We start from the raw sequence: 70880 nt of genomic DNA, 5'->3' as shown, positions 1-70880 counted from the left end.
CTGTCCGGGTGTAGAGTAGCATTGACGTTTGGGGATTAATATCACTTGTTAAAATAAGGGAAAGGCTTTACATGACTGTTTGAAGTCAGTGTTACAGCAGAATCAACATTACCTGAATGTTCTAACCTCACAGAAATCATTAATTTCTGCTGGCTAAGCTCCTTTTCCCTCCCTCAAATCTCACATCTCTCCTGGCCAGGCTTCTCCTGACTTTCCCATATCAGTCATCTTCCTAGGGGCAGCTTTCTTACGGCTTTCATGATCTCAGAGTACCTGTCTCATATGTTTTGGCTACTCCTTTCTTGAGACTGACGTGGCACCTAAGTCAGGATGGTGAAGAACACAAAGGCTGTAGGTGAACCTTGCACAATGTTCCCAGCAGTTCTCGTACCACCCCAAAATTTTGTTTCCTGCCTCCAACTTTTAGATATGGAATGGCTTCTGTGCTCCCAGGCTATCTTCTTCCAAACCCTCATGCATGGTTCAGTTTGCCCCAAGCATCTTGGAGGCAGTGGCCCGCTCTGTGTCGAAAACTGAAAGCAGTCCTAAAGGATGACTTCAGGCAAAAGCTGACACCTCTGACATGACAACCCCTATCCAAGACCTCTTCCTCTATGGGGCCTACCAGGTACTTAGAAAGAGCCGATCTCAGAAACTACATGCACAGCAAGTGCCTTCTGCTGCCCTACCATGGACACTGGCAGATGTGAGCCTAAAGGCACAGATCCCAGCCAGGAGTCAAGGGTGACCTGTCAGCTACTTCAGAAAGAGCTCAACTCACAGGCCATTTAACAGCCATTAGCTTCCTGCTGGACTTAGTGTTTCTGACGCACCACTGAGCTTATAATGCCACACCTACAAAACACCCCCTTTTTGGGCCAGGAGCTGCCCAGGTGGAAATGATCTGTTGGTGATCCTCCAAGCTCATGGCACACCTGCTGGGCTCCCAGCCTCTCTGATGCACAGGAGCCAGTTCCGTGCCAGTCCTGTGAGGTGCTAGGGCAGGAAGGACCTTGCAGGCAATGTTCCAGCCCCATGCCTGTTGGCGGTCTCTCAGCTCCTTGTGCACAGTGAAGATCACACTCAAGTCCAGAAGCCTGAAGCCAGCCTAGATACTCGCCCTCCCCAGCCCCCGCCCCAGCCCCAGCCTCAGCTGGCATTGCTGCTCTGCAGAGCGAGGGGGCTGTGGTGCCTGGTCACGGGGACACTCTGCAGGGCCATGCTGGGCAGGCTGGGAGGCAGACCCAGCTCATGAGGTCACTGCCATTGCCCCAGGGCTGCAAGGAATCACTCGCCAGGTTCCTTTACTAAGGTTTTTGTGTGTTCTGGGGCTGCAGAGCTCTCCTCTGCCTGCTCACAGCAGACTGAGCACTTGAGCTCTGCTCAGTCCACCTTGGAGGAGATCCCCCTTTAGAAGGGAAGTGCTGCAGTGGAGGCCAGCTGTGCCACTGCCGTGCCCACTGCCTGTCCCTGCCTGCAGTCCCAGCACAGCCCCACAGCAGCACTGGCACCAAGCTGCAGGAGCAGCCGGGCCTGACGCCACCAGCAGGGCTCAGCAGGAGAGGTCGGCAGTGGCAAGAGAGCAGCTCTGCATGCCCCAAGCGCTGGTGCTCCCTGGCCGTGCTGCTGGGATGGGACTCTTTTCCTCTGCACCCCTGAGCACAGGCACTGCCCCTGCACAGCCAGGTCTGGTCTCAGAGGACAGATGTCAGACAAAATGACAGTTGAATTTTAACTCCATTAAGGTTAAATTCACAGAGAGCCTGGCTTCACATGCACAGAGTCTATGAGCTATATTCAACAGGTACTTCCATATCATTTTAATGGGTGCTTATTAGCTGAATTAATGTAATAAGAATATGCACAAACACAACCACAAACAAAACAAAACAAAACAGGTATACTGGTATTAAGCCAATTATTTGCATTATAAGACATGTGCAGAAGCAGATCAAAAAATTCTTGTATCCAAGACACATCTAGTCATCTATATCCACAAGGCATGATTGAGCTCCTGGGTCCTCATGCTACAGATGAGGACATGCTCTGCTGGAGGGACCACTGAGTACAGAACTGCCACCACCAGGTCCAGGGATGGGGAGGGGATGGAGGAGGGCTTCAGGTAGGCAACCATGACAGGCCTGAGGGAGACGGACACCATGGTCAGGTGAGGGAGGCACGTGGAAAAGGCTTTGTGGTGGCCCTGCTATAGAGACGACAGGACTGTCACCTAGATACACAAGGTCGAATCCAAATGCACTGCTTCTACCTGTGGCAGCTGGGCTCTTGGTCCTGAGCCCATCCTGTATGCTGGGGCTGCTCCCCCAGCTCCAGAGGATCTGGGAAGAGAGGGATACTGAGACCAATGAATTTCTGATGGTATCTTTATTTGTCTTTATCTGCCAAGGAAGCCTGGTTCTGTATGTATGTTAGATGATGTGGTCAACCTTACAAAAGATGTAACATTCTGAATGGTAAGAATGAGATTATAAAAAACAAAATGAAATATTGTTCAAATACTAACAGAGAAAAATAATGTAAAAAATTGTGTCATTTTCCCAAATACTCTTTGATTTCTCTTGGGATTCTTATTAATGATAATGTTATGAAAACACTAGTAATGATAAAAAAGATATGATATAATGTGAATCAAAATATTTGCACATTATTAAGAATACATCTTCTGAACACATCATGGATGCTTAAGAAGCATGTATGGAAACAGTTTCCTCACTGCGTCCTTGAGCTCCTGGTTCCTCATGCTGTAGATGAGGGGGTTCACTGCTGGAGACACCACCGAGTACAGAAGTGCAACGACCAGGTCCAGGGATGGAGAGGAAATGGAGGGGGGCTTCAGGTAGGAAAATATGGCAGTGCTAATGAAGAGGGAGACCACAGCCAGATGAGGGAGGCACGTGGAAAAGGCTTTGTGCTGGCCCTGCTCAGAGGGCATCCTCAGCACTGCCCTGAAGATCTGCACATAGGACAGCACAATGAAAACAAAACAACCACAGCCTAAAGAAACACTAAACACTAGTGCCCCAACTTCCCTGAGGTAGGCATGTGAGCAGGAGAGCTTGAGGATGTGGGGGATTTCGCAAAAGAACTGGTCCACAGCATTGCCTTGGCAGAGGGGCAGGGAAAATGTAGTGGCCGTGTGCAGGGCAGCATTGAGAAAGCCACTGCCCCAGGCAGCTGCTGCCATCTGGGCACAAGCTCTGCTGCCCACGAGGCTCCCGTAGTGCAGGGGCTTGCAGATGGCAACGTAGCGGTCGTAGGCCATGATAGTAAGGTTATAATACTCTGCTGATATGAAGAAGAAAAAGAAAAAGACCTGGGCAGCACATCCTTGATAGGAGATGGTCCTGGTGTCCCAGAGGGCATTGGACATGGTTTTGGGTAGAGTGGTGGAGATGCAGCCCAGGTCGAGTAGGGCGAGGTTGAGGAGGAAGAAGTACATGGGGGTGTGCAGGCGGTGGTCGCAGGCTATGGCACTGAGGATGAGACCGTTGCCCAGGAGGGCAGCCAGGTAGATGCCCAGGAAGAGCGCGAAGTGCAGGAGCTGCAGCTTGTGCGTGTCTGCGAATGCCAGCAGGAGGAATTCAGTGATGGTGCTTCTGTTGGACATCTGATTTTTCGGGATGTGGTCCTGAACAACGAAGACGATGAGAATAATAAAGTACAAGAAATGCATCAGAGGAAAATTAATTCCATTTCTCATTTAAAATCATCACTTTTATTGTGCACTTTCTGGCAGACATTTGGCAGATCCCTTTCATGCATCCTGATTCATTCTGCCTGACGGTGTCTGTTGGAACAGGGGGCTCTACTGTGGGCAGTGCAGGAATCAGTCCTGTCCTACAGCAAGAGGTGAAGAGGAACATGGGGAAATGTCAGTTTCTCTTCCATCCTGATCTCAAAGAGGTTTTCCCTGGTGTTGCTCCCAGTTCACCAAACTGCAAAGCAGAGTTGTGGAGGCTTTTTTTTAATTTTATTTTAAATTTTTGTTTTTTGAGTTTTTTGTTTCAGCTGTCCCACCACTCCTGAGGAGTGTTTCCAAGTCACAAACCCTGGTTATTTCTACTGGACTCAAAGGGAATCCTTGTAGATCATTATCAGAGAAAAAGGGACTGTCACTTTAGTGCACAGTGTTCTTCAGGGAGGACAGCCAGTCTGTCCATCAAGTACGGTCTCAGCTGCCCTGTGAGAGCTGCACGAAAGTTCTACTCACATGTTTGATTGAAAAGAACAAAGACCCTGCTGAGAGCAGAGGAATCCAGGCTCAAAGTGCCCATCTCCACACCCCTCACCCTGTCCCCGTACTCCCCTTCACTCAAGCACACCGAGGGCTCACCCCATGGGCATGTGAAACCCCCATCCCCAGCCAGGCTGGGAACAAGACCAGCAGCAGCACGGCCAGGTGGAGGAGCCAGGAGGAATGCCAGCGTGCTGCTGCCAGGGGAGGCAAGGCCAGGGAGGGACAGACGGACACTCAGCAGACCCTCCTGTGCTGCAGCTCTGCCTGCAGACAATGCAGCTCCTGCTCTTTGCAAATCATCTGTGCTCACTTCAAGCCAGCAGAGACCTCCCAAAGACAGGGATGTCTCCCAGCACTAGGAATCGGGGAGCTTGCAGCTCTTAAAGATCATCTAGGATAAAACCTGAGAGGAACACAAAATGATGTTGATGCAGTTTCTGGGCTGAGGTGTGGAAAGGAACTTTATAAACTTCATTGCAGACAACCAGCACTCTCACTGAAATTCTCTTGGAGTCTCAGTCTCCACTACAATAATGTCAATCCATTACCATGAAACCATGTCTCCCCTCCACTGCAGGAATCTGCAAGCACAGGCTACAGAAAAATTCTTCCCTTTCAGGTACCCCCTCTCTTGGTCTTCCTCTTGAAATATGCAATCATAAATGTTATTCTATACAGCATTTTCTACTCATTTTTGTAGAAATAGAGACAACGACCCTGACAGATGCTATCATCCATCAGATGTGCCAGCTGTAGAAGACCCCTCTGGCAACCCCACCTGCATGGCCCTGCTGCCAGAGCCTCACGGTGCCAAGAGCCTGCAGATGTGTCCTGCCACACGCTGCCCTCTGTTGTTGCACTCCTCAGTGCCTCCACGCCCTCTCTCCTTCTCTCCTCTCTGTGTGCCAGCTGCGGTCAGAGCCCCCAGCCCTGCTGCGCTGTGCAGAGGAGCTGCTCCTGGGCACAGCTGTCTCTCTGCAGCACTTGCCAGGAGCTCCCCTTGGGCCCAGGAGCCCGGCCCAGCTCAGCAGCACAGCACCCGACCATGGCATCGCTTGCTCTGTGCCCTTGGGCTCCCTTGAGGTGTCCCCAAGGCCTCAGGGCTGACAGCTCCTGAAGGCAGCAGGGTCTCTGCTGGGGTGTGCTCATTGAGGCAGACTGAACTGATCATCTACTGCTCCTCTCTGAACACAAGATTTTTAGAAGTTTGATTTGTGCTGTTGGACTGTGGTTGTCAAACATGATGTGCTTTATCCTGGCGGGCAGCTCAGCACCACACAGCTGTTAGCTCACACCAACCCCCCCACATGCTTATCGGTTGAGGTCAGGGCAGTTGAAAGGACTGAAATGGTAGAGAAAGAATTATAACAGTAATTATTTTTAGTACTATTATTGTTATGTACACAGCAAGCTATGCACAGTGCAATTGATCATTACTGACTGATGTCCAGCCTGTCCCCAACTGGTAGAACATTCTGGTAACCATCTACACCTTCTTTGACCTTCAACAAGTCCACAAATGGAAGGGTCCTCCCAGGGACTGGGCAAGGTAGACAGCTCTTTAACATCCTCTCTCTTGAAGGCAGCTATCCCGAAACTCCAGCTGTACCCTTTTGGACCTTGGAAGTACCCTCTCGTGGGGAAGTCTATGTCAAGGTTTCATAGATCAACATTTCTCTCCCTCCTTTCTTTTCCGGGCAGTAGTTCTCTTCCATTCTCAGGAGCCTGATTTTCACACCTTCTGTTTTCTCCTGCATGTAGAGGCAACGGATCCTGGCACAGGTTGGTGCTCTGGCCTAGCAAGAGCAGACCTGGGGGGGTCTGGTCTAGTCTGGGGCCTGTCACAGTGGCTTGAGTGGCTGCGGAACATGTCAGAGGTGTTGGAGTAGCTGCAGGACATGTCAGAGGTGTTGGAGTAGCTGCAGAGCCTGTCACAGGGCTTGGAGTGACACTGACTGAGACTCCCTTTGGAATTCCCTTTGGAATTGCCAAGGTGATAACCCCTCCTTTTCAAGCACTTCTGCAGTTTTTAAGGATTCTGCACGTGCTCAGGGGGGAACTTCCAAAGCACTGGAGGTGCCCACTGCTCTAGGTGCCTGCCCAGATCCTCCCATGCTCCCTGCCACTCCTAAGTGTCCTGCCTTGGGGCAGGTCTCTGGAGGGCATTCTTCAAGAGCTGTTTATCCATAAACAATAGCTGAAAGACATTCTGGAGACATCACAGTAGGCCCATCCCATGGATATTCTAAGCTTTTTAGAGCTAGTGTAATTACCCTGGAGGAGAAGGGGGAGGTGAAGAAGTGGAGAAGTGTCCCTCCCTTTTCCTCCCCTAGATTAGCTCCTTAAAGCAAAAAGGTGAAGAGTGTAGTTCTTAATAGTTTCTGAGTTTTCCAGGCCAACTGAGGTATGGAGGTGATGGCAATGCTCAGTACAAAGAACAGATTTGTCACATGACCAGTAATTTTCCTGACTCATAAGCCAGTGCTACACAACATAGCAAAATAACTTTAAACCAGACCCAGGAATGATAAAGAGCACAATGGGAACACGTGCAGTAAGTAATGTGCTATACAACACATTTCTGAAAACTAGCCCAACAGACCTGAAATCCAAAATGTCGAACTTGTGATCAGCAACTATTAAACTGGTCTAATGTTTATAACAATTTAAATTTAGCATTCTGTGGTAAGATCTGTCATTATCTCAACACTTTGTGCCCCACACCATATGCCAAAAAGACTTCTGTGGTTTAACGCGGCAGTTCGAGTACATGGAATTATTTGAAGAGGTCCAGAGGAGGGCCACAAAGGCGATCAAGGGGCTGGAGCACTTCTGCTATGAAGGCGTGCTGAGAGAACTGGTACTACTCAGCACCGGAGAAACCTTAGAGCAACCTTCCAGTACTTAGAGAGGACCTACAGGAAAGCTGGGGAGACAGTCTTTGTCTGGGAGTGTAGTGAAGGGACAAGGAGTAATGACTTTAAACTAAAAGAGGGCAGGTTTAAATTAGATATATGGAAGAAATTCTTTCCTCTGAGGATGGTGAGGCATTGGAACAGGTTTCCTGGAAAGCTGTGAATGTCCCATCCCTGGAAGTGTTCAAATAGGTTGCAATGAGTTTTGAGCAACCAGGTCTAGCAGGAGGATGGTTGGAATAAGAGGATCTTTAAGGTCCCTTCCAACCCAAACCATTCTATATGTATGATTCTATGTTCCCATGTTTCTATGATTATCTGTGACACTGCTACCGTTGTCCTTGTGAAGCTCATAAAGGCTCTCCTCAGAGATTTTAAACAAGATTTTTGGTTAGTCCGGCTGGCATCCTTACAAGTGGTGTCCCCCAGGGGTTGGTACTACAACCTGTCTTGTTTAATATCTTTATTGATGACCTAGATGAGGGGATTGAGTGTACCCTCAGTAAGTCTGCAGATGACACCAAGTTGAGAGGAAGTGTTGATCTGTCTGAGGATATGTAGGTGGCCCTTCAGAGGGACCTGGATAGGCTGGATTTCTGGGTTGAGGTGAATGGGATGAGGTTCAACAAGGCCAAGTGCAGGGTCCTGCACTTTGGCCACAATAACTCCATGCAACACTATAGGCTTGGGGCAGACTGGCTAGAAGACTGTGAAGAGGAAAAGGACCTGGGAGTGTTGATGGATGCTCGGCTGAACATGAGCCAGCCGTGTGCCTAGGTGGCCAAGAAGACCAAGGGTTTTCTGGCCTGTGTTAGAAATAGATCAGCCAGCAGGAGCAGGGAGGTGATCATCCTCCTGTACTCGGCTCTGGTGAGGCCACACCTCGAGCACTGTGTTCAGTTTTGGGCCACTCATTACAAGAAGGACATCGAGGTCCTGGAATATGTCCAGAGAAGGGAAACCAAACTGTTGAGGGTTCTGGAGCACAGGTGTTATGAGGAGTGGCTGAGGGAACTGGGATTGTTTCCTTTGGCGAAGAGGAGGCTCAGGGGAGACCTCATTGCACTCTACAACTTCCTGAAGAGAGGTTGTGATGAAGTGGGGGTCAGCCTCTTCTCTCAGATAACTAACTAATGATAGGATTCGAGGAAATGGCCACAAGTTGTGCCTGGGGATGTTTAGATTAGATATCATGAAAAACTTTTTCTCTGAAAGAGTAGTCGGGAACTAGAATGGTCTGCTCAGGGACATGGTGGAATCACTGACCCTCAGTGTTCAAGAAGCACCAGGACAAGTTGCTAGGAGATATGGCTTAGTAGCTTAGTGAGTAGTATTAGTGATAGGAAGGTTGGACTAAATGGTCTTGTAGGTCCTTTCCAAATTTGTGTTTTTATGATTTTGATGACTCTATCATAGGACAAGGGGAATGGTTTTAAACTTCAAGAGGGTAGATTTAGATTCGATAGTCAGATGAAATTCTTGACTTGGAGGTAAGGCACTGGCACTTGTGCTGTGGCTCCAGAGGTCACCCAGAGGGAGTTTGGATCAGCCCATGCCCTTGTGTTTGAAGGAACAGCTGGTGAGAGTGGAGAGGCAGCAGTGAAATCATGGGAATACCAGAGTGAGAGCAAGGTGGGGAAGAGAAGTGTCTGTCTGCAGCCTTCAGGGAAGTGTGGGACAGCACAGGAAAGCGTGCAGAGGAGAAGGCAGAGGGCTCTGACAAGAATGGAAGGCTGCAGCAGCACTGACATCTTTGTCCCCTTGGCCATGGCTTATGAGAAGATGTGTTTTACTCATGGCATTGGGACTATGAATTCTCCTTTCAACCCTTCGCAAATGCGGGAAAGTGTCATACCATTGTCCTTCAGATGATATTGTGGGCATCACCCCCTGCCCCACAGACCCCAGGAAGAGTGAGACATGGGGGTGCTGGGGGTGCAAAATCTCCCCTCCAGTGGCTGGGGTCAGGCCTTCACCTTCTGATTCACCAAAACAAACCAAGATTTCTCAGCACAGTGCCTTTTCTTGTCTATAATCATGGCTTGCAGTTATCTGCCCAAAAAATTCCCATGGGAGGCTTTCATAGTAACAGACTAGAATAGCCAACAGAGTCTGGAATATAGAGTCTAGAGCAGTCTAATACCACAGAATAGAGTAGCCAACAGAGATGAGACAGGTACTCTGATATAATAACAGCCATCAGAAATCTGATCTCAGTTAAATGACTGATATGGCGAGGTCAGGAGTAGCCTGGCCAGGAGAGATGTGAGATTTGGAGGAGGGAAGAGGAAGGGAAGAGGAGCTCAGAAACTTAACTTTGTAGAGATAAGAGGGTTCCTGTAATGTTGATGCTGCTGTAAAACTGATTTCAGAAATTCTTGTAGGGCCTGTAAACTATTTTCAAAAAAAAACAATAATCCTTAAACCTAAACATTAGTGCAACATCCTGACAGGAATCCACTATTGGAAAGCAGAACTCAAAATATCACCTGAAGAAAAACTCAGCCCATAGTCCCCTTTCCTTCCCTTTACTCTCTTGATCACCATGATCCCTGCCCTTAACACTACCATCAAAATGCTCTGTTTATCCCTAGCTTTCTTGCCAGACCTAAACAAAACCCTAAACCTTAATGCTTGCCCATACCGTAACCAGAAACATGACACCAAAAACAGAACACTAAATCTTCCAACATAAACTTTGCTTAATCTCTAACAAAGAATGGTAAATTCTACTCCCTACGATACAAGAGAGAGGTCAGCTCTGCGTCAGGATCTCCTGCCCCAGCAGGAGCAATGTGACTGTGGTAGGGACTGTCAGGTCACTTCTGTCTCTGCACTTGATAGGGCAGCAGCAGGAATGTGGCACAGAAAGGGACTGTGAGGTCACTTGTGTCTGGAGGTGGCAGGTCAGCCTTGACTTCTCCCTGGGAGCTGCACTTTTGGGCTGACATCTGGCAGTGGCCCTGCTAGGCCAGCAGAAGGCACCTGCTTGGCACGCTGACTGGGGGATCCCCTATGCCTCCAGAGCCAGGAGGACCCAGGCAGAAAGAAGGCCCCCAGATGGGTTGTCCTGTCCCTTCTGCTTGAGTCCATGACTGCACAGCAGCAGGCACAAGGCTCGGCTGTGTTTAGCCAAGAAGCTGCAAGGCCAGCAGCAGGCCCCTGGCTTGGAAGGTGCTGCTGAGGTGACTTGTGTGTGCTTGGCTGAGAGGCCGCAAGGAGCCTGCTGGGTTGGGATGCCTACTTCAGGAGGGTTTTTTTCCTTGAAGGTGCTTCCTTTTTGTAGTAGGAAAGAGCAGGAGAGAAAAACTTCCATGGAGTATACATTGGAAGTTACATATTGGCCACAAGGAGGAAGAAATGTATCTCAAAGGGTCATGCTGTGGTGCCAGAGGTCACCCTCTGATCAGACCCTGGCTTTGTGTTTCAACGAACAGCTGGTGAGGGCTGACGAGACATCAGTAAAAGCAAGGCATGAAAGCAAGATGGCAAACAGAGATGGGTGCCTGCAGACTTCAATAAAATAGGGCAATATGTGGGACAGCATTGGAAAGCCTGCAGAGGAGAAGGCAGAGGGTGCTGGTAAAAAAGGAAGGCCCTAACAGCTGTGAAGTTTTTGTCCCCTTGGCAGTAGCTTAGGAGGAGATATGTTATATTCCTTGTGATGGGGCCTCATTGATTTCTTGCAACCCTGTGCAGCAGCTCAGAGGTGTCATACCACTGTTCTTCTCATGGCATCCCACTGCCCACCACAGCCCACAGACCCCAGCAAGAGCCTTGAGCCGGACTTGGGGGTGCAGGATCTCCTCTCCCTGTTCCAGGGGTCAGGCCTTGGCTCTTCTGCATCACCAAAACCAAGAAAGACTTTTCTCAGCACAGTGCTTTGCCTATCTGCAATCATGATCTCCAATTATCTACCCTAACTAGTCCCTGGGGAGGCTTTGTTAGTAACAGCCCTCAGTGGGGCCCATTAATACTCCAAGTCACTTCAGCTTTTCCTTCTGACTTTACTTTCTCTAGCAGTTGCATCATTCTCCTCTCAGTACCTGAGCTTCATAGACTCAGCACCACAATACACCATGGAACTCATTAAAATGCAAAAATTCCTAACATCTCCTCCATAGTTTTCTTCAAGGTTTCATGCTTTGTGCTGTTAACTGCAGAGCTTCCATGACGTAGTTAAGGGAAAAGATTTCACAAAGCAAATAATAAATATATTTTCTTGTTTCAAAGGCTGAATGTTGTTGCATTTCAGTTTGGATGATCATTCTCCTATTGTTCTTCATCCAGGGTGACTTCTATGGAGACCTGCATCAGGAGGAAAAGCAGAGACTGGAGGTCTGACAGCTCCACTGCCAGCAGTGGTCTTTGTCCCTGTAACTGCAGCCCAGCCTAGCACATGAAACCCTTTCTGAGAGAAGTCAGGGTTGTGTTCAGATAATTAAAATAAAACAAAACAAAACAAAACAAAACAAAACAAAACAAAACAAAACAAAACAAAATAAAATAAAATAAAATAAAATAAAATAAAATAAAATAAAATAAAATAAAATAAAATAAAATAAAATAAAATAAAAAGATTGAAATGACCATTGAATCCTGAGAAATTCAGCCTGAATCTCAGTAGACACCTGGACATCCATGGACTCTCTTGGATCGTCTGTGGAAAACTCAGGGTGAAAAATAAAGAAAATATATTTTTATTGGCTGTAGCTGTACCCATGATCTTGGCCTCTTTGGGAAAATTTTCCCCTTCCAGACACAGAAGCCTAAATTGAGTAATGTGAAAAGACCTCCCCAGTCAATGGAGTAGGGCAAAGTCCTACTTCCTGTGCTATAGATGCAGAAGGCAAAAAGAATTGCATTGTGCCCGACACTACTCTGGGACGTGTCACCCAGGTCAGGCAACTTTACCTTAGTGCTGACAAGTCCATCACTAAAGCACACTCCCAAGCTCTACATCTACACCTTGGCTCTCCAGTCAATGACCCAGCTCATGGATGGCAATCAGGGAGTCTCGGTTAGCGTGACGCTGCCTCAGGTGCTCCACCATGGTAGCCATTGGCACCTGCTGTTCTTCAGGCCTCAGCAAACCCCCAATAGAAGGATTCTATGGAAGGCCAAACAAGGTAGACAACTGTTTCATGTCCTTTGTCTCCAAGGCAGCTCTGCCAAAGCCCCACTGGTGGTGCCCTCTTGGAACTTTGAAGTTCCCTCTTCTGAAGCAGTCTATGCTGAGGATGCACATAGCCTCCGGGCCAGTCCCAATGGGGTGCTTTTGCCATTTCTTCCCAGTTAGACTCACTTCAGCCTCCAGTACAGTTAACTGTTGGGATGCCCTTGTCACTCCAGAAATACAGGTGGGTTCTACCTCTTTTTAGCTTGATGGCATCGGGGTACTCTGCACCGGTGTCCAGTAGAGCCTGATACATTTCTGGGTGTGATGTGCCAGGCCATTAAATATACCCTGTCCAGTAAATCCCATTGTCCCTTTCCTCCCAGCCTCCCCCTGGCTGGAAGGAGGACCCCTCTAGTCCTGCTCGTTGTATTTATTACTGTGTCTGGTAGACAGCCCAGTGGAAATACGTCCCACCATGGCACTGTCATTCCATGGTGTAGTGGAGCGGGTGTTGATAGCAAAGGGATGCATTTGGGTATGGAAGGTGGGGCCCAGCAGAGACAAGGAGTCAAGGCAGTTGGGTGGGGGAGGCCAGCAGAAGCAGCCCAAGGGGTGGTGCTGCTTGTGAGGACACGTTTGTGGCAGCAGCCTGAGTGGGCAGCAGCTGTGCACAGGCGAGGGGAGGCCAGGAAGTGCATGGCAAGAGCGCTGCTGCCAGCAGAGCCAAGGCCAGGACCGAGCCCAAGGGCAGAGGCAGGCCCAGGGCAGGGGGCTGCAAGGGCCATGCTGAGCTCCCTGCCCCTGCAGCAGCTGCCCTGGCCCTCGGCCTCCTCTCCCCTGCCCCTGCAGCTCTGGGCTCCCTTGGTGCAGCCCTGGCTCTGCAGCACCAAGCCCTGCTGGGAGCCCTCCCCTGCATGCTGCCACCACTCCCTGACGCTGCTGTTGCCCTCTGCCGGGCACTGCCCAGCCCAGCCCAGCCCCTGCCCACCTCTCCCCACCTCCCTGCCCTCTCACAGCAGCCCAGGCTGTGCTGGACCCAGGGCAGTGCCTACTGCAGGCTGCTGCAGGGATCTGGGCATGGCCACCACAGCCCCAGCCCCTTGCAAGGCACCGCAGCTGCATGCACAAAGGTGGCTCTGGGCCTCTCTAGTGTCTCCTGGGCTGGGGCCAACTATGGTGATGCTGGTGCATTATGCTACGGGTCCATTAAGCTTTTCCTGCGAGACCCATTGGCAGCAGATATGGAAGAGGCTTCCAGTTTTCAGGGTTTGCCGTGAGCAGCCCCTTGTATTATTGTGGTGCTAGCAGGGAGGCAGCTGTGACCCAGGGCTGCACAGTGCCTGCTGCTGCCTGCAGGGACAGGGATGCCACTGCAGAGACAACAGGACTGTCACTAAGGTAGACAAGATCTCAGGGCTAACCCAAACATAAGAGCACAAGAGAACAAACTGGAAGCCAAGAGAGCAGCAGGGAAAAGGCCACGTCCTGCTGCTGGCCATGGCCATGGCTCCAGGGAAGCAGCAGCACCAACCCAAAGGCAGCAGAGAGGCAGAGCCCAACGGGCAGTGAGGGGCAGCCCCAAGGGACACTGGGGCTGCTCCTGTATGTCGCAACTGGGCTCTTGGTCCTGAGCCCCTCCTGCATGCTGGGGCTGCTCCCATGAGGACACGGGACCTCTGACCAGTGACATTCTGAATGTATTTCGGATGCTTTCCTTATTGTCTTTATTCACGGAGGAAACCTAGGTCTACAGGTACATGAGATGACTGGGATAAGGTAAATAAATTAGCATGATGATGGTTAAAAAATCCATTATTCAAATAAAAATAATATTTAAAAAAATTAAAGATGTTAAATAAAAAAAATTAAACAATAAAAATTGTTCCCTCAGTTTCCCAAATAACTTCTCATTCCAATTAATATTTTTATTTTACATTATTGATTATGACAATAATAATAATGAGCACAGCACATCTCTGATGCTTAAAAAGCATGTATAGAAACAGTTTTAATCAAAGCATTCCTGAGCTCCTGGTTCCTAACGCTATAGATGAGAGGGTTCATTGCTGGTGGCACCACCGAGTACAGAACTGCCATCACCAGGTCCAGGGATGGGGAGGAGATAGAAGGAGGCTTCAGGTAGGCAACTGTGGCTGTGCTGACAAACAGGGAGATCACGGCCATGTGAGGGAGGCACGTGGAAAAGGCTTTGTGTCGTCCCTGAGAGGAGGATATCCTCAGCACTGCCCTGAAGATCCGCACATAGGACACGACAATGAAGACAAAACAACCAAGGACTAAAAAAACACTAAACACAAGAATGCCAAATTCCCTGAGGTAGGCATCTGAGCAGGAGAGCTTGAGGATCTGTGCGATTTCACAGAAGAACTGGTCCACAGCATTGCCTCGGCAGAGGGGCACTGAAAATGTAGTGGCCGTGTGCAGGACAGCATTGAGAAAGCCACTGCCCCAGGCAGCTGCTGCCATCTGGGCAAAAGCTCTGCTGCCCACGAGGCTCCCGTAGTGCAGGGGCTTGCAGATGGCAATGTAGCGGTCGTAGGCCATGACGGTGAGGAGATAGTACTCTGAACTAAAAAAGAAGAATAAAAAGAAGACCTGTGCAGCACAGCCTTGATAGGAGATTGCCCTGGTGTCCCAGAGGGCATTGGCCATGGCTTTGGGCAGAGTGGTGGAGATGGATCCCACATCGAGGAGGGCGAGGTTGAGGAGGAAGAAGTACATGGGGGTGTGGAGGCGGTGGTGGCAGGCTACGGCGCTGAGGATGAGGCCGTTGCCCAGGAGGGCAGCCAGGTAGATGCCCAGGAAGAGCGCGAAGTGCAGGAGCTGCAGCTCGCGCGTGTCTGCGAATGCCAGCAGGAGGAACTCACTCACGGAGCTGCTGTTGGGCATTTGCTGTCCATACACATGCTTTCCTGGTAAAGAGCAAAATGCAGAAGAATGTTAAAACAGAGTTCTCTGAGGAAAACCTATTGTGTCTCTTAAAGCACCCCGTAACCTGAGCCTCTCTCTTTGCACAAAAATCTTTTGGCATCTCTCCTGCTTGAGCTGTGGCTGGTGCTGGCTGAGAGTGGCACTGGGAGCAGGGGCTGCTGTAGGCTGCAGAGGAGTCCTCTCTGCTTTACAGCAGGAAGGAAACAGGAACATGGGGGAAGCTCAAGTTCAGTTCACTGGTCAGATCAATGAGCTTTTCAGTGTTATTTCAAACAACTCATCTGAATGCAGAGTTACACAGGCCACTGCCCACAAGTCGTGTTCTAATCTACCCTGTATTTCCTGTCTTTGAGCCACAGAACCACCCAGCTCTGGAGTTTCCTTGAGAAGAAACTGGAGACAACTGAGAGCAGAGAAGCCCCAGTCCAAGTGCAGCTGGACAGAAACCTCACCTGAGGTGAAGTTCTCACACAGACAGAACTTGGGAGCATCTCTTTGAGCTCTACCTTCTCTTCTACCCCCGCCTGCCCCACAGCCCATGGGCTGCAGGGGAAGAGGAGGCCAGGGAGGGGCTGCTCCAGGGGAAGGCGTCTGCACTGCAGGGCATGGCCACGAGGTTCCCAAATCCCCCCTGCCACGGCGTTTCTGGCAACAGCTCCTTCTGGCCGCCTGCCCCTCTGTGCTGCCTGCAGCTGTCCCTGCTGGGAGCTGCTGCTCTGCGCCCACCTCTTCTTTCCCCCTGCCCGTGCTCACAGACCCCATCCCACGCGGCTGTGTTCAGCGCTGCCCTGCAGCACCCTGCCACCAACAGGGCCCTGCCAAGGGGCACCTCCATGGCTGCAGGAGTTACGGGGCAGCTGATTGCGAGCCCGGCATGGCCAGCCAGGGCAGGGTGTTCTGGGCTGACCGGGGGCACCTGCCTTAGGGCACTCCAAGGGGCTTCTGACAGACTTCCTCACCTTGCACTGCAACCCAGCAGGACTCTCAAAGCCTCCTGCATTGCCCACTGCCCTCCCAGAAACAAGTCCCAGCAGGAGGAGACCCTTCCAGGACCTGCAGCTGCATGGCCCTGCAGCCAGGCACTTACCTTGTCAAGGGCTGTGCAGGTTTCTCCTGCAGGCAGCTCTCAGCATCCTCCCACTGCCAGCTGCCTCCAAGCCCTCTCTCCTTCTCTCCTCTCTGCGTGCCAGCTGCGGTCAGAGCCCCCAGCCCTGCTGCGCTGTGCAGAGGAGCTGCTCCTGGGCACAGCTGTCTCTCTGCACCACGGCCCTCTTGCCACGAGCTCTCTCTGTCCCACGAGCCTGGCCCAGCTCAGCAGCACAGCACCAGCCCAAGGCACTGCAATCACCCCTCTGGGGGCTTTGCTGATGAGCCCACAAACCTCAGGCACTCAGAGACAACTGAAGACAGCTCTCCAGAAGTCCAAGTCAGAGGCAAGTTTCCTGCAGTGTCCCCCTGAGGGCCAGCACTCACACAGCCTCCCTTGGAGCCCGTTAGAGCAGGACACTGGAGGCAGTGAGGACAAGGAGACAAAGGCAATGTGAAGGTGACACTGAGGTGTAGGAAACCTGGATGTGTGTCAGCAAGCACAAGGGCCAGGCCTTGTCACATGGCACACAGGAAGGGAGATTCTTTCCTTTACAGGTTGCTCAGGGCTCTTTGTGGGGCAGTAGGAGATGGGGATGTGCATTGCCAAGTGCAGGAGAATTGTACGACCCCTGCCTGGTTCATGGGTGGGGGCGAGGAGGCGATGAGGCCCTGGTGCATTAAGAATAAGCTGTCTCCTCATAGGCCTCAGTGACAGTGACAACAGCCATAACCATGGACACAAAGACCTGGGTCCTGTTGGGACTTTGAGCCTTGCCATTCTCATTGCTCCTCGCCACATGAGGATGTCCTAGTGACTCCCAGACCTGCACCTCTTTACTGGCTAGTTGTTGGCACTTGTTTGTGCGGTGTCTCAGGGGATCTGAGCTGAGTCTGATAACTCAGATCTTCTTGGTGGCCATGCTCCTCATAAGGCAGCTCTGTAGGAAGCTGACCTGGTTCCTGGTGAGCAGGCACCACCTCTCGTATGGCATCCCTCGTGGTGCCCAAGCCCTCCTCCTTCCTGAGAACTGCTCACTCAGCAGGGTCCCAGTCTGCCCTAATGCATGGGGTTACTCTTCCTCTGATGTAGAACTGCGTCCTTCTCTTTGTAAACATCAAGAAGTTACTTTAGGTAAAATCCTGCAGTTTCTCAACATTCCCCCACACTGATGCTCCTTTCTGTCAGCCATTCATACCTGCAGGCAGATGGTTCAACCTTTGTATGACTGTGCTATCTCTGACAAGATAGTAGCATTATGAGCTGCAGGAAAGTTTGGATAATACAGGAGTAACCAGCTGAATGGAATTGCAGCACAGAGTCACAGAAAAACAGTGGGTGGAAGGCTGCCAGGTTCTACCTCTTCTGTGCTTCCTTCTCATGCATGCTGTCAGTTTGTCTGGAGCTGGGTCCTGAATGTTATGGGGCTGTGCAGGTCAAAGTTCAAAGGGCCAAAGCCCACCTGGAGCTCCATCTGTCTATTACTGTCAAAAGAGAATAAAGACTGCTTATAGAAATACTTTAAATAAAAGAGGATTAAGGAGAATCATCATCCTTCATTGGACATGGGGGAAATCTGGTAACGATCTCGAGATAAGGTAAAGGCTGAGGTACTTAATGCCTTCTTTGCCTCAGACTCTAGCAGCAGGACCAGATCTTCCCCTGGATATTTCTTCTTCCTTGTAGCCAGTGCCAATAATCCATGGTGCACTTTGTGGCATTTTTTTCTCTCCTGTTCTTTCCTACTACCAAAGTAAACTCGATCAGGTAGGAAACCACACCTGAAGTAGGCATCCCAACCCAGCAGGCTCCTTCATAGAATCATAGAATCATAGAATATCCTGAGTTGGAAGGGACCCTTAAGGATCATCAAGTCCAACTCTTGACCTCCTTGCGGCCTCTCAGCCAAGCAGACACAAGTCACCTCAGCAGCACCTTCCAAGTCAGGGGCCTGCTGCTGGCCTTGCAGCTTCTTGGCTAGACACAGCCAAGCCTTGTGCCTGCTGCTGCCCACTCATGGACTCAAGCAGAAGGGACAGGACAACCCATCTGGGCGCTTTCTTTCTGCCTGGGTCCTCTTGGGTGGGTAGGAAGAGGGGATCCCCCAGTCAGCATGCCAAGCAGGTGCCTTCTGCTGGCCTAGCAGGGCCACTGCCAGATGTCAGCCCAAAAGTGCAGCTCCCAGGGAGAAGTCAAGGGTGACCTGCCACCTCCAGACACAAGTGACCTCCCAGTCCCTTTCTGTGAGATGTTCCTGCTGCTGCCCCATCACGTGCAGAGACAGAAGTGGCCTCACAGTCCCTGCCACTGTCACGTTCCTCCTGCGGTGGCAGGCAATCCTGAGGTAGGGCTCAGAGCATTCCCACCCATCTCCTTATGGCCCACAAGCTGATCAGACCCATGGCCCCTCACATTCATCTTTGAATGCCAAGCAACTGCACAGCAGCCTCACAGTTCTTCTCCTGCACCAAGGGGCTAAGCACCTGAAGTTAGCGTTCAGGAGAGGGGCTGAAGGTGATGAGGTTAACGCACAGGAACAGGGGCTTTGGGTATTAGGTGTTCATGTATGGCATTAGGGAACAAGGCTCACCTTTCTGAGTTAGAGTTTAGGTAAAATTTTAGTGGAAGACTTTTGTGTGCTGCCTGGGGTGTCAAGCCTGTGGTTAAATTATTGGCAAGTGTTGTGATTTACGATTTTGTTCAGGTCTGCCTAGAAGTCCAGGGTTAAAGAGAGCCTTTTAACGTTAGTGTTAAGGTCAGGGATCAGGGTGAGCAATAGAGGAAAGTTAAGAGAAAGAGGCTATGGGCTGAGTTTTGACTTCAAGGGAATCTTTGAGTTCAGACATTGGAGTAGTGGATTCCTGTCAGGGTGTGGAGTATCATTCAGATTTGTGACTTAAGGTTACTGATTGAAAGTGGGGAAGGGTCTCATATGACTGTTTTAAGTCATGGTTACAGCAGCAAGAGCTTAACCTGAACCATCTTACCTCTACAAAATCCTTAATTTCTAATGGCCAAGCCCTTATTCCCTCCTCCAAATCTTACATCTCTCCTGTCCAGCCTTCTCCTGACCTCCCCATATCAGACATCTCATTGGGATCAGCTTTCTGGTGGCTTTCATGATCTCAGAGTATCCATCACACCTCTGTTGGCTGCTCTATTCCTGAGAAAAGTGGCACTTAAGACACGATGGAAAGGACACAAAAGTCCATTAGAGCACCCTGCACAGTGTGCCCAGCAGCTCTGCACTGCCACAAAAGTGTGGTTCCTGCCTACAAGTTTTCTTTCCAGAATGGCTCCTATGGCTCCAGGGTAACTTTTCCCAGGCACTCACTTCCCCAGGCCACACTACTCTTGCCCGCAGGCCCCACGTGTCTCTCCAAGCCTCCCCTCTGCCCCTGCAGTAGTGGCACCTCAGCGCAGCAGGTTGGTGCATCTCCAGGCTCAGGGGTGTTTCCTGAGGGCCTGCCCCGTGTGGGGAGTGGTGGGGAGGAAGAGAGCAAGGTCATCTCCTGGGGCATGGCTGATCACAGCCCAGCCATCCCGCACCACGGGCAGGCCCCTGCTCCCAGGCTGAGGCACACATGCAAGGTGGACACTTCTCCATCAGCCCAGCTTCACGCACAGACCTTTCAGCCCTGTCCCAGTCCCAAGATTTGGCTACTCCTCCACCCACAGACATACCCTGCTTTCCATTTGGGGACTCAGGCAGGACTTTAAGGATCTGCAAAAGCCATGGATTTCCTTTTTTCTCAGAGCCTTCTCACAAGTCTTTCTCCTGGCCCTCCCCACTGCCCAGCACTGCCTCTCAGGTGCCACTCAGTGACCCTTCAGAAGGGCCTTTGGGCTTCCTCAATTGTCCTGGTGCTTATTAGCACCTTCCTGGCTCCTTCCCGAGCTTAGAGAGAGTCTTCTTGTCCATCAGGGGCCCTGTACTGGCTGTTGGTGGGACGGAGTTACTCTCTGCAAAGCAGCCCCTTGTGGTACTGTGTTTTGGTTGTGTGACCAGTGATGGTCACCCACAGTTGTGGTTGCTGTTTTTGAGCATTTCTTGCACAGCATCAGGGCCTTCTGTGGCTCACAATTTGTGAGTTTTACTTGGTTTTTCTATTCTGTCCCCAGTTCCTCTAGAAGAAGAGAAAGCAGGTGGCCGATAGGTGTTTATCTGCTGGATGCATGGAGCAAGGAGGTGTCCATGGTGCCAGGAGATGGAGGTCCGTGAAGCTGCAGGAGCCCTGCTCTCCTGCCTGGCAGATCCCCAGCACACAGTGCCTGTGCCCCGCAGGGCCAGCCCCGCTCCCCAGGCCAGCACAAGAGGCCTGGCCCAGCCACAGAGCAGCCTGCCCCGAGCAGGGGCCTGCACAAAGAGCTTTCCCTTTGCCCTTTCCCCATCAGTGCAGGCCCAGCAATGCTGCCCTGCTCTTCCCCAGGGCCATGCCTGCTCCCAGGGAGCCTTGCCCAGGGCAGTGTGTCTGTGCTAGCCTGGCTGGCCACTGCTGCTTCCTTCTCCGTGATCCCTGCAGGGCCCCAAGCTGGCGGTGCTGCTGTGAGAGCCAGGGGCTGTGGTGCCCTGGGACCCCCGGGGGTCTCCTCTTTTCCTGTGCTGCTCAGGCTGGGCAGGAGACCTATGTCCATGGGGATCTCTGCTGCTGAACCCCTTTCCATCTGCCCTGATGGCTCAGCAGCACAGGGCAGTGCTGGGCAGGGCCATGGGGTGTCTCTAAGGACACAAAGGACAGGTGAGTGCTGCACCAGACCTTGCCCACAGCACTTCAAAAAGCATATCCTCAATTACTCTGCAGTCTTATGGGCCTTTGCCTGCTGACTCTTCACCACCTCTTGTGGCATTGCAGAGCCCTCCTTTAGCCCATCGAATCCTCAGATTCCCCTTTTCCTTTACCAGACCCTTCTTTGGATGGTCACACATTTTATGAGGTTATAATCATTACCCACTGAGCACATTGTCCCTGCAGATCCCCTGACATCTCCTGGAAGCTCCAGATTCCTCTACAGGCTGCAATCTGCCATCTGCCCCACTGCCGGGGGTGCAGTCCTGTGCAGATAAATTTAAGATCAGTTGTCATCTCCTTAGGCAAGTTCTGTCATAATGGAAGCTCTTAGTGCTGCCCTTGGTTCCTCAGGGACCACCCTGGGACTTTCAGCCTCTGTCCTTCACTCCATGACAAACCCCCAGAATAGAGAAGAGTAGGGAGCAACCCCTTGGCTCCATTCCTGATAGCACATTTGGAAGAGGTGTCCAGGCTTCTGGGTTTGCCGTGAGCAGCCCCATTTGTTACTGTGGTGCTAGTAGGGAGGCCAGCTGTGACCCAGGCCTGCACAGTGCCTGCTGCTGCTTGCTACCACAGGGATGCCACTGCACAGACAACAGGACTGTCACCATGGTGCATGAGATCTAAGGGCTTATCCAAACATAAGAGCACAAGAGAACAGTGAGGAAGCCAAAAGAGAGCAGCAGTGAAAAGGCCGCGTCCTGCTGCTGGTCATGGTCATGGCTCCAGGGAAGCAGCAGCCCTGACCCAAAGGCAGCAGACAGGCAGAGCCCAGCGGGCAGTGAGGGGCAGCCCCAAGGGCCACCAGGGCTGCTCCTGCATGTGTAAGCTGGGCTCTTGGCCCTGAGCCCCTCCTGCATGCTGGGGCTGCTCCCCCAGCTCCAGAGGAGATGGGAAGAGGTGGCAGCTCAGAACAATGAATTTCTGATGGCTTTATTATAAGGTTTATCTACACAGAAAGCCATCTTCTACAGAAAAATAATTGACTTGTAGGGGGCTAGGAATAATATTTAATCAAATGTGAAATAATGATAGAAAATAATAAAACCGACATTTAATAATAGAAGACATCATATTATTTTCTTTCTGAGAATAGCTGGGATTTCTAATATTAGGCATAGTATTATAGGTGAATTTGCTGACGATGTGTGTATTCAAGTAGAGTCCTGATGGAATCCCTTAGTTCCTGGTTCCTCAAGCTGTAGATGAGGGGGTTCGCTACTGGAGGAACCACGGTGTACAGAACTGTGACCACCAGGTCCAGGGATGGGGAGGAAATTGAGGGGGGCTTCAGGTAGGCAAAGATAGAAGTGCTGACCATCAGGGAGACAACGGCCAGGTGAGGGAGGCACATGGAAAAGGCTTTGTGCCGGCCCTGCTCAGAGGGCATCCTCAGCACTGCCCTGAAGATCTGCACATAGGACAGCACAATGAAAACAAAACAACCAAATGTTAACAAAATGCTAAATAGAATTGCCCAAACTTCTCTGAGATAGGAATCTGAGCAGGAGAGCTTGAGGATCTGGGGCATTTCACAGAAGAACTGGTCCAAAGCATTGCCTTGGCAAAAGGGCAGGGAAAATGTGTTGGCTGTGTGCAGGACAGCAATAAGAAAGCTACTGCCCCAGGCAGCTGCTGCCATCTGGGCACAAGCTCTGCTGCCCACGAGGCTCCCGTAGTGCAGGGGCTTGCAGATGGCAACTTAGCGGTCGTAGGCCATGACGGTGAGAAGGGAAAACTCTGCATCAAAAAGAAAAACACTGAAAAAAGTACTTGAGCAGCACACCCTTGATAGGAGATGGTCCTGTTGTCCCAGAGGGCATTGGCCATGGCTTTGGGCAGAGTGGTGGAGATGCAGCCCAAGTCGAGGAGGGCGAGGTTGAGGAGGAAGAAGTACATGGGGGTGTGGAGGCGGTGGTGGCAGGCTACGGCGCTGAGGATGAGTCCTGCATCCAGGACTCGTGTCCCCAGCACGAGAAGCATGTGCATCTGGTAGAACAGGTTTAGAGGAGGGCCACAAAAATGATCAAGAGGCTGGAGCATGTCTCCTATGAAGAAAGGCTGAGCGAGCTGGGGCTGTTCAGCCTGGAGAAAAGAAGGCTCTGGGGTGACGTCTTTGCAGCATTTCAGTACTTAAAAGGTGCTTATAAAAAAAATGGAGAGTGACTCTTTGCTCAATCAGATAATGGCAGCACAAGGGAGAATGGTTCTAAGCTAAATGAGGGGAGATTTAAATTAGAAGTTAGGAGGAAACTCTTCACTCAGAGGGAGGTGAGGCACTGGAAGAGGTTGCTGAGAGACCTTAGAGGTGCCCCATCCCTGGAGCTGATCAAGAGCAGGTTAGATGAGGCCCTGGACAACCTGATCTCATGGGGGCATCCCAGCTAATGGCCGGGGGTTTGAATTAGGTGACCTTTAAGGTCCCTTCCAACAGGAGCCTTTCTCTCATTCTATGGTCTCCGAAACTGTACCTCAAGCATGACTCCCATCCCATCAGCCTTCCTGTTGTCTATCACCTGACCACAACAGAAGGTGCCTCACCATCATCTTCAATGCCATGTGCATTTTTCTGGCCTTTACAGTCCCTTTCTGTGCCACGTTCCTGCTGCTGGTCCATCAGCTGCACAGACAGAAGTGACCTCCCAGCCTCCCTCACAGCCATATGCCTCCTGCAGGCCCAGCACATCCTGAGGCACACCTGACCTCATCCCAGCATTCCCAGCCAGCTCCTCCTTGTGGCCTCTGATCTGATCACATACCTGTCACCTCACATGCCTCTTCCAATGCCATGGGACTGCTGCAGGGCCTCACAGTCCCTGCCCTGCCCCAAGGGGACAAGCAGCTGAAGTTAGGGATAGTAGTGGGGCTGAAGCTGAGATGTGCTGTGTGCATGGTGGAGGGCTTTGGGGGTTAGATAGTCAGGTTAATGTTTAGGGATTAGAGGGCACCCTCCAGGGTCAAGGGAATGGCAATTCATCGAGGGAGGGATTGGTGTTCGGCTTAAGGATCCTGCTCAAGATTTAGGATAAGGGCAAGCTTTGAGGACTTCAGTTTAGGTCTGGTGTGGGGGCTAAGGCTAAGGCTGGCTTTTTATTCCTTGGTTATGTTTTATCATCCTTCTGCTTGCCCTCCTATTAGCAGATGAGTTTGACATCTGTCATTTCCAAGTTCTGAGGAATGTCTTTGATCCATCTGTCCTTTCCAAGGTCTTTGAGATAGGTCTTATGATGACATCTGCAGATCCACTTGAACCTCTCTCACCCTTCCCGTACCATCTCTAGGCAACCTGAGGACTGACTGGGAGGATGGTGGTTTAGGAAAAGGCTTCATTAAGTTCTCTGAGAAGGGCTGTATTTGGGCTTCTCACAGACAGTGATGGCAGTATCATAGAAAACAGTGACACTCGTGAGGACAGAAGAGCAGGTGGATAAGGCCTTGGCCTGTCAATACAGGACACACACACATGAGAACTGCATGAGAGGGAAGAGGAAGATTGGATCCAAACTGTAGATTATGAAATCAAAGACTGTGAGTATCACCTTGGCACTGCAGAACAGCACCAGCAGTGGGGCAAAACCACAGAAGATATCTATGACACTGGGGCCACAGAAGAATAGCTGGGAGGAGAAGAAATAATTCCTGTACATGACAGAAATCCCCTTGTTCATGTACAGCTGCCTTCTGGAGTCAGACCTTCCACTTCTCGAGCCTTGCAGAGAACAGGGATGGCAAACAGCCCAGGGCTGACCGTAGGGCATGGTCCCCAGAAGGAAGCACGGCATCTGCAGGTGTTTGTGTCATACACAAGCACAGTGTTGAGGGTGTTCCACATCCCAGTCTCCATGCTGGTCATGTGAGAGAGGAAGAAGAGATTTGTGTATGGGTAGAGGATCTTCCATGTGTGTTACTGGGAAAACTCAACAAATGGTGTCTTAGTGTCCAATTCCCTTCTTGGGAAACCTTTTAGAGCATTCAGTTCCCCCCTCTCTTGTTAGGACATATTCAGAGGGGTGAAATGATCCCTGTCAGTCATGGCTGAGGTGTCCTGCCATGCAGTGGGAACACAATAGGAGTTAAGGGAGGGAAATATTTGTTCTCATGTTTGACAATCAAACTTTAAGAGCATAAAATCAGTCTCTCCGAAATTCATCTAGGAGCAGACAGTGATGACTTCAGTCTGCTTTAACCACCACACCCCAGCAGAGACCCTGCTGCCTTCGGGAGCTGTCAGCCCTGATGCCTTGGGGACACCTCGAGGGAGCCCAAGGACACAGAGCAAGCGATGCCATGGTTGGGTGCTGTGCTGCTGAGCTGGGCCGGGGTCCTGGGCACAAGGGCAGCTCCTGGCAAGCGCTGCAGACAGACAGCTGTGCCCAGGAGCAGCTCCTCTGCACAGCGCAGCAGGGCTGGGGGCTCTGACCGCAGCTGGCACACAGAGAGGAGAGAAGGAGAGAGGGCTTGGAGGCACTGAGGAGCGCAACAACAGAGGGCAGCGTATGGCAGGACACATCTGCAGGCTCTTGGCACCGTGAGGCTCTGGCAGCAGGGCACTGCAGGTGGGGTTGCCAGAGGGGTCTTCTACAGCTGGCACATCCGATGCCTGATAGCATCTGGCAGGGTGGGTCTCTCTGTTTCTCCAGGTAGGAGTAGAAGATGTTTTAAAGAATGGTATATATGATTGGATTTTTCAAAAGGAAGACCAAGGCAGGGGCTACCTGAAAGACAAGACTTTTACTGTAGCCTGTGCTTGCAGATACCTGCGGTAAAGTGGAGGCTGGTTTCATGGTAATAGGTGGTCAGGTTTGTACTGCAGACTGAGACTGCTAGAGCACTGCAGTGAGGGATCAATATTTCATCAATGAACTTCATAAAGTCCCTTCCTACACCTCAGCCCACAGACTACACCAACATCATCATTGTGGTCCTCTCAGGTTTTATCCTAGCTCATCTTTTGGAGCTGCAAATCCTCCAGTGACCAGTGCCCTGTCTTTGGGAGGTCTCTGCTGGCTTGAGGTGAGCACAGATCATTTGCAATGAGGAGGAGCTGCCTCCTCTGCAGGCAGAGCTGCAGCACAGGAGGGTCTGCTGAGTGTCCCTCTGTCCCTCCCTGGCCTTGCCTCCCCTGGCAGCAGCACGCTGGCATTCCTCCTGGCTTCTCCAGCTGGCCATGCTGCTGCTGGTCTTGTTTGCAGGCTGGCTGGGGATGGGGGTTTCACATGCCCATGGCGTGAGCCCTCGGTGTGCTTGGGGAAAATGGAGTACAGGGACAAGGTGAGGGGTGTGGAGATGTGCAATTTGATCCTGGATTCTTCTGCCCTCAGCCGTGTTCAGGTCCTTTTCACATGAACGACTGAGTACAACTTTCCTGCAGCTCTCACAGGGCAGCTGAGACCAGCACTGATGGAGAGGCTGGCTGTTGTCTCTGACACTCTGCACTGAAGGGACAGTCTCTTTGCCTCTGAGGATCCACAAGGTTTTACTTGGAGTGCAGCAGAATGCCCAGGATTTATGCCTTAGAAACAGTTTTCCAGTGTGGTGGGGCAGCTAGAACCAATAATACAAAACAAATAATTATATATCTAAACCTCCATACCTCTGCTCTGCAGTTGGGTGAACTAGCAGCAAAACTGGGGAAATCTCTTTGATATCAGCAGTAAAGTTAATCTGAGACTACCCCATGTTCCTACCATGTTCCTACCATGTTGCTACCATGCCACTCCCTCTGGCAGTAGTGCAGGACTGATTCTTCCATTGCCCACAGAGGATCCCCTGCTCCCAGAGACACTCTCAGGCAGAATCAATGAAAGAGAGCTTCAAAATATCTGCCAGGAAATGGAAAACCCTTTGGTGATTTTAAATGAGAATATGGAAAGGGTTTTCCTCAGTTATGTCTGTGGTACACTATCACTGCCTTTGTCTTCCTTGTACAGGACCTCATGACCAGAAATAACAGATGTCCAACGTCAGCTCCATCTCTGAGTTCCTCCTGCTGGCATTCGCAGACACGCGCGAGCTGCAGCTCCTGCACTTCGCGCTCTTCCTGGGCATCTACCTGGCTGCCCTCCTGGGCAACGGCCTCATCCTCAGCGCCGTAGCCTGCCACCACCGCCTCCACACCCCCATGTACTTCTTCCTCCTCAACCTCGCCCTCCTCGACTTGGGCTGCATCTCCACCACTCTACCCAAAGCCATGGCCAATGCCCTCTGGGACACCAGGGACATCTCCTATCAAGGATGTGTTGCCCAAGTACTTCTTTTAGTCTTCTTTTTTGGTGCAGAGTTTTTTCTTCTCACCGTCATGGCCTACGATCGCTACGTTGCCATCTGCAAGCCCCTGCACTACGGGAGCCTCATGGGCAGCAGAGCTTGTGCCCAGATGGCAGCAGCTGCCTGGGGCAGTGGCTTCCTGTACAGTGTCCTGCACACAGCCAACACATTTTCCCTGCCCCTCTGCCACAGTAATGCTGTGGACCAGTTCTTCTGTGAAATCCCCCAGATCCTCAAGCTCTCCTGCTCAGATGCCTACCTCACGGAAGTCAGGATTCTCCTGGTTAGTGCCTGTTTAGGTGTTGGTTGTTTATTTTTCATTGTGTTGTCCTATGTGCAGATCTTCAGGGCAGTGCTGAGGATGCCCTCTGTGCAGGGCCGGCACAAAGCCTTTTCCATGTGCCTCCCTCACCTGGCCGTGGTCTTCCTGTATTTCAGTACTGCCATGATTGCCTACCTGAAACCCCCCTACATCTCTTTCCCATCCCTGGACATGGTGGTGTCATTTCTCTACTCAGTGCTGCCTCCAGCATTGAACCCCCTCATCTACAGCATGAGGAATAAAGAGCTCAAGGAGGCACTGAGGAGGTTATTGCAATATTCAGTATTTCAAAAAGGAACCGGTCTTCTGCATCTGATTCCCTGAAGTATACCTGGAAAAGGCAGAAACACCTTTGTTCATATATTTCAAAAAAATGCTCATCCTTTTCAATATCATACCAATATTTTAAATAATTTTATCATTTCATTTTATAAATTTAAGATATTTTTCTTCCTCTATCTCCTTCTATATTTTCTTCTTACCCAAAGACCTCATGTAGAGGTTCTGCTAAGCTCTTTGTAACTAACTAAATAAAGGAACCAGCAGGTAGGCAGTTTCTGTGGATCTCATTTCTCATACAATCTTCTCAGGTACAGTAGTGGTTGTGGGATGAAGATCCCTGCTGCAACGTGGTGGAAAGCCCTGGTGTCCTCCTTTGGGGCTGCCCTTTCTGCCCTGGCAGGCACTCCCTCCCTGCAGCCTTTGGAGGGGACCTCCAAAGCCCATCTAGCCACCCCCACTAGCCACGCATGGACACCTACACCAGGCAGCCCAGGCCCGTTTCCAGTTGGGTTTGGGGTATCTCCAGTTGAGGAGGACTCCCCCACTTTGGGGGAAACCTGATCGAATGCTTGGTATTGGAAACATGATCCAGTTCTTGATATTACTCACAGTAAAAGTGTTTTCCTGTGTGCAGTTCCCATGTCTTGTCCAATCACTGGACATTGCTGAGACTGTCAGAGGAAAAGATCTGATAGCATATCCATGTCTCACAGACAGCTCATAGCAGCAGACAGAGATGAACTAGACATGTTTTCTTGGTATTAGAACCAAAATGGTCACCGAGGCCTCTGTATTCAGTAAAAAGAGATCAAGGATGAGAACAGGAAGTTCATAAAAAGCCACCAGGACAAGGGCCATTTTCTGCCCCTGCAGGAGACTGACCCTGGGCAAGGCCCAGCTTGGGAAGCAGCTGTGTTGGACATTCATGGTGGGCAGTGAGCTGGGCAGGAGGCAGCCATGTGCCCTGGGAGCACAGGAGGGAAGGCTGAGGGGCACCTCACCGCAGCCTGCCAGGAGCTGCAGAGATGTCAGGAAGAGCCCCCGCGGGGCCAGGCTGTGCCCTGTGATGTGCAGGGAGCCCTCCTCTTGCCATGCTGCGTGCGCTGGCTGCAGCAGCAGGGACCCCCAGCCAGGCCGTACATGGGGCATGGGGCTCTGCCACCCGCCTGGCCCCGGGTTTGGCTCCTTGTCTTTGCTGGGCCCCACCTTCCACACTCAGATATGTCCCTTGGCTGTCGGCTCCCTTTCCACTGCCCTGTGGGAATACCAAGCCGGGGTGGACAGGTTACCATTAGGTGTGCTGGTGCTTGTGTAATTCACATGGGTGATGGCATAAATGCTGGTTCCTTCACCAGTGATGCACATCCTTCTTCATGTTAGGCCAAACTCAACGTCCTTCTCTCTGCTTTTCCTCATGGATGAACTGGATTAGGTCTCCTTGATTATTCTGAGGCACAGTGCAATGCTCTTTGCCTTCTGCTACTCCAGCACAAGATGGGTGACTTTCCCTTACTCTGCACATTGACCTGCAGGGTCATTCCACACTTTTTGCTTTCAAATCCTTAGTTGGACGGGGGCCATTTGCAAAGTGGGGCAAGCTGATGGGTTCTGCCTCAGCCATTTGAAGCATGCTATACTTGAGTTTTTCAGCCTGAGTTTGCTAAAGATGACTCAGGAAGGTCATCAACAGATGTTCAAGTGTCTAGTTTAAGTAAGGGAGAGTATCTCAGGTTTCCAGTGGCCATTTCAGATCTAGGTCAATCCCAGGACCCCACTGAAGAAGAGGTTTGTCTTTGAAGGGGTGTTCCTGTGCTGGACTGGGCTGCAGTTACAGGGACAAAGACCACTGCTGGCAGTGGAGGTGCCCTGGGAACTCCACCTGGCTCCACCTGATTTTCCCAAAGGGCTCCGGCCTCCTGCAGGTCTTTTCTGACATCTGCCAGTCCAGGCAAGTGCCTGAAACACAACGGGGCCACTGGAGGTTTTCCCTGGTTGCTTATGGACAGACGGCAAAGCTCTGCCAGAATACCCAGGTTTTTTTTCAGTACTTGAATAATAAAGCAACAACTCATCAGCTCAAAAGACTCAATCCTTTCTGTAAAATGTCTCATGTGAAGTGTAATTTCTATCATGAAGAAATGTGATTTTTCAGGATGCATATTCATCCCAGGAGAAGAAATACTGGTGTTCACCTGTAGTTGCATTGGTATCGCTTTTCTATCATGGTGTGCTCCCTCCCTCATCTTCCAGGCACAAAACTCATCTTGATTACATAGACCCTGCTGAATGTCCCCTTTCCAGATGCCTGTCTGGATCTATGCACTTCCCATCATTCTCCTGGTTTGCCCTCCTCTTACCGTTTAATCATTCAGACCACTCTCAGTGACCCAGTTGCTGCTTGGAGTTTCAGTGAGTTCAAGGTCGCCCATCTCTCAGCAGTTTGTCCAATGGTTTCGTTAGTAAGACCCTCATTGTTTATCATTAGTATGATTAGGATTAATATTAACACAATATGGATTAATATTAACAAAATTACTTAAATCACTGAAAAATACATCATGTACAGTCATCCTTTTGGTAAAGTAAACATCACTGGAGGCAACAAAATAAGGAACTTGAACATTTTTTATTTTTTTATTTTTAAATTCCAGCATGATTTCCTGTTGTTTGTTTTGAAATAGGAAAACTCCTGTTCTTCCTACCTATGCAGGGCTTCAAAAAAGAAACCTTAGACCAATATAACCAGGAGAATGATCACAGAATCACAGAATTTTCTAGGTTGGAAGAAACCTCAAGATCATCGAGTCCAACCTCTGACCTAGCGCTAACAGTCACCACTAAACCATTTCCCTAAGCTCTACATCTAAACATCTTTTGAAGACTTCCAGGGATGGTGACTCCACCACTTCCCTGGGCAGCCTGTTCCAGTGCCTCACAACCCTTTCAGTGAAGAAGTTCTTCCTAACATCTAACCTAAAACTCCCCTGGCTCAACTTAAGCCCATTCCCCCTCGTCCTGTCACCAGGCACGTGGGAGAACAGGCCAACCCCCACCTCGCTACAGCCTCCCTTGAGGTACCTATAGAGAGCGATAAGGTTGCCCCTGAGCCTCCTCTTCTCCAGGCTGAACAAGCCCAGCTCCCTCAGCCGCTCCTCGTAGGACTTGTTCTCCAGGCCCCTCACCAGCTTCATCGCCCTTCTCTGCACCTGCTCAATCACCTCGATGTCCTTCTTGTAGCGAGGGGCCCAAAACTGAACACAGTACTCGAGGTGCGGCCTCACCAGAGCTGAGTACAGGGGGACGATCACCTCCCTAGCCCTGCTGGCCACACTGTTCCTGATACAAGCCAGGATGCTGTTGGCCTTCTTGGCCACCTGAGCACACTGCTGCCTCATATTCAGCCGACTATCCACCATCACTCCCAGGTCCTTCTCTGCCTGGCACCTCTCCAACCACTCATCTCCCAGCCTGTAGCTCTGCTTGGGGTTATTGTGCCCCAGGTGCAGGACCCCGCACTTGGCCTTGTTGATCTTCATGCAGTTGACCTCAGCCCATCGGTGCAGCCTATCCAGATCCTCCTGCAGAGCTTTCCTACCCTCGAGCAGATCGACACACGCACCTAGCTTGGTGTCATCTGCAAACTTACTGAGGGTGCACTCAATGCCCTCGTCCAGATCATCAATGAAGATATTAAAGAGGACTGGCCCCAGCACCGAGCCCTGGGGGATGCCACTAGTGACTGGCCTCCAACTGGATTTGACTCCATTTACCACGACTCTTTGGGCCCGGCTATCCAGCCAGTTTCTAACCCAACGAAGCGTGCGCCAGTCCAAGCCAAGAGCAGCCAGTTTCTTGAGGAGAATGCTGTGGGAAACGGTGTCAAAAGCCTTACTGAAGTCAAGGTAGACCACATCCACAGCCTTTCCCTCGTCCACCCAGCGCGTCACTTTGTCATAGAAGGAGATCAGGTTCGTCAAGCAGGACCTGCCTTTCATAAACCCATGCTGACTGGGCCTGATCGCCTGCTTGCCCTGCAAGTGCTGCGTGATGACTCTCAGGAGGATCTGCTCCATGAGCTTCCCTGGTACTGAGGTCAAACTGACAGGCCTGTAGTTTCCCAGGTCTGCCCTCCGGCCCTTCTTGTAGATGGGTGTCACGTTTGCTAGCCACCAGTCAACTGGGACCTCCCCCAATAGCCAGGACTGCTGATAAATGATGGACAGTGGCTTGGCCAGCTCCTCTGCCAGTTCTCTCAGTACCCTTGGGTGGATCCCATCCAGCCCCATCGACTTGTGCACATCCAAGTGCCATAGCAGGACACCAACCAGTTCTTCATGGATAGTGAGGGCCACATCCTGCTCCCCATCCCCTTCCACCAGCTCAGGGTACTGAGTATCCAGAGAACAACCGGTATTGCCGCTAAAGACTGAGGCAAAGAAGGCATTGAGCACCTCCGCCTTTTCCTCATCTCTTGTAACTAAATTTCCCCCGCCATCCAGTAAAGGATGGAGATTCTCCTTAGTCCTCCTTTTTGCGTTGATGTGTTTATAGAAACGTTTTTTGTTATCTTTAACGGCAGTAGCCAGATTGAGCTCCAGATGGGCTTTGGCCTTCCTTATTTTGTCCCTGCACAGCCTTGCTACGTCCTTATAGTCCTCCCTAGTGGCCTGCCCACTTTTCTAAAGATTATAAACCCTCTTTTTTCTCCTAAGATCAAGCCACAATTCTCTGTAGAGCCAGGCTGGTCTTCTTCCCCGCCAGCTCGTCTTTGGGCATGTGGGGACAGACCGTTCCTGCGCCATTAAGATTTCCCTCTTGAAGAGCGCCCAGCCTTCCTGGACCCCTCTGCCCTTCAGAACCACCTCCCAACTAGTGTTCTTAGGACTCTACCAACTAGTGTCCTGAGCAGCTCAAAGTCAGCCCTCCGAAAGTCCAATACAGCGGTTTTACTGGTCCCCTTCCTGGCCTCACCAAGAATAGTGAACTCCACCATTTCGTGGTCACTCTGCCCAAGACAGCTCCCGACAATCACATCCTCCACCAGTCCTTCTCTGTTTGTGAAGAGAAGGTCTAGTGGGGCACCACCCCTGGTAGGTTCACTAACCAGCTGCGTCAGGAAGCTATCTTCCACTCTCTCCAGAAACCTCCTAGACTGCTTTCTCAGGGCTGTGTTGTGCTTCCAGGATATGTCAGGGAAGTTGAAGTCCCCCATGAGTACAAGCGCTGAAGATTTCGCAACCTCTGTCAGCTGCCTGTAGAACTCCTCATCCGTCTCCTCATCCTGGTTTGGTGGTGTTATAAATGGCTCAGGATTCAAATTAGGATTAAATAAAAAAAAGAAAAAAAGTATTTATTAAAAGAATATAAAGGAATAGAGGTAAGCAAACAGCGCTGGGTGCACCGGGAGTCTCCGCTCCACCAGGACGCACACCAGTTACATCAAGCAGCTGATTTTTATGCTCCTAGACTAATACATATTCATTACTACTTCTAAAAAAAACAGGTTATTATAATTAGCTTCCGGGGTGCAGTCCCTCCTAATGGAGCATGCGCAGTCTCCTCTGGGGGTCTCTTCTGGGGGTCTCTAGGGGTCTTTCATGCTGAGGGCTCGTAGCCTTCCTCTCCCCTTTGTACTCACTCGGCACCATGCCAAGTTTACAGAACATTCTCTGCAGGTCTTGTCTCCCAGCCGTCCTTCAGCTTCTTTTTCCTTCCTCTTAATCTCTCGGCCCCCCTAACCAGATACCAAAGATCCGCATAGTATCCCATAACAGTCACTAGTTGTTATCAGTTGTTCTGAAACTCCCAGACATGAAACACAAACAGCTTTCTTATTTGACGCTTCACGAGTAATTAAAACATTCTTCCCCAGCCGTTCACAGACACATCTATAGCAGTGTTAAGTTAATCTCGAAGAAGACAGGAAAAAAGACTGTAAGTGTTAGAAATAGAAGTCCGGAATAACAAAAGCAAACAGGTTCATAAATTTAAGGAGTGTTTTCTGAAGACGTGATAAATTGACTAGAATGAGGGGGAGACTGGGACACACTGCATCTGTGGTTCAAGAATTAAATTGCCAGTGCAGGGCCCAGAGGCAGACAGGATTCAAACAGAATTGTTCTTTATGGACACGAATTGTTAAAACATTCCTCACAGGCTGTCTATAGCAGATGCCGACCAGGACACTAGCCTTGTTTTCCCTGCCGATCCTAACCCAAAGGGACTCGACCTTGTCATTCCCAGCCTTGAGTTCTATAACCTCGAAAGACTCTCTAATATAGAGAGCCACACCACCACCCCTTCTGTTCTGCCTGTCCCTTCTAAAGAGCTTATAGCCAGGCATTGCAGCACTCCAGTCATGAGACTGGTCCCACCACATCTCCGTGATGACAACCAAGTCGTAGCCTGCCTGCCGCACGATGGCTTCCAGCTCCTCCTGTTTGTTACCCATGCTGCGTGCATTGGTGTAGATGCACTTCAGCTGGGCCATTGCCTTATCCTCCGGCCTTGCCATTGTTCCCCCTGGCACAGCCCCAACAATCCTTGCTTCAGCCCCATCCCCCTTCCTTCCTAGTTTAAAGCCCTCTCAATGAGCCCTACCAGCTCCTGGCCCAGGATCCTTTTTCCCCTAAAAGATAGGGACCCGTCTGCGGCCATCAGGCCAGGTGCTGAGTAAAGTGCCCCATGATCGAAAAACCCAAGATTTCTGCGTTGGCACCAGCCCCGGAGCCACGTGTTTAACAGGTGGGCTTTCCGTGCCCTCTCTGTACCCCTCCCTGCCACCGTAGGGATGGATGAAAACACCACCTGTACTCCTGCTCCATCCACTAACCAACCCAGCCCCCTAAAGTCTCGTTTGATAACCTTCAGGCTTCTCTCTTCAATGTTGTCACTGCCCGCCTGGACTATCAAAAGAGGATAATAATCAGAGGGGCGTACCAGGTTGGGAAGCTTTGTGCTGGCACTGCTCAGAGGGCATCCTCACCACTGCCCTGAAGATCTGAACATATGAAAAAACAATGTAAACAAAACAACCAAATGCTAAAGAAAGACTAAACACAAGTGCCCCAACTTCCCTGAGGTAGGCAACTGAGCAGGAGAGCTTGAGGATCTGGAAGATTTCACAGAAGAACTGGTCCACAGCATTGCCGTGGAAGAAGGGCAGGGAAAATGTGTTGGCCGTGTGCAGGACAGCATTGAGAAAGCCACTGCCCCAGGCAGCTGCTGCCATCTGGGCAAAAGCTCTGCTGCCCACGAGGCTCCCGTAGTGCAGGGGCCTACAGATGGCAATGTAGCAGTCATACGACATGGCGGTGAGGAGATAATACTCTGAGCTAAACAAGAAGAATAAAAAGAAGACCTGTGCAGCATATCCTTGATAGGAGATGGCCCTGGTGTACCAGAGGACATTGGCCATGGCTTTGGGCAGAGTGGTGGAGATGCAGCCCAGGTCGAGGAGGGCAAGATTGAGGAGGAAGAAGTACATGGGGGTGTGGAGGTGGTGGTGGCAGGCTACGGCACTGAGGATGAGGCCGTTGCCCAGGAGGGCAGCCAGGTAGATGCCCAGGAAGAGCGCGAAGTGCAGGAGCTGCAGCTCGCGTGTGTCTGCGAATGCCAGCAGCAGGAACTCGCTCACAGAGCTGCTGTTCATCATTCTCTGACCTAGAAAATGGCTGTCTGTGGAAGAGGAGAAGGCAGAGCAAAGTTAGAAAAGACTACTTAAACTAAAACCTATTACAAGCCTAAGAGCACCCCCAGCCCAAGTCCCTCTTTTTGCAGCAGAACCTCAAAGACTCTCAAAGCCTACTGCATTGCTCACTGCCCCCCCAGAAAAAAGACCCAGCAGGAGACCTTTCCAGGACCTGCAGCTGCATGGCCCTGCAGCCTGACACTCACCTTGTCAAGGGCTGTGCAGGTTTCTCCTGCAGGCAGCTCTCAGCATCCTCCCACTGCCAACTGCCTTCAGCCCCTCTCTCCTTTCCTTCTCTCTGTGTCTGTGCCTCTGTGTCTCTTTGCTGCTGCTCTGTGCAGAGGAGCTGCTCCTGGGCACAGCTGTCTCTCTGCACCACGGCCCTCTTGCCACGAGCTCTCTCTGTCCCATGAGCCCAGGCCAGCTCAGCAGCACAGCACCAGCCCAAGGCACTGCAATCCCCCCTCTGGGGGCTTTGCTGATGAGCCCACGAACCTCAGGCACTCAGAGACCATTGAAGACATCTCTCCAGAAGTGCAAGCAGAGGCAAGTTTCCTGCAGTGTCCCCCTGAGGGCCAGCACTGACACAGCCTCCCTTGGAGCTCGTTAGAGCAGAACCCTGGAGGCAGTGAGGACAAGGAGACAAAGGCAATGTGAAGGTGACACTGATGTGTAGGAAAATTGGATGTGTGTCAGCAAGCACAAGGGCCAGGCCTTGACCATTGTCCTCTAGGAATGGAGATCCTTTCTCTTCACACACTGCTCAGGGCTCTTTATGGGGCAGTAGGAGATGGGAATGTGCATGGCCAAGTGCAGGAGAATGGTACGACCCCTGCTTGCTTCATGGGTGGGGGCGAGGAGGCGATGAGGCCCTGGTGCATTAAGAATAAGCTGTCTCCTCATAGGCCTCAGTGACAGTGACAACAGCCATAACCATGGACACAAAGACCTGGGTCCTGTTGGGACTTTGAGTCTTGCTATTCTCATTGCTCCTCGCCACATGAGGATGTCCTAGTGACTCCCAGACCTGCACCTCTTTACTGGCTAGTTGTTTTCACTGTTTGTGTGGTGTCTCAGGGGATCTGAGCTGAGTCTGATAACTCAGATCTTCTTGGTGGCCATGCTCCTCATAAGGCAGCTCTGTAGGAAGCTGACCTGGTTCCTGGTGAGCAGGCACCACCTCTCGTATGGCATCCCTCGTGGTGCCCAAGCCCTCCTCCTTCCTGAGAACTGCTCACTCAGCAGGGTCCCAGTCTGCCCTAATGCATGGGGTTACTCTTCATCTGATGTAGAACTGCGTCCTTCTCTTTGTAAACATCAAGAAGTTACTTTAGGTAAAATCCTGCAGTTTCTCAACATTCCCCCACACTGATGCTCCTTTCTGTCAGCCATTCATACCTGCAGGCAGATGGTTCAACCTTTGTATGACTGTGCTATCTCTGACAAGATAGTAGCATTACGAGCATTATGAACGTTTGGATAATACAGGAGTAACCAGTTGAATGGAACTGTATCACAGAGTCACAGAAAAACAGTGTGTGGAAGGCTGCCAGATTCTACTTTTTCTGTTCTTCATTCTCATGCATGCTGTCAGTTTGTCTGGAGCTGTGTCCTGAATGTTATGGGGCTGTGCAGGTCAAAGTTGAAAGGCCAAAGCCCAGCTGGAGATCCATCTGTCTATTACTGTCAAAGACAATAAACACGGCTTATAGAAATACTTTAAATAAAAGAGGAATAAGGAGAATCATCATCCTTCATTGGACATGGGGGAAATCTGTTAATGATCTCGAGATAAGGTAAAGGCTGAGGTACTTAATGCCTTCTTTGCCTCAGACTCTAGCAGCAAGACCAGTTGTTCCCCTGGATATTTCTTCTTCCTTGTAGCCAGTGCCAACCATCCATGGTGCACTTTGTGGAAGTTTTTTCTTTCCTGCTCTTTCCTACTACCAAAGTAAACTCCATCAGGGAGGAAACCACTCCTGAAGTAGGCATCCCAACAGGCTCCTTGCGGCCTCTCAGCCAACCAGACACAACTCACCTCAGCAGCAACTTCCAAGCCAGGGGCCTGCTGCTTGCCTTGCAGCTTCTTGGCTACACACAGCCAAGCCTTGTGCCTGCTGCTGCCCACTCATGGACTCAAGCAGAAGGGACAGGACAACCCATGTTGGGGCCTTCTTTCTGTCTGCGTCCCCCTGGGTTTGGAGGCAGAGAGGATCCCCCAGTCAGCATGCCAAGCAGTGCCTTCTGCTGGCCTAGCAGGGCCACTGCCAGATGTCAGCCCAAAAGTGCAGCTCCCAGGGAGAAGTCAAGGCTGACCTGCCACCTCCAGACACAAGTGACCTCACAGTCCCTTTGCATGACAAGTTCCTGCTGCTGCCCTATCAAGTGCAGAGACAGAAGTGACCTCACAGTCACTGCCACAGTCACATTCCTCCTGCAGAGACAGGAGATCCTGAGGTAGGGTTCATAGGATTCCCACCCATCTCCTACTTGTGGCCCATAAGCTGATCAGACCCATGACCCCTCACATTCATCTTTGAATGCCAAGCAACTGCACAGCAGCCTCACAGTTCTTCTCCTGCAACAAGGGGCCAAGCACCTGAAGTTAAGGTTGTGGACAGGGGCTGAAGGTGATGAGGTTAATGCACAGGAACAGGGGCTTTGGCTGTTAGGTGTTCATGTATGGCATTAGGGAACAAGGCTCACCTTTCTGAGTTAGAGTTTAGGCAAAATTTTAGTGGAAGACTTTTGTGTGCTGCCTGGGGTGTCAAGCCTGTGGTTAAATTATTGGCAAGCTTTGCAATTTACGATTTTGTTCAGGTCTGCCTAGAAGTCCAGGGTTAAAGAGAGACTTTTAATGCTAGCGTTAAGGACAGGGATCAGGGTGAGCAATAGAGGAAAGTTAAGGGAAAGAGGCTATGGGCTGAGTTTTGACTTCAAGGGAATCTTTGAGTTCAGACATTGGAGTAGTGGATTCCCGTCAGGGTGTGGAGCAGCACTTAGATTTGTGACTTAAGGTTACTGATTGAAAGTGGGGAAGGGCCGCATGTGATTGTTTTAGGTCAAGGTTACAGCAGCATTAGCATAACCTGAACCAATTTACATCTACAAAATCCTTCATTTCTGCTGTCCAAGCCCCTATTCCCTCCCCCAGATCTCACATCTCTCCCATCCAGCCTTCTCCTGACCTCCCCGTATCAGACATCCCATTGGGATCAGCTTTCTGATGGCTTTCATGATCTCAGAGTATCCATCACACCTCTGTTGGCTGCTCTATTTCAGAGAAAAGCACCACTTAATATACGATGGTAAAGGACACAAAAGTCCATCAGAGCACCCTGCACAATGTGCCCAGCAGCTCTGCACTGCCACAAAAATGCGGTTCCTGCCTACAAGTTTTCTTTCCAGAATGGCTCCTTTGTCTCCAGGGTAACTTTTCCCAGACACTCACTTCCCCAGGCCACACCACCCTTGCCCACAGGCCCCATGTGTCTCTCCAACCCTCCCCTCTCCTCCTGCAGTAGTGGCACCTCACCGCAGCAGGTTGGTGCATCTCCAGGCTCAGGGGTGTTTCCTGAGGGCCTGCCCCGTGTGGGGAGTGGTGGGGAGGAAGAGAGCAAGGTCATCTCCTGGGGCATGGCTGAGCACAGCCCAGCCATCCTGCACCGTGGGCAGGCCCCTGCTCCCAGGCTGAGGCACACATGCAAGGTGGACACTTCTCCATCAGACCAGATTCACGCAGGACCCTTCAACCCTGTCCCAGTCCCAAGAGTTGGCTACTTCTCCACCCACAGACATACCCTCCTTTCCATTTGGGGACTCAGGCAGGACTTTAAGGATCTGCTAAAGCCGTGAATTTCCTTGTTTCTCACAGCCTTCTCACAATTCTTTCTCCTGGCCCTCCTCACTGCCCAGCACTGCCTCTCAGGTGGCACTCAGTGACCCTTCAGAAGGGCCTTTGGGCTTCCTCAATTGTCCTGGTGCTTATTAGCACCTTCCTGGCTCCTTCCAGAGCTCAGAGGGAGTCTTCTTGTCCATCAGTGGCCCTGTACTGGCTCTGGCTGGGACAGAGTTACTCTCAGCAAAGCAGCCCCTTGTGGTACAGTGTTTTGGTTGTGTGACCAGTGATGGTCACCCACAGTTGTGGCTGCTGTTTTTGAGCATTTCTTGCACAGCATCAGGGCCTTCTGTGGCTCACAATTTGTGAGTTTTACTTGTTTTTTTTATTCTGAACCCAGTTCCTCTAGAAGAAGAGAAAGCAGGTGGATGATAGGTATTTATCTGCTGGATGCATGGAGCAAGGAGGTGTCGGTGGTGCCAGGAGATGGAGGTCCGTGAAGCTGCAGGAGCCCTGCTCTCTTGCCTGGCAGATCCCCAGCACAGGGTGCCTGTGCCCCACAGGGCCAGCCCCGCTCCTCAGGCCAGCACAAGAGGCCTGGCCCAGCCACAGAGCAGCCTGCCCCGAGCAGGGGCCTGCACAAAGAGCTTTCCCTTTGCCCTTTCCCCATCAGTGCAGGCCCAGCAATGCTGCCCTGCTCTTCCCCAGGGCCATCCCTGCTCCCAGGGAGCCTTGCCCAGGGCAGTGTGTGCTGGCCAGGTCAGCCATTGCTGCTTCCCTCCCTGTGCTCCCTGCAGGGCCCCAAGCTGGCGGTGCTGCTGTGAGAGCCAGGGGCTGTGGTGCCCTGGGACCCCCGGGGATCTCCTCCGTACCCGTGCTGCTCAGGCTGGGCAGCAGACCTACGTCCATGGGGATCTCTGCTGCTGAGCCCCTTTCCATCTGCCCTGATGGCTCAGCAGCACAGGGCAGTGCTGGGCAGGGACATGGGGTGTCTCTGAGGACACAAAGGGCAGGCTAGTGCTGTACCAGACCTGGCCCACAGCACTTCAAAATGTATATCCGCAAATACTCTGCAGTCTTATGGGCCTTTGCCTGCTGGCTCTTCACCATCTCTTGTGGCCTTTCAGAGCCCTCCTTTAGCCCATGGACTTCTCAGATTCACCTTTTCCTTTACCATACCCTTCTTTGCATGGACACACATTTTATGAGGTTCTAATCACTACCCACTGAGCACATTGTCCCTGCAGATCCCCTGACATCTCCTGGAAGCTCCAGATTCCTCTCCAGGCTGCAATCTGCCATCTGCCCCACTGCCGGGGGTGCAGTCCCATGCAGATAAATTTAAGATCAGTTGTCATCTCCTTAGGCAAGTTCTGCCATAACTGAAGCTCTTGGTCCTGCCCCTGGTTCCTCAGGAACCACTTTCAGCCTGTGTCCTTCACTCTATGATGAACACCCAGAATAGAGAAGAGAAGGGAGCAACCCCTTGGCTGTGTTCCTGATAGCACATTTGGAAGAGGTGTCCAGGCTTCTGGGTTTGCCCTGAACAGCCCCTCTTGTTACTGTGGTGCTAGCAGGGAGGCAGCTGTGACCCAGGGTTGCACAGTGCCTGCTGCTGCCTGCAGCCACAGGGATGCCACTGCAGAGAGAACAGGACTGTCACCAAGGTATATGAGGTTAACCATCTAAGAGGTTATCCAAATGTAAGAGCACAAGAGAACAATGAGGAAGCCAAAAGAGAGCAGCAGGGAAAAGGCCACGTCCTGCTGCTGGTCATGGTCATGGCTCCAGGGAAGCAGCAGCCCTGACCCAAAGGCAGCAGACAGGCAGAGCCCAGTGGGCAGTGAGGGGCAGCCCCGAGGGCCACCAGGGCTGCTCCTGCATGTGGCAGCTGGGCTCTTGGCCCTGAGCCCCTCCTGCATGCTGGGGCTTCTTCCCCAGCTCCAGAGGGGATGGGAAGAGATGGCAGCTGAGGCCAGTGAACTTCTAATGGAATTATTATTGGGTTTATCTACACAGGGAGTCATCTTCAATAGGAAAATAATTGATTCTAGAGGGGGTTAAAAATAATATTATTTAATTCAAAAGTGAAATACTTAGAGAAAATAATAACACAGACATTTATTAACAGAAGACACGATATTATTTTATTTCTGAGAAAAACTGGGATTTCTAATATTAGGCATAGTATTATAGGTGAATTTGCTGAAGATGTGTGTATTCAAGTAGAGTCCTGATGGAATCCCTTAGTTCCCATTTCCTCATACTGTAGATGAGTGGGTTCGCTGCCGGAGGTACTATTGAGTACAGAAGTGACACCACCAGGTCCAGGGACGGCGACGAGGTGGAGGGAGGCTTCAGGTAGGCAAACATGGCAGTGCTGACCATCAGGGAGATGACGGCTAGGTGCGGGAGGCATGTGGAGAACGCTTTGTGCTGGTCCTGCTCAGAGGGCATCCTCACCACTGCCCTGAATACCAGCACATAAGATACCACTATGAAGACAAAACAACCAAAGGCCAAAAAAATACTAAACACAAGTGCCCCAACTTCCCTGAGGTAGGCATCTGAACAGGACAGCTTGAGGATCTGGGGGATTTCACAGAACTGGTCCACAGCATTGCGTTGGCAGAGGGGAAGGGAAAATGTAATGGTCGTGTGTAGGACAGCATTGAGAAAGCCACTGCCCCAGGCAGCTGCTGCCATCTGGGCACAAGCTCTGCTGCTCAGGAGGCTCCCATAGTGCAGGGGCTTGCAGATGGCAATGTAGCGGTCATAGGCCATGATAGTTAGAACTGAATACTCTGAACCAAAGAAGAAGACAAAAAAGAGAACTTGAGCAGCACAGCCTTGATAGGAGATGGCCCTGGTGTCCCAGAGGGCATTGGCCATGGCTTTGGGCAGAGTGGTGGAGATGTAGCCCACGTCGAGGAGGGCGAGGTTGAGGAGGAAGAAGTACATGGGGGTGTGGAGGCGGTGGTGGCAGGCTACGGCGCTGAGGATGAGGCCGTTGCCCAGGAGGGCAGCCAGGTAGATGCCCAGGAAGAGCGCGAAGTGCAGGAGCTGCAGCTCGCGTGTGTCTGCGAATGCCAGCAGGAGGAAATCGCTCACTGAGCTGATATTGGGCATTTGGTGGTTCTGGTCATGAGGTCCTGCACAAGGAACAGAAAAACACTGAAATAAAATAAAATAAAATAAAATAAAATAAAATAAAATAAAATAAAATAAAATAAAATAAAATAAAATAAAATAAAATAAAATAAAATAAAATAAAATAAAATAAAATAAATTTGAAATGACCGTTTGATCCTGAGAAATTCTAAATGAATCTTAGTAGACAACTGGACATCCATGGTCTCTCTTTGGTCTTCTGTGGAAAACTCAGGGTGAAAAGTGAAAAAAAAAATCTTCCTGTGGCTGTAGCTGTACCCATGAGCTTGGCTTCTTTTGGGAAATTGTCCCCCTCCAGCAACACAAACCTAAACTGAGTAAAGTGAAAAGAGCTGCCCAGTCAATAGAGCAGGGAAAAATCCTACTTCCTGTGCTGTAGATGCAGAAGACAAAAAGAATTGCATTGTGCCTGACACTACTCTGGGATGTGTCACCCAGGTCAGGCAACTTTACCTTAGTGCTGACAAGTCCATCACTAAACTACGCTCCCAAGCTCTGCATCTACACCTTGGCTCTCCAGTCGATGACCCAGCTCATGGATGGCAATCAGGGAGTCTCGGTTAGCACGACGCTGCCTCAGGTGCGCCACCATGGTAGCCATTGGCACCTGCTGTTCTTCACCCCTCAGCAAACCCCCAACAGAAGGGTTCTGTGGAAGGCCAAGCAAGGTAGACAACTGGTTCATGTCCTTTTTCTCCAAGACAGCTCTGCCAAAGCCCCACCTTGGAACTTTGAAATTCCCTCTCCTAAAGCAGCCTATGTCGAGGACGCACGTAGCCTCCGGGCCAGTCCCAATGGGGTGCTTTGGCCATTCCTTCCCAGTTAGACTCACTTCAGCCTCCAGTACAGTTAACTTTTGGGATCCCCCTGTCACTCCAGATATACAGGTGGACCTCTTTCTAGCTTGATGGCATTAGGGTACACTGTGCACTGGTGTCTAGTAGAGCCTGATACATTTTGTGGGTCTGATGTGCCAGGCCATAATAATAATTATATCTGTGTCTATACTACTACTACTACTACTAATAATAATAATAATAATAATAAAAATAATAATGATGATGATGATGATGATGATGATGATGATGATGATGAAATATATAATAACAATTTATTGCTATTGTTGTTGTTATCATTATTTCCTTTGTGTCCTATTAATCTGCTTTTATATCAACTCATAAACTTTTACTTTTTTTTTTTTTTTTCTCCCTCTTCTCTCCTGCAGTCCATTGGATGAATATCTGTACAGTTCTGAGCTGCCTGCTGGGTCAAACCACAGAAAGGCTTTTTGGTGCCTAGCATGGAGCACAAAGGTTGAGATGACAGAGCTGACCACAGCGTTTTAAAAGTAAATTGTTAAAAGCATTAGATCAGTTTACCAGTTGCTGATCACAGTATTGATATTTTTGATCTGGGGTCTGTGGTGCTTGTTTTCAGAATTGTGTTGTACAGCACATTACTAATTGTCATCCACTGCGTGCTCTTTATCAGTTCTGGGGGCTGGTTTAAGGTTACTGTTTTGCTGTATTGGATAATGCTGACTTATGACAGGATAAAATAATTGCTGCCTCCATATCTCAGGAACCATCTCTTCATCTCTTAGAAATTATTTAGAATTACACTCTTTTAAACTCTTTGCCTTTTCTCCTTGGGGAGTAAACCTATGCAGGGTGGGTGGAACTGGGATGGACAGTGGGGGATGCTTTTCACCACTTCTTCCCTCTCTCTTTCTCCTGCATATCTCCCTTCTCCTCCAGGACAGGCATATGGCCTGTCCAAAGCCACTCCAAACCCTGCAACAGGCCCTGCAGGCACTCCAGCTCCTGAGGTGGGCCCAAAGTTAAATTGACACTCGTGACAGGCCCTATAGCTACTCCCAAACCTGCGATAGGCACTGCAGCCACTTCAACTCATCCAGAAGGCCCTGCAGCCAGAACAACTCCAGTGATGGGCCCTGCAGCCACTCCAGCACCTGCAATGGGCCCCATGGCTGGGCCAGAGAACCAGCCTGTGCCAGTATCGGTTGCCTCTTTATGCAAGAGAAAACAATGGGTGTAAAAGTCAGTTTTTCTTTAGAAAGGAAAGAAACTCAGGCACCCAGACAAGAAAGGAGGAGGAAGTAGAAGAGGCAGGTTTCTGCTAAGTTGGTCCATCATGGAAGCAGGGTGACCAAGAAGAAGAGGTCATATAAGCATCAGAAACCATGTGATCCCTATCCCAGTGTAAGCTACGAGACATAGGAAAATATTTTAGCCATCATCTCGGTGAGCACATTGTCAGCTGGCTGCTCCAGTGCTGAGAGAAGGGGGCTAACAGTCTGGATTTAGAGGGCAGGGAAGCCAAGCAGCTGGGATCCTCCTGTAGGTGAGGGGTGATTGAGAAAGCCATTGGAAAAGGGCACAAGGAACTTAATCCTCTCAGGCCTGAAAGAAAGGTATCCCTTGAAGGAAGATCTTCTATGTCAACCAGGCAAGTGGACTACCATGCAGAGGGGTATCCTGTACCTGAGGGAATTACCCATGCTGAAGGCGATTTGTAGAAACCTAGAAACTAACAGCTGTCCAAAGATCCAGATAAAGTCAACTGCACATGACCCATGTGACAGAAGTTTGTACAGAGCACACCATAATCATATGCCAATTCGTTGGCAGTAATGACCAGGAAAGACCAAGAGGAACCCATGGTGGATGAATCGGCTAGCCAGCTATGGCATTACAAAGAAAGTCTCTCTTCTTCCCTACGAACCTGTGTCTCGTCAATGGAGAAACTATCTGAGTAGGTCCAAGAACTACAAGAGAATACATCTTCCTCCCCACCTGTAAGAACCAATACCTCAGCTCTCAGGTGTAAGTGTCCCTCTACTCAAGAAAGGTGATATAGTGGGTACATATCACGTGCAGCTCTGTGGTTTTAACTGTGTGACGACAGCAAAGCCATGAGAAAATGGGATGGAAAATCTACCTCCATCCTAGAGGCATGGATACATGAAGCGCAAGGAAAAACATTCACAAAAAGTGGTTCTTCTGAGAAAATTGCTGCTCCTGTTTCTAGTGGGAAGTCCTCCAAGCAGAGTAATGAATACTATGAGCGGGACTAGAGGGGTTCTACCTCCAACCGGGGGGAGGAAGGAGGCAACTGAGTGTATTGGACTTTGAGGATTACTTGCTTGGCACATCAGACCCACAGCAGGTGTTAGGTTTTAAAGGACACCAATGCACAGTGTAGTGTAATGCCATCGAGCTAAAAGGGCCAGAACCCAATTGTATTTCTGGAATGATGGGAGAATCCCAGTAGTTAACTGTATTGGAGGCTGATGTGAGTCTAATGGGAAAGAGTGGCAAAAGCAACCCCTTGAGACTGGCCCAGAAGCTCTGTGCATCCTTAGTATAGAGTCCTTCAGGAAAGGGTACTCCAAAGATCCAAAGGCTTACCTTTAAACAGTTGTCTACCTTGCCCACTCTCTCACAGGACCCTTCTGCTGTGGACGTGCTGATGGCCAATGAGCAGCAGGTGCCAATCGCTACCACAACAGTGCACCTGAGGCAGTATTACACTAACAGAGACTCCCTGATTCCCCTGCATGACCTGGTTCATTGACTGGAGAGCCAAGGAGTGATCAGCAAGGCTCTCTCACCCTTTAATAGTCCCATATGGACAGTGCAAAATTCTAATGGGGAGTGGAAGATCATGGTGGACTTCTGTGGACTGAATGAAGTCCCACCACCGCTGATTTTGACATAAAACAAAGCAAGGTCAAAGGACCTACACAGGAGATCCTGAGGCAGGCTGGCCAGGTTCAGGGGGACCCCTGCTTGGGGATGGGCTGTGTATTGGTCAGTGTGTGGTGAGCAATTGCACTGTCATCGCATGATTTAATAAACTACATTATCATCATTATCAGCAGCAGCAGCAGCAACATCTCTTCCTTTCCTTTCCAATCAAACAATCCTTATCTCAACACATGAGCATTTCAGGGGTGAGGATGAGCTATGTGGTGCTGAGCTGTCTGCCAGGATAAAGCACAACATGCTTGACAACCACAGTCCAACAGCACAAATCACACTTTCAAAAATCAGTCTCTGAAATCTACAGAGAGAAGCCTTCCTCTGAGACCAGGCCTGGCTCTGCAGGGGCAGTGTCTGTGTGCAGGGGTGCAGAGGAAAAGAGTCCCATCCCAGCAGCACGGCCAGGGAGCACCAGCGTTTGGGGCATGCAGAGCTGCTCTCTTGCCACTGCCGCCCTGTCCTGCTGAGCCCTGCTGGTGGGGTCAGGCCCGGCTGCTCCTCTCACTGGGTGCCAGTGGTGCTGTGGGGCTGTGCTGGGACTGCAGGCAGGGACAGGCAGTGGGCATGGCAGTGGCACAGCTGGCCTCCACTGCAGCACTTCCCTCCTAAGGGGGGATCTCCTCCAACGTGGCCTGACCAGAGCTCAAGTGCTCAATCTGGTGTGAGCAGGCAGAGGAGAGCTCTGCAGCCCCACGACACACAAAAGCCCCACCAAAGGAGCCTGGGGAGTGATTCCTTGCAGCCCTGGGGCAATGGCAGTGACCCCATGAGCTGGGTCTGCCTCCCAGCCTGCCCAGCACAGCCCTGCAGAGTGTCCCCATGCTCTGGGCACCACAGCCCCCTCGCTCTGCAGAGCAGCACTACCGGCTGGGGCTGGAGCTGGGAGGATGCTTCCCGTGAGTGTCTTGTAGGCTGGCTTCAGGCACATAACTTCTGGATGTGAGCGTGATCTTCACTGTGCACAAGGAGCTGAGAGACCGCCAACAGGCATGGGGCTGGAACATTGCCTGCAAGGTCCCTCCTGCCCTAGCTTCTCAAAGGACTGGCTCGGAACTGGCTCCTGAGTGTCAGAGAGGCTGGAAGCCCAGCAGGCTTGACAGATGAAAACCAGATCACTTCTAGCTTGGCAGGTCCTGGCCCAAAAAGGGGGTGTTTTATAGGTCTGGTATTATGAGGGCAGAGGTGCCTCAGAAACTGTCAGCCCAGTAGGAAGCTAATGGCTGTTAAGTGGCTGTGAGTTGACTTCTTTCTGAAGTAGCCTACGGCTCAACCCTTGACTCCTGGCTGGGATCTGTGCCTTTAGGCTCACATCTGCCGGTCTTCATGGCAGGCCAGCAGATGCACCTGCTCTGCACACAGTTTGTGAGATCCCCTCTTTCTAAGTACCTGTTAGGCCCCATAGTGGAAGAGGTCTTGGATAGGTGTTGTCATGTCAGAGGTATGAGCTTTTGCCTAAACTCATCCTTCAGGCCTGCTTCTGTGCTGTTGCAGAACTGCTGGGCACATTGTGCAGGGTGCTCCTACAGACGTTTCTCTCCTTCTCCATGCTGGTTCTCCAAACTTCCCCTAAGAAGATGACTGATATGGGGAAGTCAGGAGAAGCCTGGACAACAGAGATGTGAGATTTGTGGGAGGGCAAAAGAGCGTGGACAGCAGAAGCTAATGATTTTGCAGAGGTAAGAATGGTCAGGTAATGTTGATCCTACCATAAAGCAGACTTAAAGCAGTCATGGGAGGCCCTTGCCCTATTTTAACCTGTAACGTTAGTCCATAGAGCTAATGCTACTTCACACCCTGACATGAATCCACTGCTCTAATATTTGACCACCAGGTCCCTTGAAGCCAAAACTAGTCCACAGCCCCATTACATCACCCTTACTCTCTTCTTCACCCTGATCCCTGCCCTTAACACTACAATTAACACACTCTATTTAGCCCTAGATTTCTTGCAGACCTAAACAAAATCCTAAACCAAAGAACTTGTACATACCCTAACCACAGACCTGACACCACAAGCCAAACATCAAACCCTCCCACTAAATATTTGATTAATCCCTGTCACAGAAAGGTGAGCCCTAGTCCCTAACCCCATACATGAATACCTAACACCCAAAGCCCTGATTCCTTTGCATTCACTTACTCACATTCAGCCCTTTTCCTAACCCTACTCTTAAGCACTTAAGGTGTTTGGCCCTTATCCCTAGCACATAAGGTGCTTGGCCCATAAGGAAGGGTAGGAAGCATGAGATTGCTCTGCAGTCACGTGGCATACAAAGATGGATGTGAGGGGCCATGGATCTGATCAGCTTGTGGGCCACCACAAAGAGAAGATGGATGGGAGTGCTCTAAAGAACTCAGCTCTGCCTCAGGATCTGATGGCCCAGCAGGAGGAATGTGACCGTGGCAGTGACAGTGAGGTCACTTCTATCTCTGCACTTGATAGGGCAGCAGCAGGAACGTGTCACGCAAAGGGACTGTGAGGTCACTTGTGTCTGGAGGTGGCAGGTCAGCCTTGACTTCTCCCTGGGAGCTGCACTTTTGGGCTGACATCTGGCAGTGGCCCTGCTAGGCCAGCAGAAGGCACCTGCTTGGCATGCTGACTGGGGGATCCCCTCTGCCTCCAGACCCAGGGGGACCCAGGCAGAAAGAAGGCCCCCATATGGGTTGTCCTGTCCCTTCTGCTTGAGTCCATGACTGGGCAGCAGCAGGCTCAAGGCTTGGCTGTGTCTAGCCAAGAAGCTGCAAGGCCAGCAGCAGGTCCCTGGCTTGGAAGGTGCTGCTGAGGTGACTTGTGTCTGCTTGGCTGAGAGGCCGCAAGGAGCCTGCTGGGTTGGGATGCCTACTTCAGGAGTGGTTTCCAACATGATGGAGCTTTCTGTGGTAGTAGGAAAGAGCAGGAGAGAAAAAACTTCTGTGGAGTATACCTTGGAAGTTACACATTAGCACGATAGAAAAAGAAATGTCTCTCAAAGTGTCGCACTGTGGTGCCAGAGGTCACCCTCTGATCAGACCCTGGCTTTGTGTTTCAAGGAACAGCTGATGAGGGTTGACAAGACATAGGTGAAACAAAGGATGAGAGGAAGGTTGAGGACAGAGATGGGTGTCTGCAGACTTCAAGGAAATAAGTCAGAATGTGATAGAGTCTGCAGAGGAGAAGGCAGAGGGTGCTGGTAAAAATGGGAGGCCCAATAGCCCTGAGGTTTCTGTCCCCTTGGCTAGAGCTTAGGAGGAGATATGTTATATTCATTCTGATGAGGCCCCATAGATTCCTTGCAACATCGTGAAGCTCCTCGAAGATGTCATACCAGTGTTCTTGTCATGTCATCACACTGCCCACCACAGCCCACAGACCCCAGCAAGAGCCTTGAGCTGGACTTGGGGATGCAGGATCTCCTTTCCCAGTTCCAGGGGTCAGGCCTTGGCTCTTTTGCTTCACTAAAGCCAACCAAGACTTTTCTCAGCACAGTGCTTTGCCTGTCTGTAACCATGGCCTCCAATTATCTGCCCTAAAAAGGCCTTGGAGAGGCTTTGTTAGTAACAGCTCTCAGTGGTGCCCATTAATAATCCAAGTCACTTCAACTTGTCCTTCTGACTTTACTTTCTCTAGCAGTTGCATCATTCTCCTCTCAGTACCTGAGCTTCATAGACTGAGCACCACAATTCACCATGGAACTCATTAAAATGCAGAAACTCCTAACATCTCCTCCATAGTTTTCTTCAAGCTTTCACGCCTTGTGCAGCAAATTGCAGAGTTTGCATGACGTAGTTAAGGGAAAAGATTTCACAAAGCACAGAATAAAAATATTTTCTTGTTTCAAAGGCTGAATGTTGTTTCATTTCAGTTTGGAGCATCATTCTCCTATTGCTATTCATCCAGGGTGACTTCTTTGGAGAACTCCATCAGGAGGAAAAGCAGAGTCTGGAGGTCTGACACCTCCACTGCCAGCAGTGGTCTTTGTCCCTGTAAGTGCAGCCCAGCCCAGCACGTGAAACCCTTTCTAAGACAAGTCAGGGGTTCCTTGGGAAACAATTAAAGTAATAAATAAAATAAAATAAAGTAAAATAGAGTAAAATGAAATAAAATAAAATAAAGTAAAATAGAGTAAAATGAAATAAAATAAAATAAAGTAAAATAGAGTAAAATGAAATAAAATAAAATAAAATAAAATAAAATAAAATAAAATAAAATAAAATAAAATAAAATAATAAAATAAAATAAAATAAAATAAAATAAAATAAAATAAAATAAAATAAAATAAAATAAAATAAAATAAAATAAAATAAAATAAAATAAAATAAAATAAAATAAAATAAAATAAATGTTGAAATGACTTTTGGAATCTGAGAAATTCAGCTTGAATTGCAGTAGACACCTGGACAGCCATGGTTCTCTTGGGTCTTCTGTGGCAAACTCAGGATGAAAACTAAAGAAAATGTATCATCAAGTTTCTCTACCTGTACCCATGAGCGTGGCCTCTTTTGGGAAATTGCCCCTTCCAGCCACGGAAACCTAAATTGAGTAATGTGAAAAGACCTGCCCAGTCAACAGAGTAGGGCAGAGTCCTACTTCCTGTGCTATAGATGCAGAAGGCAAAAAGAATTGCATTGTGCCTGACACTACTCTGGGACGTGTCACCCAGGTCAGGCAACTTTACCTTAGTGCTGTCAAGTCCATCACTATACCACGCTCCTAAGCTCCACATTTACACCTTGGCTCTCCAGTGGATGAACCAGCTCATCAATTTCCTATCTGGGAGATCCTCTACCCATATACAAATCTCTTCTTCTCCTCTTACTTGACCAGCACGGTGACTGGGATGTGGAACACCCTCATCACTATGCTGGTGCCTCCCAACAAACACCTGCAGATGCCCATGGCCTTCTTCCTGAGGGAGATTTCTCCTCCTTGCACACCTTGTACAGCTCCAGCACCCTGCACCAGATGCTGGCCATCTTCCTGGCTGGGGACAGCATGCCCTTTACTCACAGAGGTGGCAGCACTGTCAGCTGCACCTCCTGCATGACTGCAGTGCTTCCTGCTGGGGGCCATGCCCTACAGTCAGCCCTGGGCTGTATGCCATCCCTGTTCTCTATAAGGCTCGAGAAGTGGAAGGTCTGACTCCAGAAGGCAGATGTACCTGAACCAGGGGAATTTCTCTCATGTACAGGAATTCTTTCTCCTCCTCCCAGCTACAGTTCTGTGGCCCCAGTGTCAAGCAACCCTTGTGTGGTTTTGCCCCATTGCTGGAGCTGTCCTGCAGTGCCACGGTGATACTCTTGGTTTTGCTTTCATAATTTGCATATGTATCCAATCTTCCAATTCCTAATCATGCAGATGCCCACCTCACAGATCTTAACCAAGTTCTTTCCGAACATTCATCATCCCCTGGTCAATCCTCAGGTTCCTTAGTGGTGGTGTGGGAAGGATGAGAGAGGTGCTAGTGGAGGTGTTGACATTGTCATAAGACCTATCTCAAATACCTTGGAAAGGACAGATGGATCAAAGACTTTCCTCGGGAGTTGGAGAAGGCAGATGTCAAACCCATCTTCTAGTAGAGGGGCAAGCAGAAGGATGATTAAGCCTAACTAAAGAGAAAAGTGCCAGCTTTAACCTTAGGCCCCAAATCAGACCTAAACTGAAGTCCTCAAAACTTGCCCTTATTCTAAACCCTGAGCAGGATCCTTAGGCACAACACCAAACAATTCCTTGAAGCCCTTGCCATTCCTTTAACCCTGGAATGTGACCTCTAATTCCTAAACATTAACCTGATCATCTAACCCTCATAGCCCTCCACCATGCACACAGCACGTCTCAGCTTCAACCCCACTCCTACCCCTACCTTGTGTGGCTTTTATGCTTGGGGTAGGGCAGGGATCGTGAGGTCCTGCAGCAGTCCATGGCATTGGAAGAGGCATGTGAGGTGACAGGTATGTGATCAGATCCGAGGCCACAAGGAGGAGCTAGCTGGGAATGCTGGGATGGGATCAGGTGTGCCTCAGGATGTGCTGGGCCTGCAGGAGGCACATGGCTGTGAATGAGTCTGGGTGGCCACTTCTATCTGTGGAGCTGACGGACCAGCAGTAGGAATGTGGCACAGATAGGGACCGTAAAGGCCAGAAGCATGCACAAGGCATTGAAGATGATGGTGAGGCACCTTCTGTTCTGGTCAGGTGATAGACCACAGGAAGGCTGATGGCATGGGAGTCATGCTTGAGGTATAGCTAGTGAGACCATAGAATCAGAGAATGGCTCCTGTTGGAAGGGACCTTAAAGGTCATCTAGTTCCAACCCTCTGGCCATAAGCAGGGACGCCCCCCATGAGATCAGGTTGCCCAGGGCCTCATCTAACCTGCCCTTGATCAGCTCCAAGGATGGTGCACCTCTAAGGTCTCTCAGCAAACAGTTCCAGTTCGTCAGCTCCCTCTGAGTGAAGAATTTCCTCCTAACCTCTAGTCTAAATCTCCAGTCTTTTACTTTAAAAGCATTCCCCTTTGTCCTGTCATACAACTGAGCAAACAGTCACTCTCCATCTTTTAAGAAGTCCCCTTTAAGTACTGAAAGGCCACAAAGAGGTCACCCTGGAGACTTCTCTTCTGTAGAATGATTAGTCACCAAATATGACGGAGAGAGGCTTGGCAACTACATCAGCCAGTTCCCTCAGGACCCTGGGATGCATGTCATCAGGCCCCATAGACATGTACCTGTTTAGTGTCATCAGGTGGTCTTGGACCTGCTCTTCACTCCCACCAGGTGGGACTTTCCACCCCCAGCCTCCATCTACACGTTCAGGGAAATGAAAGACTTGGGAAGCCTGACTGACAGAGAAGGTTGAGGGAAAGATGTTGAGTCCCCCAGCCTTCTCCATGTCTGTCATTACCAGTGTACCCTTCTTATCCATCAGAGAGGGTACACTCTCCTTGGCCATTCTTTTCTGAGCAGTGTATCTTTAGAATCCCTTCCTATTATTCCTTGCATGCCTTGAGAAGATCAGTTCCATCCGTGCCTTAACTTTCCTTATTCTCTCGCTGCATATCCAAAACAGAAACATGCATGAGAGAAAAAAATTAACCCTGATTCCACAAAAGCCATTCTGGAAACAAAACTTGTAGGAAATGCATTTTTGTGCAGAGCTGATGTGCACATTGTGCAGGATGCTCCTAAGGATCTTTGTGTCCTTTTCTCTTCTAACTACCATGCCACTACTCTCAAAAATAGAGTAGCCAACAGAGGTGAGAAAGATACTCTGCGATTGTGAATGTCATCAGAAAGCTGATCCCAACAAGACATGGGGAGGTCAAGAGCAGCCTGGACAAGAGAGATATGATATTTTGGGGTGGGAAGAAGAGCTTGGCCAGCAGAAACTTATGATTTCATAGACGTAAGAGGGTTTATGTAATGTGGATGCTGTGGTAACACTGACTTAAACTAGTCACATATAGCCCTTACATGAGCCAGTAATTTTAATGCCTAAACCTAAATGCTACTACAATACACTGAAAGGAAACTTTTTTTTTTTTTTTTTCTCTTCCTAACCCTAATGCCTTCCCTTAACACTAACATGAAAATGCTTTATTTAACCCTAGACTCATTGGCAGACCTAAAAACCCTAAACTGTACAGCTTGTCCATATCTTAACCACAGACCTGACACCACTAGCAGGACAACACACACTCTCACAAAAACTTTGCTTAGTGTCTACGCCAGAAAGAGAAAAACAGGTACCTAGGGGGCAAGAGAGAGGTCAGCTCTACCTCAGGATCTCATGGCCCAGCAGGAGGAAAGTGACTGTGGCAGTGACTGTCTCTGTTGTTGATAGGGCAGCAGCAGGAACGTGTCACAGAAAGGGACTGTGAGGTCACTTGTGTCTGGAGGTGGCAGGTCAGCCTTGCCTTCTCCCTGTCTTGGTGTAAGCACTGCTCTGCAACAATTAAAACATCAGCATTTTATCAGCACTCTTCTCATCCTAAGCCAAAACATAGCATTCTACCAGCTACTAGGAGGAAAATTAACTCTGTCCTAACTGAAACCAGGATAGTGAAGAAGGCATTAAACGTCTCTGCTTTGGCTATATCATTGTCTGTGAGGAGACATTCCCCATCAAGTAGTGGACCTATGTTTTCTTCGGTCCTCCTTTTTCTGTTCACATATCCAAAAAAACACCTTTTATTGTCTCCCACAGATGTGGCCAGCTTCAACGCTAGTTAGGCTTTGGACCAACAAATTTTCTCCCTACAAACATGAACAGCATCCCTGTACTCCTTCCTCGTCACCTGACCCTCCTTCCAGCAGCTGTACATGTTATTTTTCTGTCTAAGCTCCAGTAGAAGATCCCTTGTCAGCCAGGCCGGTCTTCTGCCCTGCCTGCCTGCCTTCCGATATTTTGGAATAGCCTGATCTTGTGCTTTGAGGAGGCAGTGCTTAAAGATTGACCTGAAACACTGATGGACTGCAATGCCTTCAAAAGCAGCTACCCAGGGGACCTTGCTGACTAGTTCCCTGAGCAGCCTGAAGTCTGCTTTGCCCATATCCAGGGCTGAAGTACTGGTGGCAGTTTTCCTTCTGTTGCCATAAATTCTAAACTGACCCACTTCATGATCACTATGACTAAGACGGGCACCAATTGCCACATCGCCCACAACACCCTCCCTGTTCTCCAGCAACAGACCAAGGAGAACACCTTTCCTAGTTGGCTCCCTTAGCACCTGCACCAAGAAGAGATCATCTAGGTGCTTTATGAACTTTCTGGACTTGCTCGTGACAGCTGTGTGGTGATCCCAGTTGACGTCGGGCAAGTTGAAATCTCCCATAAGGACAAGAGGAGTTGATCTCGAGGCATCTCTTAGTTCTGCAAAGAATAATTCATTGGCATTGTCGTCCTGGCCAGGTGGTCTGTAATAGATTCCCACAACGGCATCCCATTTATCTGTTCGTCCCTTAAAGTTGATAAGGCAGCACCAGGAATGTGTCACAGAAAGGGACTGTGAGGTCACTTCTGCTTGAAGTAGGTGGCAGGTAACCCTTGAGTTCTCCCTGGGAGCTGCACTTTTGGGCTGACATCTGGCAGTGGCCCTGCTAGGCCAGCAGAAGGCACCTGCTTGGCGTGCTGACTGGGGGATCCCCTCTGCCTCCAGAGCCAGGAGGACCCAGACAGAAAGAGGTCAGAGGTTGGACTCGATGATCTAGAGGTCTCTTCCAACCTAGAAATTGTGTGATTCTGTGAAAGCCTTTTCCATGTGCCTCCCTCACCTGGCCATGGTATCCCTGTTTATCAACACTTCCATATTTGCCTACCTAAAGCTCCCCTCCATTTCCTTGCCGTCCATGGACCTGGTGCTCGCACTTCTGTACTCAGTGGTACCTCCAGCACTGAACCCCCTCATCTACAGCATGAGAAACCAGGAGCTCAAGAATGCATTAAAGGAAGTCTTTGGGAACCTGCTTTTTTGCAAGCAATAATGACTGTGAGTCCCCTGATTATTTCATGAACTGTGAGGAAAAAAATTTGTTATTATTTTTCCCTATAAATATTTTCTTCATATTATTTGTATTGGTTCAAATAACATTATCCTTAACCTGGTATTATATTTTTATTTCATTTAAAATGACAATCTTCTACTTACTTAAAGAAGCAGGCTTACCATGTAGATAAACACAATTAAAAAAAAAAAAAATCAGAAATACGTCATCAGCTGCCGTCTCCTCCCATCCTCTTTGGAGCTGGGGGAGCAGCCCCAGCATGCAGGAGGGGCTCAGGACCAGGATCTCTGGTGTCACATGGAGGTGGGGTCAGGGCTGCTGTTTCCCTGGAGCCATGGCCATGGCCAGCAGCAGAACGTGGCCTTTTCACTGCTACTCTCTTTTGGTCTCCACATTTTTCTCCTTTTCTCTTTTATTTGGATAAGCCATCAGATCTCGTGTACCTTGGTGACAGTCCTGTTGTCTCTGCTGTGGCATCCCAATTCCTGCAGGCAGCAGCAGGCACTGTACAGCCTGAGGTCACAGCTGGCCCCCCTGCTAGGACCACAGTAACAATAGGGCCTTGCTCAGGTCAAACCCACAAGCCCAGACGCCTTTTCCAAAGCTGCTGCCAGGAACACAGCCAAGGGGTTGCTCCCTGCTCTTCTGTTTTCTGGGCATCTTTGTGGAGTTCAGCCTTAAAAAGTCCCAGGGTGCTCTGTGAGGGATCAAGGGCTGCACCAAGAGCTCTCTTTATGGTGGCACTTGCCTAAGTAGACAAGTGGATTGATCTTGATGGGACTGCACCTCCTGCAGTGGGGCTGATGGCCGATGAGGGACTGCAGAGGAATCTGGAGATACCAGGAGATGTCAGGGGATGTGCAGGAACAATGTGCTCAGTGGGTAGTGATTAGAACCTCGTAAAATGAGTGACCATCCAAACTAGAATTTTTAGGTGTATTTTTTAAAGGGAAAAGTGAATCTGAGGAGTCTTTGTTCTCAACAGATCTCTGCAATGCCAGGGGAGGCCATGAAGAGCCAGCAGGTGAAGGCCCGTAAGACTGCAAAGGAACAGTGGAGATCCTCGTATAGGATCCTGGGCAGCACTAGGTCTGGTGCAGCACTCGCCGTCCTTTTGTGCCCTTAGAGACACCCCATGGCCCTGCCCAGCACTGCCCTGTGCTGCTGAGCCATCAGGGAACATGGAAAGGGGCTCAGCAGCAGAGATCCCCATGGACGTAGGTTTGCTGCCCACCCTGAGCAGCATGGGCAGGGAGGGAGACCCGCGGGTATCCCAGGGCACCACAGCCCCTGGCTCTCACAGCAACACCGCCAGCTTGGGGCCCTGTGGGGAGCACAGGGAGGGAAGCAGCAATGGCTGACCTGGCCAGCACAGACACACTGCCCTGGGCAAGGCTCTCTGGGAGCAGGGATGGCCCTGGGGAAGAGCAGGGCAGCATTGATGGGCCTGCACTGATGGGGAAAGGGCAAAGGGAAAGCTCTTTGTGCAGGCCCCTGCTCGGGGCAGGCAGCCCTGTAGCTGGGCCAGGCCTCTTGTGCTGGCCTGGGGAGCGGGGCTGGCCCTGCGGGGCACAGGCACTGTGTGCTGGGGATCTGCCAGGCAAGAGAGCAGGGCTCCTGCAGCTTCACGGACCTCCATTTCCTTGCAGCATAGCCAGCATCCTCCTTCCTCACCTGAACTAGCAACTACACATGCATGAGCTGCCTGCTTCCTCCTCGTCTAAAGGGAGAGGAGGAAACACATCTGGAGGGAGAGGGGAAAGAACATAAAAACTCACAGAGAGATAGACACATGAGGAAGGGAAAGGAAAAGAAAAATGAAAGAAAAAGAAATAACAACCCCAAACATAAGGAATATTTAGTAACTCATCAATACCCACAAGCAGACTGCTGTGCTGCCAGTCTCTGAGAAACTGATACCTTGTCTTAAAAAGATGACACCAATATTTACTGCTGAGCACCATGTTGTGTCCCATGTGGACTGTCTAGAGCTCAAGTACTCAGTCTGGTGTGAGCAGGCAGAGGAGAGCTCTGCAGCCCCAGGGCACCGGGCACCACAGCCCCCTCACTCTGCAGAGCAGCACCGCCAGCTGGGGTTTGGGCTGGAGCTGGGGCTGGGGCTGAGAGGGTGCTTCCCCTGAGTGTCTGCTAAGCCAGCTTCAGGCTCATGGCTTCTAGATACAAATGTGATCCCCACTGTGCACTAGGAGCTGAGAGACTGCCAACAGGCATGGGGCTGGAACATTGCCTGCAAGGTCCCTCCTGCCCTAGCACCTCCCAGGACTGGCACGGAACTGGCTCCTGTGTCTCAGAGAGCCTGGGAGCCCAGCAGGTGTGCCATGGGCTTGGAGGAACACAACCAGATCAATTCTACCTGGGCAGGTCCTGGCCAAAAAAGGGGGTGTTTTCTAGGTGTGGCATTATAAGCTCAGTGGTGTATCAGAAGCACTAAGTCCAGCAGGAAGCGAATGGCAGTTAAATGGCCTGTGAGGTGACTGCTTTCTGAAGTAGCCAACAGGTCACCCTTGACTCCTGGCTGGGATCTGTGCCTTTAGGCTCACATCTGCCAGTGTCCATGGTAGGGCAGCAGAAGGCACTTGCTGTGCATGTAGTTTCTGAGATCGGCTCTTCCTAAGTACCTGGTAGGCCCCATAGAGGAAGAGGTCTTGGATAGGGGTTGTCATGACAGAGGTGTCAGCTTTTGCCTGAAGTCATCCTTTAGGACTGCTTTCAGTTTTCGACACAGAGGGGGCCACTGCCTCCAAGACGCTTGGGGCAAACTGAACCATGCATGAGGGTTTGGAAAAAGATAGCCTGGGTGCACAGAAGCCATTCAGTATCTAAAAGTTGGAGGCAGGAAACAAAATTTTGAGGTGGTACAAGAGCTGCTGGGCACATTGTGCAGGGTTCAGCTACAGCCTTTGTGTTCTTTTCCATCCTGACTTAGAGGCCATGTCAGTTTCAAAAAAGGTGTAGCCAACAGATGTGAGGCAGATACTTTGAGATCATGAAAGCCATCAGAAAGCTGCCCCTAAGAAGATGACTGATATGGCGAAGCCAGGAAAAGCCTGGCCAGGAGAGATGTGAGATTTGAGGGAGGAAAGAGGAGCTTGGCCAGCAGAAATTAATGATTTCTGTGAGGTTAGAACATTCAGGCAATGTTGATTTTGCTGTAACACTGACTTAAAATAGTCATGTAAAGCCCTTGCACTATTTTAATCACTGACATTAATCCTGAAACCTAAATGCTACTCCACACCCTGACAGGAATCCACTGTTCTTATGCCTGACCTCAAAGTATCCCTTCAAGCCAAAACACAGCCCATAGCCGCTTCCCTTTATCTTGAGTCTCTTGCTCATCCTGATCTGATCAGCTTGTGGGCCGCAAGGGGAAGAGGGGTGGGGATGCTCTGAGGAGCTCAGCTCTGCCTCAGCATCTCCTGCCCCAGCAGCAGGAATGTGACTGTGGCAGGGACTGTGAGGTCACTTCTGTCTCTGCACTTGATAGGGCAGCAGCAGGAACGTGTCACGCAAAGGGACTGTGAGGTCACTTGTGTCTGGAGGTGGCAGGTCACCTTGACTTCTCCCTGGGATCTGAACTTTTGGGCTGACATCTGGCAGTGGCCCTGCTAGGCCAGCACAAGGCACCTGCTTGGCATGCTGACTGTTGGCATTGCTTCCTTACAACACTGTGCAGGGCTGAGGAGGTGTCAAAATGAAGTTCTTCTAGTAGCATCACAGTACCCACCACATCCCACAGACCCCAAGACTAGCCCTGAGCCAGACATGGGTGTGCAGGGTCTCCTCTCCCAGTGGCCGTGGTCAGGCCTTGGCCCTTCTGCTTCACTAAAACCAACCAAGATTTTTCTCAGCACAGTGCTTTGCCTGTCTGTAACCATGGCCTCCAATTATCTGCCCTAACAAGGCCCTGGGGAGGCTTTGTTAGTAACAGCCCTCAGTGGGGCCCATTAATACTCCAAGTCACTTCAAGTTTTCCTTCTGACTTTAGCTTCTCAAGTGGTTACATCACTCTCCTCTCAGTACCTGAGCTGAGTACAGGGGGACAATCACTTCCCTAGCCCTGCTGGCCACACTGCTTCTTATACAAGCCAGGATGCTGTTGGTCTTCTTGGCCACCTGAGCACACTGCTGGCTCATATTCAGCCGACTATCAACCAGTACTCCCACGTCCTTCTCTGCCAGGTAGCTCTCCAACTATTCATCTCCCAGCCTGTAGCTCTGTTTGGGGTTGTTGAGCCCCAGGTGAAGAACCCGGCACTAGAACCCCAGAAAACAGAAGAGCACGGAGCAACCTCTTGCCTTTATTCCAGGCAGCAGCTTTGGAGAGGTGTCCAGGCTTCTGGGTTTGCCCAGAGCAAGACCCTCCTGTAACTGTGGTGCTATGCGGGAGGCCAGCTGTAACCCAGGGCTGCACAGTGCCTGCTGCTGCCTGCAGTCACAGGGATGCCACTGCAGAGAGAACAGGACTGTCACCAAGGCCTATGAGATCTGACTGCTTATCCGAATAAAAGAGCACAGGAGAACACACTGAAAGCCAAAAGAGAGCAGCAGTGACAAGGCCACGTCCTGCTGCTGGCCATGGCCATGGCTCCAGAGAAGCAACAGCCCCCACCCAAACTCCATGTAGCAGCTGAGCTCTTAGCCCTGAGACTCTCCTGTGTGCTGGGGCTTCTACCCAAGCTCCAGAGGGGATGGGAAGAGATGGCAGCTGATAAAATGTAGTTCTGATGTTTTTGTTTTGTTTTGTTTTGTTTTTGTTTTTTATTTATTATGTTTCTCTACATAACCTGCTTCTTTCAATAATTAGATGACTGGGTCACTATAAATGAAAAAATAGAAATAAGAAAATCAGGTAGCAGGTTAAGGATAACATAATTTAAATCAAAAGAAAAAAAATGTAGAAAATATTTATAGAGAAATATAGTAACAAAAATTTTCCTCACAGTTCCTGAAATAATCAGGGAACTCACAAACATTATTGATTGCAAAGAAGCATGTATCCAAAGAGTTTCCTTACTGCATCCTTGAACTCCTGGTTCCTCATGCTGTAGATGAGGGGGTTCACTGATGAAGGAACAACTGAGTAGAGAACTGACACGATAAGATCCATGGATGGGGAAGAGAGGGAGGGGGGCTTCAGGTAGGCAAACATGCCAGTGCTGATAAAGAGGGAGACCACAGCCAGGTGAGGGAGGCACGTGGAAAAGGCTTTGTGCCGGCCCTGAGAAGAGGGCATCCTCAGCACTGCCCTGAAGATCTGCACATAGGATAACATGATGAAAACAAAGCAACCAAAGGCTAAAGAAATACTAAACACAAGTGGCCCAACTTCCCTGAGGTAGGCATCTGAGCAGGAGAGCTTGAGGATCTGGGGGATTTCACAGAAGAACTGGTCCAAAGCATTGCCTTGGCAGAGGGGCAGGGAAAATGTGTTGGCCGTGTGCAGGACAGCATTGAGAAAGCCACTGCCCCAGGCAGCTGCTACCATCTGGGCACAAGCTCTGCTGCCCACGAGGTTCCCGTAGTGCAGGGGCTTGCAGATGGCAACGTAGCGGTCATAGGCCATGACAGTGAGAAGGGAATATTCTGCTCCAACCAAGAAAGCAAAGAGAAAGAGTTGGGCAGCACACCCTTGATAGGAGATGGACCTGTTGTCCCAGAGGGCATTGGCCATGGCTTTGGGCAGAGTGGTGGAGATGGATCCCAGGTCAAGGAGGGCGAGGTTGAGGAGGAAGAAGTACATGGGGGTGTGGAGGCGGTGGTCACAGGCTATGGCGCTGAGGATGAGGCCGTTGCCCAGGAGGGCAGCCAGGTAGATGGCCAGTAAGAGCGCGAAGTGCAGGAGCTGCAGCTCGCGTGTGTCTGCGAATGCCAACAGCAGGAACTCGCTCACAGAGCTGATGTTGGGCATTTGCTGATTTTGGACATAGAGCCTGTCAAATGAAAGAAAATATAAAGTATAAACTCTTATTAGTAAAGTCTCTGACTAAAATTCCCAGTAAAACCTTACATTACCCGTTTCCAAGAGGACCTTTGTCTATCTCCTTGTCTGGAGCCTTGCTTTCTGTTTGCTGAGCGTCCTGTACACAGCAACCAGTTCTGCCCATCTGTCCCCAGTGGGACACCTCTAATCCAGTGAAATGGTTAATGTCGTTGCTGTGGAGGCACACCTAAACCAGAGGGCACATCCAGGAGGGCTGCTCTGTCCATTCCCTGGTGCCCAGCTGCTGGCTGCTTGCAGCACTCAGCTGGGGGATGGATGAACACAGAGGTTGTGCTGAAAAACCACATCCCCTTGTCTGCAAGTCCTAAAGAACAGCTCAGAAAAGCCCTGGTGCAGTCTGTAAGCAGAGAGAAGAGAAGGGATATTCTCATGTGCATCACTAACTTGTTTGTGTCTCAATTCAATGGAATAGGAAGCTCAGTCACCTGTGCAAATCCAATTACGCCGATAACATAGAGGCTGCCCCACTACCCTGTTAATATTGGGCCTACCCCACAATCAGAGCAGGAAGAGGCAGGCAGAGAGTGCAGAAAGTGCCTTCTCTTTGCAGGCAGCTCCTGCCCTGCCCTTCTTCTGCCCAAGCCCCTGGGCAGCTCCTCAGGCAGGCTGAGTGCTGAGCCTGGCAAGCAGCAGAGGCGCTGCCCTGGCACACAGCCCCTGGGGCACAGCAGGGACCCTGCTCTGCACCACAGCCCTGGGCACCCCTGCAGCTGCCCTGCAGCACCTTCTCCTCCACTCCTCACAAGCCACGAGAGGCATCCTGGCAGCTCCTGGTCAGGAAAAAACATTTTACATCCAGGAACCGCTTCCAGGAACCTGCCTTGCACCGTCCTGCAGCCAGAGACTTACCCTGGGCAGAGCTGTGAAGGTTTCTTCTGCACTGAGATCTCCTCTGCCCACACCCACCAGGCTGTCTGGAATCCCTTCCTGCCTGGGTGCCTGCGGTCAGAGCCCCCAGCCCTGCTGCACTGTGCAGAGGAGCTGCTCCTGGGCACAGCTGTCTCTCTGCACCACGGCCCTCTTGCCACGAGCTCTCTCTGTCCCACGAGCCCGGCCCAGCTCAGCAGCACAGCACCAGCCCAAGGCACTGCAATCACCCCTCTGGGGGCTTTGCTGATGAGCCCACGAACCTCAGGCACTCAGAGACAATTGAAGACATCTCTCCAGAAGTCCAAGTCAGAGGCAAGTTTCCTGCAGTGTCCCCCTGAGGGCCAGCACTGACACAGCCTCCCTTGGAGCTCGTTAGAGCAGAACCCTGGAGGCAGTGAGGACAAGGAGACAAAGGCAATGTGAAGGTGACACTGAAGTGTACATAAAGTGGATTTGTTTCACTAAGTACCAGGGTACAGACAATAATGAATGATTTAAAATTTGAAAATGCAGAAAAGGAAGATAAAATAGTAATTAACGTTAACAATATCAATGGCAATAGCAATAACAATAACAATAATAATATGTACAAGGCAAGTGTTGCACCATGCAATTGCTGAGAAGCCCCTCACCGATGCTCAACCTATCCCTGAGCTTTGGTCCCCCTGACCCTGGCCAGCCGGCATCGGGATCTCTTGTGCACATCCCTTGACCTTAATTTCTTTTCGTGCAAAATCAGCTCTCAGAGGAAGTTTCAGTATTTTCTTCCCTTTCTCAAATACTTCCTCTGCTGTGTCACCCCACCCAGTAATGCCATCGATGTAGTGCAGGTGCTCAGGAGCTTCCTCCTCTTCCAGGGCAGTCTGAATCATGCTGCTGGCATGGCAGCACTCAGCATTGCGGGACTTCATTCAGGCCACGATAGGCCTCTGTTAGTGCACTCGGTTGGTGCTATACTGACTCAGGTGCACAGTTGTGGTAGGGATTGGCACCAGCTGTCCTTCAGCCCTCATCAACCCCACAACAGAAGGGTCCTGTGAGAGACCAAGGCAAGGCAGACAACAGTATAATGTCCTCTGTCTCCAAGGCAGCTATGCCTAAAGCCCACCAATACCCTTTTGGGTCCCTGAAATATCTATCCTCTCCTGAAGCAGTCTCTTCCAAGGATGCACAGAGTCTCTGGGCCAGTGCCAATAATGTTTTTGCCACTCCTTCCCACTTAGACACACTTCAGCCTCCAGTACAGTTCAGAGTTGGGATCCCCCTGTCACTGCAGACATACAAATGGGTTCGACCCTCTGTAGCTTGATGGCATTAGGGTTCGCTGTGCAGTGGTGCCCACTAGCTCCTGATGCTTCTGTGGGTCTGATGTGCAAGGCCATGGAATCCCCACAGTCCAACAAACCCGACTGTCCCCTTCCTCCCCCTGGCTGGAGGCACAGCCCCTCTAGTCCTGCTCATAGTATTCAGTACTGTGTCTGCAGGACATCCCGCTGGAAATTGGAGCAGCAGTTCTCTAAGAACCCCTTTTAGTGATTGTTTTTCCTTGCCACTCACATACCTGTGCCTTTAGATTTTCCATCCCACTTTCTCATGTGCTCTCCATGGTCACACCGGTAAAACCACAGGGTGGCACATAGTGTGTGCCCACCATATCTGCCTTCCTGCCCTCTAATTCCATGGAGGGGTGCTGTTTCTCCCAGCACCAGAGCAGCATAGGGATAGGGATTGCGTGATTAGTGATGCTCTTATGACTTCTTTCTCTTCGTCCTCCTACTCACATGATGGCCCAGCTTTTCTGAAGCCTGCCTCATCTTCTGACTAACTGACTTTCACATCCATTGTTTTTTCTTGCATATAGGAGGAAGTCATACAGACAGAGCTTGGTTTTCTGGCTCAGACACAGGGCCCAGAAAAAGAGCTGGAGTTGCTGCAGGGCATTTTGCAGATGCTGTAGTAGCTGCAGGGTCTGTCAGAGGGGTTGGAGTGACTGCAGGGCTTTTCACACAGGTTGGAGTGGCATTGATTGTGGCTCTGTAAGCACAGGCCAAGACCCAGCACACTGCAGTGGCATGTGTCTCTTTGGAAATGCCAGTGATAACACCTCCTTTTCAAGCATTTAACCACTTTTTTTTTTTTTTTTTTTTAAGGATTCTGCATTTGCTGGGGGTGAAGTTCCAAAATTCTGGTGGTGCCGACAGCTGTAGGTGCCTGCCCAGATCCTCCCTCACTCCCTGCCACTCCAAACTCTCCTGCCACCAGACAGAAATCTGAATGGTATTCTTAAGTAGTCCTGAAACACATTCAGGAGACAAAACAATAGGAGCATGCATGTTTGAGCATCCCAAGGATATTCAAAACTTTGAAGAGCCAGTGTAAATATCCTTGAGGAGAATGGGGAGGTAAAAGAGAAAGGGAGAGTGAACAAGTGGGGAAAAGTGTCCTCCCCTTGTCTCCCAATGGCTTGATTTCCTGAGGAGATAAGGTCCAAAGTGTAGTTCTTAATAGTTTCTGAGAGATGGCTCCCAAGGTATGTTGGCAATGGCAATGCTGAGTACAAGTACCAGATTAGTCTCATGACCAGGATTTTTATCATATCATAAGCCAGTGATACACAACACATCAAAAGAATGAACTTGACGCAGCCATCAGAAAAGATAAACAGCATGACAGGGGAGACATACAGTAAGTAATGTGCTATGCAACACAATTCTGAAATCGAGCACAACAGATCTGAGCTTAGGAAGGAAGGAAGGAAGGAAGGAAGGAAGGAAGGAAGGAAGGAAGGAAGGAAGGAAGGAAGGAAGGAAGGAAGGAAGGAAGGAAGGAAGGAAATCAACTTTGTGATCACCAACTATTAAAATCAACTAATGCTTATAATAGCTTTCTTTTAACATGCTGTGGTCAGATCTGCCATTTGCTCAAAATTTGTGCTCCATGTTGGGCACCAAAAGAGTGTGGTTTGACCCGGGAGGCAGCACAGCACAGCACCACACAGCCATTCCCTCACACACACACCCTGCTACACCCCGAGCAGATGCAAAAGAGAATGAGGAGGGGAAAAAAGATAAAATACATAAATAAATAAATAAATACATCTTGGATTGAGATAAAGACAGTTTAATAGGACAGAAAGGGAAGAGAAATAATATGAGCAATGATGATGACGATCATGATGGTGATTGCGTGTCCCACAGTAGTGGTACCCCCTACCCTGGCCAGCCACCCCATATTGATTGTTCAGCACGACGTCGTGTGGTCTGGAATATCCCTTTGGCTTCTTGGGGTCAGCTGTCCTGCTTCTGTCCCCACTAGCTTCGCATTCACCCCCAGCCCTCCACTGCTGGGCAACAACTAAGCCATCAGTGTGTAATCAGCATTCTTCTCATGCTGAATCCAAAACACAGCTTCATACCAGCTCCCAGGAGGAAAATTACCTCGATCCTAGCCAGCTCCAGGACACCCACAGACTAAGGGCATGATATCCCTCTGCGTATATCAACAGAGAAAAGGTGGTTGTGCTTAATTGGAAAGTACTGGAGCTGAGCATGATGCAGATGGTATGGAATATGGGCCAGATATTGTCCATGTGTCGGCTGGGATAGACTTAATTTCCTTCCTATTAGATGATACAGTGCAGTGTTTTGTAAGTAACAGCATGCATGAGAAAGAAGAACAGAAAAAGAGGAATCTGGCAGCCTTCTATCCCATACCCTTCAGTGCTTCTGTGCTGTAATTCCATTCAACTAGTTACTCGTGTATTATCCAAACTGTCCTGCAAACTCCTGCTGCCATTGCTTTGTGAGAGACAGCACAATCACGGTGAGCCGTCTGCCTGCAGACATTAACAGCTGACAGAATGGAGCATCTGTCCAGGGGAACCTCGAGAAACTGCAGGAATTTGCCTACAGAAACCTGTTGACATTTACAAGGAGAAGAGCCCAGTACTGCACCAGAAGAAGAGGAACCCCACACATGGGGGCAGACTGGGACCCTGCTGAGTGAGCAGTGCCCAGGAGGAGGGGGCCTGGACACCATGAGGGATGCCATACAAGCAGTGGTGCCTGCTCAGCAGGAACCAGGCCCGCTTCCTAGAGAACTGCCTTATGAAAAGCATGGCCACCAAGAAGATCTGAGTGGTCAGACTCAGTTCATATTCAATGAGACAACCCCCCCAAAATTGTATACAGGTACAGGGAAAGAGGTACAGGTCTGGGATTCCCTAGTGCAGCCAGGTGTGGAGAGGATCAAGTGCTGTGGCAAGGCTCAAAGTCCAAAAGGAACCCAGGTCTTTGTATCCATGGATATGGCTGTTGTCTCTGTCACTGAGGCCTATGAGGAGACAGCTGATTGTTAAAGCACCAGGGCCTCATTGCCTCCTCACCCCCACCCATGAACCAGGCATGGGTTGTACCATTCTCCTGCACTTGGCAATGCACATCCCCATCTCCTACTGCCCCACAAAGAGCCCTGAGCAGTGTCTGAAGGGTAAGGATCTCCCTTCCCAGAGGACAGGGGTCAAGGCTTGGCCTTTGTGCTTGGTGACACACATCCAGTTTTCCTGCACATCAGTGTCACCTTCACATTGCCTTTGTCTCCTTGTCCTCACTGCCTCCAGGGTTCTGCTCTAACGAGCTCCAAGGGAGTCTGTGTGAGTGCTGGCCCTCAGGGGGACACTGCAGGAAACTTGCCTCTGACTTGGACTTCTGGAGAGATGTCTTCAATTGTCTCTGAGTGCCTGAGGTTCGTGGGCTCATCAGCAAAGCCCCCAGAGGGGTGATTGCGGTGCCTTGGGCTGGTGCTGTGCTGCTGAGCTGGGCCGGGCTCCTTGGACAGAGAGAGCTCGTGGCAAGAGAGCCCTGGTGCAGAGAGACAGCTGTGGCCAGGAGCAGCTCCTCTGCACAGCGCAGCAGGGCTGGGGGCTCTGACCGCAGCTGGCACGCAGAGAGGAGAGAAGGAGAGAGGGCTTGGAGGCACTGAGGAGCTCAACAACAGAGGTGGCAGGACACATCTGCAGGCTCTTGACACCGTGAGGCTCTGGCAGCAGGGCCATGCAGGTGGGGTTGCCAGAGGGGTCTTGTACAGCTGGTACATCCGATGGCTGACAGCATCTGTCACAATGTGTCTTATTTTACCTGTAATGTGGCACAGAAGATGTTATAGAGAATGGTATTTTTGAGGGGGCATTTTAATAGGAAGACCGAAGCTTGGTTTATCTGAAATGGAAGACTTGCTTGGATTCTGTGCTTTCAGATTCTTGGAGTGGAGGGGAGGCAGGGTTCATGACAATGAATTGTCTGGATTGTACAGGAGACTGAGACTCCAAGAGTATTGCAGGGAGAGATCAATATGGCAGCAATTAATGTGATCAGATCCCTTCAGGCACCTCAGCCTGAAGACTGAAACAACAATGTTTGTTGTCTCCTCAGGGCTTATCAGGTCTTCAGGAGCTGCAACCCCTGTGATGTTCTGTACTTAGGAAGCACACAGCTTGTGGGATGGGGTCTGTGAGCATGGACAGGGTGGGGATGTGGGGACAGAGAACCGGCTCCCAGCAGGGACATAGAAACAAGTAGGGACATGGGCAGGCAGTGAGAGGGAGCTGCTGCCAGAAATGCTGTGTTAGGGAGGGCTCAGGCACCTCCCTGCAACCCCCTGCAGGGCAGACGCCTTCCCTGGGACACCCCCTGCTCTCCTCTCCCACCAGCACAGCCTCTGCCCTCAAGCCCCCGGTGTCCCCAGCAGGAGCTGTCTCATCTGCAGGCAGAGCTGCAGCACAGGAGGGTCTGCTGAGTGTCCGTCTGTCCCTCCCTGGCCTTGCCTCCCCTGGCAGCAGCACGCTGGCATTCCCCCTGGCTTCTCCAGCTGGCCGTACTGCTGCTGGTCTTGTTCCCAGGCTGGCTGGGGATGGGGGTTTCACATGCCCATGGCGTGAGCCCTTGGTGTGCTTGGGTGGAGGGACAGGGTGAGGGGTGTGCAGATGGGCACTGTGAGCCTGGATTCCTCTGCTCTCAGCAGGGTCTTTGTTCTTTTCAGTCAAACATGTGAATAGAACTTTCCTGCAGCTCTCACAGTGCAGCTGAAACCACACTTGGTGGACAGACTAGCCTGAAGGAGAACACCGTGCACTAAAGTGACAGTCCCTTTTTCTCTGATAATGATCTACAAGGATTCCCTTTGAGTTAAGCACAAATAGCCAGGGTTTGTGACTTGGAAACACTCCTCAGGAGTGGTGGGACAGAGGAAACAAAAAAATCAAATAAATCAATCAATCTATCAATCAATCAATAAATAAGGCTCCACAGCTCTGCTCTGCAGTTTGGTGAACTGGGAGCGATACTGGGGCAAAGCATTTTGTGATCAAGAAGGAAGTGAAACCAACATTTCCCTATGTTCCTCTTCACCTCTTGCTGTAGGACAGGGCTGACTCCTGAACTGCCCACAGTAGAGCCCCCTGTTCCAACAGACACCGTCAGGCAGAATGAATCAGGATGCATGAAAGGGATCTGCCAAATGTCACAATATAGGTGATGATTTTAAATGAGAAAGAGAATTCATTTCCCTCTGATACATTTCTTGTACTTTATTACTCTCATCCTCTTCTTTTTTCAGGATCACATCCTGAAAAAAGCAGATGTCCAACAGAAGCACCATCACTGAGTTCCTCCTGCTGGCATTCGCAGACACGCGCGAGCTGCAGCTCCTGCACTTCGCGCTCTTCCTGGGCATCTACCTGGCTGCCCTCCTGGGCAATGGCCTCATCCTCAGCACCATAGCCTGCGACCACCGCCTCCACACCCCCATGTACTTCTTCATCCTAAACCTCGCCCTCCTTGACCTGGGCTGCATCTCCACCACTCTGCCCAAAGCCATGGCCAATGCCCTCTGGGACACAAGGGCCATCTCCTATCAAGGATGTGCTGCACAGGTCTTCTTTTTCTTCTTCTTGGTTGGAGCAGAGTATTTCCTCCTCACTGTCATGGCCTATGACCGCTACGTTGCCATCTGCAAGCCCCTGCACTACTGGAGCCTCCTGGGCAGCAGAGCTTGTGCCCAGATGGCAGCAGCTGCCTGGGGCAGTGGATTTCTCGATGCTGTCCTGCACACGGCCAACACATTTTCCCTGCCCTTTTGCAAAGGCAATGCTGTGGACCAGTTCTTCTGTGAGATCCCCCAGATCCTCAAGCTCTCCTGCTCAGATGCCTACCTCAGGGAAGTTGGGGCACTAGCATTTAATGTTTCTTTAGGCTTTGGATGTTTTGTTTTCATTGTGCTGTCCTACGTGCAGATCTTCAGGGCAGTGCTGAGGATGCCCTCTGAGCAGGGCCGGCACAAAGCCTTTTCCACGTGCCTCCCTCACCTGGCCGTGGTCTCCCTCTTTCTTAGCACTGTCATGTTTGCCTACCTGAAGCCTCCTTCCATCTCTTCTCCATTGCTGGATCTCGTGGTGTCATTTCTGTATTCAGTGCTGCCTCCAGCAGTGAACCCCCTCATCTACAGCATGAGGTATAAAGAGCTCAAGGAGGCACTGAGGATGTTATTGCAATATGCACTGTCACATCTGCCTCCCTGAAGCGTCCATCAAACTCATTCCCATCCCTGGACCTGGTGATGTCATTTTTATACTCAGTGGTGCCTGCAGCACTGAACCCCGTCATCTACAGCATGAGGAACCAGGAATTGAAGGATGTTATAAAGAAACAATTTACACATTTGTTAAAGCATCACTAAAGTTCTCATCAATTTATCCATTCTTGTAGCATATCCAAAAAGAGTTCAGAGAATCTTTCATTTCTAATGTACTTTAGAACTAGTTTTGCAAATACGTGATAACATTTTGAGTTAAATATTAATTTTAGCAGACTGCCTCTTATTTATTTTAATTGCTTTGATCAGGTAGTCTAATTTACCTATAGAACTAGGCTTCCTCAGTAGATATAGACAATAAAAAATCCATGAGAACCTCACTGGTCTGAGCTGACATCTCTTCCCATCCCCTCCAGAGCTGGGGGAGCAGCCCCAGCACACAGG

General features: G+C 50.4%; 3 protein-coding genes across 3 annotated transcripts; 1 reads left to right on the top strand and 2 right to left on the bottom strand.

Moving 5' to 3' along the window:
• Nucleotides 1-14275: 14275 nt before the first annotated feature.
• Nucleotides 14276-15202, bottom strand: LOC309888213 (olfactory receptor 14C36-like; the record flags this gene model as incomplete). Its single annotated transcript, XM_082780452.1, has 1 exon — nt 14276-15202. The coding sequence occupies one exon, from the start codon at nt 15200-15202 to the stop codon at nt 14276-14278; it is 927 nt and encodes a 308-aa protein (XP_082636578.1).
• An 11872-nt stretch (nt 15203-27074) lies between these two features.
• On the top strand, nt 27075-70422 carry LOC309888212 (olfactory receptor 14A16-like; the record flags this gene model as incomplete). The annotated part of the gene is made up of 2 exons (XM_082780451.1): nt 27075-27368; nt 69778-70422. 2 exons carry the CDS (start codon nt 27075-27077, stop codon nt 70420-70422), a joined length of 939 nt encoding a protein of 312 aa, XP_082636577.1.
• Nucleotides 60951-61886, bottom strand: LOC309888136 (olfactory receptor 14J1-like; the record flags this gene model as incomplete). The annotated part of the gene is made up of 1 exon (XM_082780378.1): nt 60951-61886. The coding sequence occupies one exon, from the start codon at nt 61884-61886 to the stop codon at nt 60951-60953; it is 936 nt and encodes a 311-aa protein (XP_082636504.1).
• Nucleotides 70423-70880: the final 458 nt, after the last annotated feature.

The sequence above is a fragment of the Aythya marila genome (genome assembly GCF_965140915.1).
Source record: "Aythya marila genome assembly, chromosome: 28".
NCBI lineage: Eukaryota > Metazoa > Chordata > Aves > Anseriformes > Anatidae > Aythya > Aythya marila.
This window is presented reverse-complemented; position numbering and strand designations above follow the sequence as displayed.